Source organism: Ictalurus furcatus, chromosome 20, assembly GCF_023375685.1.
Source record: "Ictalurus furcatus strain D&B chromosome 20, Billie_1.0, whole genome shotgun sequence".
NCBI classification, from domain to species: Eukaryota; Metazoa; Chordata; class Actinopteri; order Siluriformes; family Ictaluridae; genus Ictalurus; species Ictalurus furcatus.
In genome coordinates, this window is record NC_071274.1 from 6992168 (window position 1) to 7057036 (window position 64869).

At 37.7% G+C, this 64869-nt stretch overlaps 3 protein-coding genes across 8 annotated transcripts; all 3 read right to left on the reverse strand.

Moving 5' to 3' along the window:
* Positions 1 to 1140: 1140 nt before the first annotated feature.
* Positions 1141 to 25477, reverse strand: rinl (Ras and Rab interactor-like). 5 transcript variants are annotated; one of them, XM_053651142.1, is made up of 12 exons: positions 25393 to 25477; positions 22037 to 22195; positions 20307 to 20466; positions 15813 to 15921; positions 13358 to 13430; positions 11984 to 12072; positions 11438 to 11529; positions 10915 to 11137; positions 7754 to 8371; positions 6358 to 6675; positions 5092 to 5223; positions 1141 to 3424 (listed from the first exon to the last, which is right to left on the reverse strand). In XM_053651142.1, exons 2-12 carry the CDS (start codon positions 22075 to 22077, stop codon positions 3072 to 3074), a joined length of 2208 nt encoding a protein of 735 aa, XP_053507117.1. In that variant the 5' UTR covers positions 22078 to 22195; positions 25393 to 25477; the 3' UTR covers positions 1141 to 3071. The 5 variants fall into 5 exon arrangements, with proteins under 5 accessions (XP_053507117.1, XP_053507115.1, XP_053507116.1 ...); XM_053651140.1 differs by having other exon boundaries at positions 7754 to 8374; XM_053651141.1 differs by having other exon boundaries at positions 7754 to 8374; positions 22037 to 22169; positions 25393 to 25473.
* Positions 25478 to 29026: 3549 nt separating this feature from the next.
* Positions 29027 to 44848, reverse strand: sirt2 (sirtuin 2 (silent mating type information regulation 2, homolog) 2 (S. cerevisiae)). 2 transcript variants are annotated; one of them, XM_053651146.1, is made up of 16 exons: positions 43352 to 44848; positions 43134 to 43180; positions 39759 to 39810; positions 39490 to 39600; positions 39321 to 39362; positions 39103 to 39209; positions 37855 to 37911; positions 37696 to 37764; positions 37481 to 37610; positions 37304 to 37363; positions 35485 to 35540; positions 35305 to 35381; positions 33443 to 33494; positions 33271 to 33338; positions 32085 to 32151; positions 29027 to 30117 (listed from the first exon to the last, which is right to left on the reverse strand). In XM_053651146.1, the coding sequence occupies exons 1-16, from the start codon at positions 43365 to 43367 to the stop codon at positions 29977 to 29979; spliced, it is 1152 nt and encodes a 383-aa protein (XP_053507121.1). In that variant the 5' UTR covers positions 43368 to 44848; the 3' UTR covers positions 29027 to 29976. The 2 variants fall into 2 exon arrangements, with proteins under 2 accessions (XP_053507121.1, XP_053507122.1); XM_053651147.1 differs by lacking the exons at positions 39321 to 39362; positions 39490 to 39600; positions 39759 to 39810; positions 43134 to 43180; positions 43352 to 44848 and having other exon boundaries at positions 38898 to 39176.
* A 160-nt stretch (positions 44849 to 45008) lies between these two features.
* dmac2 (distal membrane arm assembly component 2) lies at positions 45009 to 52803 on the reverse strand. Its single transcript, XM_053651148.1, has 6 exons — positions 52779 to 52803; positions 52203 to 52387; positions 50836 to 50916; positions 48489 to 48628; positions 46891 to 47053; positions 45009 to 45357 (listed from the first exon to the last, which is right to left on the reverse strand). Exons 1-6 carry the CDS (start codon positions 52794 to 52796, stop codon positions 45171 to 45173), a joined length of 774 nt encoding a protein of 257 aa, XP_053507123.1. The 5' UTR covers positions 52797 to 52803; the 3' UTR covers positions 45009 to 45170.
* Positions 52804 to 64869: the final 12066 nt, after the last annotated feature.

Consider the following 64869-nt stretch of genomic DNA (forward strand, 5'->3'; position numbering starts at 1 on the left):
TGAAAAACTTCTAATCACACGTGAAATGTAAACAAAAGGCAAGAAAAAGAAGAATATGCACAGTAGATTGTTTATACTGCATCCACCAGATTAACTCAGGGAGTAAATTGGTTTGAAAGTGTTGGAGAAGGTTTAGCCACCGATGTTCGTTTATTTATCTCCATTAATGGCAGCACAGTCATTAGAGCTGACACTCATTAGTGAGCTGTCAGTCAGAACTTTCCCAGCAGAGGAACGCACAGCGGTCTTTACTGATCCAAGCAAACAGAAGTGTGTGTGCAGGCGTGATCGGCGTGTGTTCATGGGCTCTTCTCTTTTCCCTCCCTGTAGGAATGCTGTCCCTATGTTTCAAACGCCTCAGGCCTCCACCATCTGTGTATTCACGAACTCACACGTGAAGGCCATATATCTAATTTACAGCCTAGCTGAATGCATAATATTGTTTTATACTGGAAATCACGTGTTCAAATGCACAATCATGTATGTTAAAAAGAAATGTCATGTTGTTAACTGGGTAGTTCACAGAGGCTTTCAGATTCCAGTTGGATTTCACATGGGGGGGGGGGGGGGGACGGGGGGGTTTGAGGCCAGCCCAGATGTTTTATTAGCAACGCTATGATCATAAATGCAGGCGGAATGCCAGATGCCTCATTAGGCAAATGTGATTAGGTTTGCAATTTTGACTTTTGACTTCCATATGTACCCTGCGAACGTGTGTGTTTGTGATTAAGGACGATGGATTACCGTGTGTGCATGATCAAGCATGTCTATGCATGTACAAGCATATGAGGGAGCATGCATGAGCAGTAGCATGTGTGCATTTCTGTGTACACACATGTATGTCATGCTGCTTGTATTTGGCTTAACTAGTCTCAGCTACAGGAGGGACCTATTTATAGCATAACTACAGTTTCCTGTAATGACCCAGCTCTGTTCGAATGAACTGGATGGAAATAAAAGGACAGGTCAATAAAATTATCAAGATGATTTTATTTTAAACATAAATGCACCATAATAATCAGAAACAACAACAACTACAACAACAACAACAACAACAACAAGAAGGACTAGCTGTGACAAGCAGATTGAATGTTATATTTTCTTACTACTAGACAAAAATATCTGAAACAGACGCAACAGTGCCCCCTGGTGGTTTAAATTTTCAGCCGTGTTTAATTTTTTAAAAACAAAACAAAACCAAAAAAAATAAATAATGAGGTTTTTGTTGCTGTTGTTGTTGTTGTTGTTTTAATAAAGAAGAAAATGTGTTTAAAAAGTGTAATCAGTGACGGAAAGACTATAGAACACACTGACGAGTTAATATACTGCTACTGTAGTAATAATTCACTTGAGTAAAAGTGGATTTTCTCAAGTAAATCAGTCATCTGGTGAAAAACTACATGAGTAATTACAAATTACGTTATATATGTATACAACTGATGCAACTGAAAATGTCTTCATGCTAACTAAACAACTGAGCTACTCTGAAGTGAAAACTATATCTATTCTGCTTTTATGTTAACTCAACAAGTCAGTTCACTAGCTGGCTAACTAACTAAGCCAAAGTACTGTTTGGGTTTCAGTAACTTGCTAGGTCCGTTAGCTAGCTCATTCGAATTAATACATATTTTAGGCTGTAGCAGCACTTGCAGTTGATACATTAGCAGCACTTAGATAGATACACGACAGGCAATTGCTATGGAATATTGAAACTTTAATACAACGCTTTCATGTTGTAAAACATCCAAATATCTAGCTAGCTAGTCTAGCTCACTCTGCTTACTAATAAATAGCATGTAGATCTATCCACAAGTTAGATGTTGAGCTGTGAAATGCAGATATCTCCACAGGTTTTTGGCTTGCATCATTTTCAGACCATAATCACACAGTTTCTGTCAAAGCATTTAAAAGTGAATTGGGCCAGGGATGCTCATCTGTCTCCACTATCTCATACATTTCTGTGTCTAACTAAGAATTTGGTGCCTGAAGTGAAGACTTGGGATATATACAAGTCTGATCTATGAAATTTAAACAGTTTCAGTACTGCTATGTTACTATTGATTCCAGTATTACATGGAACAGTGTACAACGAATTACACAGCAGTGATCACATATCAGATTTATTTCAATTAGACTGTTGAAAAAAGCAACCCTTATTTATTATTTAGTCTGTATTGGAAAATCCTAATAAATCTGCAATTCTACCTAATAGACTTATACAGTATACATGTATTTATAATGAAAAAAGTGTAGCCTACTTGTATAAACAAATACAATGCTATAAAATGTTTCCATTTATCCAGAGCAATTTCTTATCTCAAGGAATAGAACTATCAATAGAATGCTATCAATTAGTTTTCTTAGGATTAGGTTAAGTTTGGTTTCTCGCCATTATTTTCCCACCTACCTCATTATATTGCATTTTCTTTGCATTATCACCTTCTAAAATCACCCCCACCCCAACTAGTAAGTTGCGTGCCTTAAAGGAAGATAGAGCAATTCAGTTACATCTAATCCCGGATGTGTTCAAACTTCAACAGGAAATTACATTAGATGTGGCTTTAATTGCGCAGACTAAAATAGTTGGTGGTGAATTTAGTCATGTGATCCTCCTCTGTAGTGCACCATCGTCTATAGTGCATGGGTTTAAATTCTGTGATGCATCGTGGTAAAATCCTATGTATCCTATGCTGTAGCTCCTTTTCAAATGATACAGACTGTAGATGGAAATCGGTAATCAATTGTGCTTGGTTTATTCAGCTTTTTGATTAGTTCTGACTCTATTGCTGCTACAAATTAAATTAAGACACTTTAAGACACATTTGAATATATTACACAGCATTAAGTCTGTAGACTTCACCAAAAGACGCATTAAGGTCTCAATAAATTGTGATATTGGGACACACAATAAGAAATAAGAACCCCAAGACCAAGAATTGTGTAGTTTTGGACGGGGGGATTGTCCACATTTCTGGTAAGTTTTTCACAAACTGTTAAGGCAAAAGTGCAGGGCAGTTTTAATGTTAATATTATTCCTCTATTACTCAGCCTCAGAGGTTTTGTTTTTGCTATTAATCCTCTGATTTTCCATTTTGCTCCTCTTCTTTTTCCTCTCCAGAAATCTCAGTCAAACTCTGCAGTGTCTCTGTCACATCACCAACATGAGTCCAGTGTCCTTCTCTTTCTTTGGATGCACTTGCATTCACTTCCTCTGAGTCCTCGTCGACTCTTTCACTACTTCTGTGCCTCCTGATGGTCCTGCGGTTCTTGCTGCGCCGTGATTGGTTGCAGTGGAGCGTGCGTCTGCGACGCCATTGGCTGAGGGACTCCTGGGCTTCGGCGCTCAGCTGGCGTGTCACCAAACGAGACCGAAAGCTGCTAATGTAGAACAAGGAGGCATAGAGGGACGTCAGGTAATATCCACCTGGAGCAGGAGAGGCGGGTTTTAGCAGACAGAAATTACCAGAAAAGATTCATAATCACTTTTGACTCGTTGCTCAACGTGGTGAACTGCCGGAGGGTAACAACAAATACAGATGTGCTCATAAGTTTATGGAATCTGCAAAATGTTAATAACAATATTAAACAAATAAGAAGGATCATTAAAATTGCATTTTGTTTTTTTTATTTAATACAGCCTAGAATAAGATATTACACACAACAGATGTTTACATGAAGTTCACAAGACACAATAATAACTGAATTTGCACAAATGAATCCGTACAAAAGGGTACATACCCTACATACCCTTCATTCTTAATACTGTGTGTTGTTACGTGGATGATCAACGACTGTTTTTATGTTTTGGTATAGTTGTTCATGAGTCCCTTGTTTGTCCTGATCAGTTAAACTGCCCACTGTTCTTCAAAAAAATCCTTCAGGTCCTGCAAATTCTTTGCTTTTCCAGCATCTTCTACATAACTTACCCCTTTCCAACAGCGGCTATATGATGTTGAGATCCGTCTTTTCAGATTGAGGACAACTGAGGGCCTCGTACACAACTATTGGTGCAAATATTCACTGATGCTCAAGAAGGCAACACAATACATTACGACCCAGGGGGGTGTAAACTTTTGAACAGGATGATCTTTGTAAATTGTTATCATTTTGTCTTCTGGGAAACATGCGAACATCTTATGTAGCTTCAGCAGGGCACAATTAAATAATAATAAAAAAAGATCTTTAAACAAAATAATAACAATTTACACCGATCATCCTGTTCAAAAGATTACAGTGGGCAGTTTAACTGATCAGGACAAACAAGGGACTCATGAACAACTATCACAAAACATAAAACCAGTCGTTGATCATCCAGGTAACATCACACAGTATTGAGAATCAAGCGTGTGTAAACTTTTGAACTGGTTCATTTGTGTAAATTCAGTTATTATTGTGTCTTGTGGGCTATATGTTCTGTTATCTGTGTATCTGTTAGGTGTAATAGCTTATTCAGGGCAGGACTAAATAAAAAACAAAATGCAATTTTAATGATTCCTCTAATTATTTCTTTGTTTTATTATTAATTATTAACATTTTGCAGATTCTGCAAGGAGTATGTAAATTTATGAGCAGAACTGCACATCTCAAAAAGCATACATAAAGACCTTGACTAGCCCAATAAGTTCAGGTGTACTGGAAAAGAGAGACACATGCGTTCTTCTTTTTTCTCAGTCTTTGTTGTGGGAGATAAGTTCAGCATGGTGCACTCAAATTTTTTTTTTTCTCACTCAATCTTTGCAATATATTGTACTGTATCTTACAACAGAAATGTTTCTGTACATCACAGATACACTGCACTTACACATTCCCTTTGTTTCCTGAAGCATATGTTTTTTGGAAATTGATCCGATTTAATTCTGCTTTAAAACCTAATTAATTCTAGTTGCATTTTTTTTTTAGCTAAATTTAAATTCAAATACATTTGGCAGTAAAACACTGAATTACACTACAGTTACTTTATATACACTTTATTCTTTTCTATTCTATATTCTACTTATAAATATATTCTAAGATGGCTAAAGGGACTCCCCCCAGGGGAAAGTATCACGTTTAAAAATAGTACTGAAACACCCCCTTAGTATGCCCTCCTACCTTCTCCCTGTAACTGAGAAGGGTCCAGCAGCTCCATCATGTAGTCCGTGTCTATTTGCAGAGTAACAACATCGCTGCGAAGTAACACCCACGTCAGACAGGGCAGGAAGTCATCTGCTCCGAAAACCACACCTGTCAGAAAACAGTGGCGTCAGCACACACACATACATACATACAATTATTTGTTTACAAATTAATGAAATAGCCAATAGGTGTAGATACATGGTAGGTGCATCTAATAAACTGGCATATCAGTGCATATACTTAGGGTGGTATTCAGAGGCGTGTGAAATAAGTCCAAAGGTTTCTTTAATATTTATGCGGCAAAGTTACACATATTCAGACTCGGGTTATGCACATACTACTTAAGTCGATTTTCTGGGTGCGGCATTCAAATTATGCCAATTACCTGCTTGCAGTTCATGACCATATTTTTCCTGAGTAGAAGAAGGGTTTTGCAGTAGTGCCTAGACCACCGCCTTTAAAAACAATTGCCTTTAATCCATGAAAAAAAAAAAAAAAAAATCAGGGATAGAACATTAAATGACTGAAGGAGGAAGTAGCATTTTTTTTTTGCTTTGGTATCTATCTATCTATCTATCTATCTATCTATCTATCTATATATATATATATATATATATATATATATATATATATATATATATATATATATATATATATAGATAGATAGATAGATAGATAGATAGATAGATATGAGAGATAATGTAGCCCTTGGGGCAGTGGCGGCTCAGGAGTTCAAACCCCAGCATTGCCAAGCTACCACTTTTGGGCCCTTAACCCTGAATTGCTCATTTGTATAAATGGGATAAATGTAAGTTGCTCTGGACAAGGGTGTCTGCCAAATGCTGTAAATGTAAATGTAGTTGCATCAGGTGTGCTTGAGACAACACCTGTTTTGCATATTTGTGCTGTTGTGAAGGATTCTACTCAGAGTGTTAGATAATTTTGAAACTGGAGAAGTCATTATAAGTTGCATTTTCAGTTGAATTTGGGGAAACTACTTGAAGCATTCATTGAGTTGAATGGCAAAGGAATGCCATTGGCAAGCAGAATTGCACATAACTGAGACACGCCGCACATCTGTTTTAGGCAAACTCCACCCTGTGTGCATAACACTTGCATAACCTCTGAACAACTAAGTCTGAGGTCTGAATACCAATGTGCACAATTAAATCCTCACTGTGTATGCTTAACTCAACTCTAAGTATTGATTTCTGATGTAGTATTTATCTCTACTGTACTCACCAGGCTTGGCGTTGACAGTCATGCTGTGGTAAATGTTTTTGCAGACTTTGAGCAGCATGTCCACCTTATTTTGGGGTGAGTATTGTTGGTGCATGGTAGCCCAGCGTTGCTGGATCTTCTCCAGCATGGCAGCATCAGGCACACCTGCACCCGCTGTCCCCTCCAGCTCCTCTAGGCTTCGGTCCTTCAGCGTGTGCTTGTTTGCTTGCAGCTGCTGCAGACTGCCATCGTTCTGCCGAGCCGTCCTCATCCACTCGTACAAATGGGAATACAACGGCTTCAGGGCCACTTTATGTAAGGCTTGCTCTAGCATGACATCTAGTGTGGAGCGTGGAAGAGAAGATGGTAAAGAACTGAAGTGTGTGAGGCAGGAAATTAGGTTTCAGTGTGGACATGCATTTAACTAAATACAATTTTTATCTCTGTGTTGGTTTAAGGAAGTTTAGACAGTGGTTCTCAAAGTGGGCTCTGTGAAGCATAGCTAGGGGGGATCCATGATAACTTTAAAAAATGTATTACAGTAGTGGAAATCATGACCCACATTGTCACAGTTATCATATTTAGGGGTCCAAGCACCAAAGTCAACTCATACCTAATGTGTTCTATCTGTGGAAAGTTATATCTATATGTGGAAACCCACATACTGGGGCATCTGTGTAAGAACCACTGGTCCAGAACTATCACTGCTGAAGACTTTTAAATGTTTACCTGTATGACAGTGTAGGGAAAAAAATAAATAAATAATAAATAAATAATAATAATAATTATAATAATAATAATAATAATATATATATATATATATATATATATATATATATATATATATATATATATATTTTAAATGTGTATACCATTAACTTATGTTCTGATGATGAACAGAGCTAACAAATCTCATCATAAAAGATGCTACAATTTTTTAAAAGGTCTAATATATAGAGAAAATGAGAGAGTTCTTGCACCGTGTAAATTTAAACAAAGATTCCCCACAGAATACTAACTAGTCTGGTGCACTGCCTGTGGCTACCTGGTTCACACCCCATGCCCAAGTTACATATTAGTATGTAATATGTTGACACAAATATGTAGTGCACCAATTTGAACCAAATCCCACCCACTTGCAAGCATCTCACATCCTGCCTGAGGTGCTCTGCCCATACATGGCCAGCTGTGGTTAGGTGACGTGTTTGACGAGGTTTGTAGCAGGGTGCTTATATACTGTGATGTGCTGAAAACCACAATATTTTGGTTGTATGGTCATCATACTGTAAATTTTCTCTTTTGTCTCAACTGTACTAACAATTCTGCTGCAACAAGTGGACTGTATATCCATTGCAGAGATTGTTCAAATTATGTGTACAAGTGTGTGTATGTGTAATTCTGCTAATTGTATTCTTACCCAGCTCAAAATCAGGCACATCTCCCAGGGAGTCTACGATACTTTGGATTTCAGCAGAGTCGTACAACATTTCCCTCAGAGCCGTCAGGGAGGAGCGCACTTCCTGCAGCATCTCTGTACTTGTCACACCACAAACAGGTCTCATTTTCAGAGTCTGCTCCACAAATCCCCTTAGAGCCTCTGCAAAGGAACCGCCCTTACGTTCGCTCATTTCCTGCACACGCTTACTCAGTCGTTTCTGTGGATTCATTAAGCCACCTAGAGCCTGGCCAACTGCTGAAAGTCTGTTCTTAACCTTGTCAGCCAGTGGGAGGCGTGGTGAGTTTGGTACTTGGAAAGGGCTTACAGATGGCTCAGGATCAGGCTCCTCTTCTATGCTGCTAATTGACAGAGAATCAAATTCTAGGCAAGGAGGGTGGAGCAGGGAGGAAGGAGCAGGTGGATTCATCCATAGTTTATCCTCAACCCAAGACACTCGGTGCGGAGACTGAGGGATGGGGCTGCTGATTGAATCCGAACTCTCCCTCTTTTGAGGATCTGATGTACCGGAGCTGCTTGCTCTGCGCAAAATCACTCCAGTTGTAGTCACCGGGGAAACCGGGTTCTGAACAAGAGAACCTGCTGGAGAGAAAAAGTCCATTAGTGGTACTGCAACAGTACGTGAAACTAACCTAATGTATTGTCTTTTGGTTTATGACAGTACCATCTTCAATGCAGATGACTTTAAAAGCTACAAAGCTATGACTTTAAAGAGGTCGGAGTTAGGAATACTTAGGGGTATCGGTTGTTATTAGCAAGAGCCTTAACCCTCTCTGCTCCAGGGATGCCCAATTAAATGTCAATTAAATGTGAGGACAGTAAATCTCATTTTAAGTTGCAAACACTAAAAGTGTTGCTGCTCACATTGGCAGACCCGGGTGCAATCCAATACTAGTGTAGATTTTCAAACCAGATTGATGTGAGCACACTAAAATGTTAAATTATCTGCATTTATAGAGCGCCTTTTAACCTTAGTGGTTCTACAAAACGCTTCACACACGCTCACCCACAATGGCAGCAGAGCTGCCATGCAAGGCGCTAGCCCACCATTGCGGGAAATTTGGGGTTCAGTGTCTTTCCCAAGAACATTTCGGCATGTGGAGGCATGTGGGCAGGGAATCAAACCACCAACCCTGCGATTAGTTGACAACCCACACTGCCATCTGAGCCTGAGCCACTAGCACCAAACAAGTGCATAAATATTTCCTGTTTGTTATTTGGAAATTTTATTTTATTGTTTCTACCATTTCTTATTTTCTCCCATTTGTGATGTCATTACCAGTCATTATGCGTCACCAGTCACAGTTCTGATTTGGTCATAATTTCTATTTTTTGAAGAATGTAACTCAATTTGTTTGGAATGGGGAACTATTGATATTTGTTAAACAGAATTGTTTCAACATCGCCCTTAGCATCCACTAGTTTACCAAAGAAAAGTTTTACCTGGTATCTCTTTCAAGACACTTTCTAGCAATATTCAAGGAAAATGTTGCAATCATATGCCTTCTTGACATCTTTATACCGACTGTTTCACAAAACTGCGGCACAGGGAAATGTTCATGATGTCACAGGGGTGAATCATACACAGAGTTTCAATATCAGGGAATTCCCCCCTAATCAGTAGAACTGCTGGAAGATGTGTGAAACATCTTAAAAGTTATAACCCAAGTTCAGTTTCCTAGACTTGAAAATACGTCATACAAGGTGGCAAAAAACATTTAACGGAAATATAGATGCTGATATACAGTTCTGTGAAAAAGAATTTGACCCCATCTTGAGTTCTTCTGTTTTGGTGTATATCTCATGCTAAGTAGTTTTAGATCTTTAACCAAAACGCAACATAAAACAAAGGCAACCTGAGTAAACACATAGTACAGTTTTTATTTGTTTATTTGTTTTGTTATCCAACACCTATCACCAATGTGAAAAACTAATTGCCCATTAAACTTAAAATCTGGTTGTGCCACCTTTAGCAGCAATAACTGTAACCAAACGCTTCCGATAACTGTAGATCACTTTCACTTTCACTTACTTCTAGGATTAGGACTTACTCCTATGCCTTGGATCATTGTCTTGCTGCATAATCCAGTTGCACTTTAGTTTCAACTTACGGACTGAAGACAATTATTGCAAGTTGCCCAGGCCTTAAAGCAGCAGAGAATCCCCACACCATCACACTTTCACCACCATGCTTGACCGTAGGTATGATGTTTGATGTTTTTTTTTGTGGAATTCTCTGTTTGGTTTATGCCAGATGTAACGGGACACCTGTCGTCCATACAGTTCCACTTTCAACTCATCAGTTCACAGAACATTCTCCCAAAAGGTTTGAGGATCATCAGTGTGAGTTTTGGCAAAATTCAGATGAGCTTTAATGTTCTCCTGGGTTAGCAGTGGTTTTCACCTTGACACTCTTCCATGGAAGCCATTTTTGCCCAGAGTCTTTCTGATAGTGGAGTCATGAACAGTGACCTTTATTGATGCAAGAGAGGCCTGTAGATCCTTTGATGTTGTCCTTGGCTCTTTTGTGACTTGCTGGATGAGTAGTACACTAATGGTCGGCCACTTCTGGGAAGGTTCACTACTGTGCTGAGTTTTCCATTTGGAGATAATGGCTCTCACTGTGGTTCTTTGGCATCCCAGAGCATTTGAAAAAGCTTTGTAACTTCCCAGACTGATGTATTTCAATCACTTTCTTCCTCATCATTTCTGGAATTTCTTTAAATTTTGGCATAGTGTGTTACTGGGTAAGACCTCTTAACCTCATGCTGTTGAAAAAGTTCTATGTAAGTGTTGATTTGATTGAACAGGGTTTGCAGTAATCAGGCCTGATTGCGTCTAATGCAGCTGATACCCATTATGAATAATGGGGGCTCAGTAAATAACATTATTAAATAAATAACATTATAATATGAAAAGTGTAAAAATCTTGCATTTTGTTATAATTTCTGAAAAAAATAGTATGAGATATACACTTTTGTGCACAGAAGAAATCAGGCAAATACTTTTTCACAGCACTGTACCTTAATGGCCTGAAGATTAAGGTCTGCTAAATGAACATAGTAAATTTGTAATGTGCCTACAATGCACAAAGAACATTGCTGCCAAGACGTTTGTGTCACCTGAGCTGTCCAAACTGGCAGATGAATCTTCCACTGACTCGGTTCGCTTCTTAAGCCCCGCCCCTGACCAAGCTCTTGCTGCACTCAGCCGCCTGTCTCGCTTGGAATGGAAGGAGCGATTGAGGAGATTTGGGTTGACCGAGGAATGTGTCAGCCAATCATCTCCATGCTCTCGGAGATACAGAGGGTTGATAAAGCAGAGTGCACCATTGGCTGCTGTTAACTGCAATAAAACATAAGGGATCTTATGAATGAATTCATGAAGGACAAAAGGATGCTTCTAACAGTAATTTGTAAGAACTGTTTCATAACATGAGGGCTGTGGTAGCTCAGTGGTTAAGATGTTGAACTACTGATCGGAAGGTTGTGAGTTCAAATCCCAGCACCCCGTCTGCCAAAGGCCTTAATGTAATGTAAATGTAATAACATAACAACCTATAATATATTGTATATAGTATATCTGTATAATAAGCCAATATAACATAATGAATGGGAAACAGGATGACAGCAGTAATATGCTCACTTGTATGGTACACATTACAGTGTCCTGAGTGTCTGGTGTTCCTGGACTCATTGTGTCTGGTAGCAGATCTGATGAGGGACAAAGCCAGGCCTCTAAAAATATCACACATACGTTTGTATTACTATCCTTGTGACCTTCCATTGACATAATTATTAATGCAGCTAATTAATCCTAGGCATACACCTAAATCTAAACCTAATCTCAGTAACCAAAAGGAAACCATTAGGCTCATTTAGAAAAAAATGGCTGCAAAATAATAATAATAAAAAACTTTTCTTCTGGAGACCAACATGCTTAAAACAGTCAGTTATTCCTATCTTTGGGGATATTTGGTTCTTTGGGGACAATGTTTAATGCAGTGACAACATTGACAAGATCAGATAACGGAGATCGGAAAATGTTAAAAAAATCTTTAAACCCATATGATTACTACAGGTCTAAAAACACTTTTATCCAATGCATTACATATTTAAACATTACATACTGCACCCTTAAAAGACAAACAGTAACTGAAATCAGATTGGATGATGATATGAGAGGACTAACTTGGACCGAGTTGTGAAACAAGATGCTCTGGTTGTTTAGTTAAACCCCACACCCATGAAGGAATCGACAAACACAAAGGCAACACATCCCTGTGGGAGAGACAGAAAAAAAATGTGATAATACATTACTAATAATAAACACATGTTCCAATAATAATAAGTTCAGTTCCGTTCAAGATCAATAATAATAATAATAATAATAATAATAATAAAAACTGCAAGCAGCGTTTAAAGGAGCCAAGCACCAAAGGCATAGCAAGCGCAATGCAAAGCCTGAAGAACATGAAGAGGAGAAATAGAATGTACATGAATGAATAAAAGATTCAGAAACACACCTGAGAATAAGATTGAACAGGAAATGAACTGAACAGAGGCATTTATTTGCATGCCAAGAAGTTGAAAATTTAGTGCAATGCTGAACCACAAAAGAAAGGAACGAAATAACACAAGATTACGGACACTTTAAAGAACTTGCACCACATGGGAATCAAACCCAGGCCCTTTATAACTGAAGCTTGTCATTTATCACAGTGCGACACAGAGAGAACGCAGGTTTGTTTTGATGCTGAGGAGAGCTTCCAAGGTGAGAATGAGCACACAAACACATTAGTTAGAATATTAAAAGATACTGGATCATAACTTTTGAACAAATATGAATATCAAAGTTCTATTCAGTCATTTTTGTGTGGCTCTGCCCACTGATCATCTGAGACAATTTTGTTAAGAATTGGACAACATTTGAAAGAGGAATAATGAAAAAAACTGTATACTATATTTAAAAATGTTAATGAATGGAGTCTTAATGTAAGATATGGCTTGTGATCAGCATGAGGAGAGTGATCTGATTAACTAAATTTATTTTCTCTGGAACAAAGTGTTCAACAATTATAACCATTTGAAAAGTGAATATTTGAACTAGTGGTGGCACTATAGAGTTGGTCCTAAAGACCCCATAATTGGTCTAGATACTATTCATGGTCATATTTATGGGTGTGCCAAATTTCATCATTTTCCTTCTTATGGTTCATAGGGCTGCCATAGACTCCCAGTGGGGGGGGGGAATAATAATAAGAAGCGGAATAAGAAAAGGAAGTAGATGAAGAAGAAGGGGAAGAAGAAAAAGAAGAAGAAGACGACTAACAGAAACAATAGGGGCTACAGCCCTGTAGAGGGCTTGGCCCATAATAATAATAATAATAATAATAATAATAATAATAATAATCAAGTTTGTGCTTGAGCACCTTCTTTCTTTTCACACTTTGAGCATTCAATCCTTGTCCTTACAATAATTACATGCCTATACATACCCAACTTCATAGAAACTGAAGCTCACTGATCGGAAAACAGAAAGCTACTGTAAGTGGATATGCATTACCTGCTTAAAGTGTAGAAGATCACCAGTTGCAGGAGGTCAGAGAAGGCCAGTAGAGATGTATTCAGGCGCTGTGCTGAGAAAGAATCAAAAGGAAATGAGAAACAGGATGAGAGCTTGCATGTGAAAGGCAGCACAACAACTTAGGAAACCGGACAGACTGGTTCTGACTACAGACTCATACACAAGGAAGTAGGAAGAGTTACTAGTGGTTAAGTTATATGAAATAATTAACATCATTAAGCTTGTGTGAGTACAGGAAGAAAAAAAAAAAGTTTTATCATTAATGGGACATTGTTTTAACTTGCGTTGAACTGTAATGGTACTTTCTAAACAGATTCCAAGTTCACGTATGCTTTTGCAAGCATGCTGACAAAGCTATTTGAGTTTTTGCACATTTTTCTTCTTCTTCCATTTTCAGTTTCATAGAGAGCCATCATGACCACCAGTGGCTTCTCCTTCAAACTTAAGTAACTTGCTTCAAATTTTTGTGTTGAGACGGACAGACAGACATCTCTATGTTTGTAGTGTGTTTAAATAATTTACAAAAGTGTGTGTTATACAACTGTTAAAGCATATGCACAAAATAAATACCTCATGCAATTACTGATATTTAGAGTTTCAACATATACACTGTGTAGACACTGTGCTATCATATTTTTTTAAAAAACAGATTTTTTTTAACACTGTGCCATACAGTGCCAACACTATAGAGACTAACAACACCGAGTCTGATTACTAGGTTCAAAATCAAACACTGCAATCACTGTTGCCAAATGCAACTGGATTTTCTACCCTTATTCTATTTCAGTGTTCATTTCTATGTTTGTTTGGGGGTTTATTTAAAAATTATGTTCAAATGACAATGATTTATTGATTTTTTGTTAAAGGAAACATAAGCAGTAATTTCCTTTACATTATTGTTATGAATGGGTTTTTTTTTTTTTTAAACAAGAATGTTGTGTGTGAAATTCCCAGGAGATCAGCAGTTTATGAAATACTCAAACTAGTCCTTTTGGGACCAACATCCATGCCACGATCAAAGTCAAAGATATCACACATTTTCTTAATTCTGATGTTTGATGTGACAATTAACTGAAGATCTTGACCTGTATCTGCGATTTTTTTTGCATTGCACTGCTGCCATATGATTGACTGATTAGACAACTGTCTGAATGTGCATGTGTACAAGTGTTCCTAATAAAGTGGATGGTGATGGTATACATATGCACTGGTGTAAAAGACCTGCTCATTCATGCAGTTATCCAATTAGCCAAATGTGACAGCAGTGCAATGCATAAAATCATGCAGATACAGAAGTCACCTGGTCTTTTTCCAATCTTCAGTTTGAATGAGCCTGTGACCACTGTAGCCTCAGATTCCTGTCTGACAGGAGTGGAACCTGATGTGTTCTACAGCCTCGAGGTTTGACAAGCATTCTGATGTGCTTTTCTGCTCACCACGGTTACTGTAGACTTTCTGTAATTTCGAACCACTCTAGCCATTCTCCACTGATCTCTCTCATCAACAAGGCATTTCTGCCTGCAGAACTGCCACTTACTGGATGTTTTTTTCTGGGTCAAATGTAAAGATTGTTTTATTAAAGAGCCCAGCAATTTCTGTAACACTCAAAATAGCCAGTCTGGCAACAACCAACATGCCAGTCACTGAGATCTACATTTTTCATCATTAAGTTCCTGTTTTTAAAACTCTTTACACAACAGTGTTCTATTTAAACTAAAAAAAAATAAAAAATTTCAGTTGTTTGACAGAAATGCATTTAGTGAATACAAACCAAAAAATGTCAATGAAAATTGATGGATAGCAATCCTTAAGTAGCAGAAACTATACTGATCAATCAAAACCTTAAAATATATAATGAAATATGGCCGGAGAGAAAGTTCTGGAGCAAATGTGCAAAATTACACAAGAGATTTCTCGAACACAAATCCCAACTCGACTCATTTACAATCCTGAAAGTCTGATTTTATCCTAAGGGCATCTTTATGGAAGTATAAAAGGATGAATGGATGTGGTGTGATATTAATTAAATGAGTGAAGAAACATTTGTTAAACCTTACAGAAGTTTTGCTTCTAGCTATTTTACACCGTGGTCCATTCTGTACAGCTCTGTTTTTATCAGTTGACTAAATACAATACAGTATAAACTAGAGAGAAAAATACTCACTAACTCAAACATTTATATAAAATATCTACTTTAGTTCATTAATTAGATTAGATTAATTCATTAGATTAGTTCATTGTGCCAGCAGTTGTGATTTGTTACTTTTTTTTAATAGATGTATTCAGTTTCAGTGAATTTTGGACTTTTGTTTCAATCTGTGTGTACAAAGAGATGTGTGTATAGTCGCGTAAAAGTGAACTTGAACGTAATGAATAATGCTTGCTAGGAAAGTTTTTTTCTCTTTCATTTTAAAGAAGTGTGTGTTTTACTTACCTGAGCCAGTGTGTATGATGGGAAAGTCTTGTACTTTTTTGCCTTGGTCATTGACAGACACACACAGGAGTTTATTCTGAGAAGAAGAGTCAGACACCACCAGGAAACTCTGTTTGGAGTGAAGTGTTCAGGTCACTAAAGATGCATGACATTTACTGATCGGCAATATCGATATATACTGTAGAGGAATCTGTAGTTTCATTATTTTGGAATGTACTTAAATTAAAATTAAAATACAGTATCAATGCATAAATATTAGATGCAATAATTACTTATAGATTTGTAAGTTAAACTCCATACAATTTCTGAGTGAATGATTTCATGTGCTTCTACAAAAAATTTCAAAATGTAAGCTGGATGCAAAAGTCTAAAAATACACACACATGCAAAGTGGTAGAGAAAAAGGCACAGACTATACATAGATGTGTAGATTGGCCTCACACAAAAAGGAAGTTGACATGCTCGGCAGTAGAGAACTACACGAAAGCAAAACCAAGAAAGACTGACTAGCAGAGAGAGAGAGAGAGAGAGAGAGAGAGAGAGAGAGAGAGAGAGAGAGTGTAAAGCTTTAGAAGTTACTTGAATTCAAACGGAAAACCACACACCACGGCCACTGACTACGCTCACACTGGTGGTGAAAGAAATTCATTTTCAAATAGAGAGTTATGTATGACATGTCATCATATGCTGAGATATAATGTCTATTCCTTAACATTAATGTAATAATATATAGGAAGGTATCAAGATTTGGAAAGAACAAAAACTAATCTGATGTGATTTATTCTACCTTCCTGGAGTGCATATGTCTTATTTTGGGAAATGAAAACACGATTTGTCCACCTTTTGACCGACACACAGAATTACCCTTTCAAATTTAAATTTGAGCAATCCAGCAGGAAAAACATTAGCCCCTTTGTTCAACCGTTTGCTGAAAATAACTTCCCAACAATTGTAAAAATACACATTTTGTTGTGAAATTCAAATCTGCTTTGGTCGCCTGAACCTAGGTTACAATGGTGTGTTTAAACACCAGCATTCTTTCTGCTGAAAGTGAGTAAATAAATCATTACAAAAGGCAATTCATGTTTTTAAAGCTATCTTAACTATTCACACTAATTAAAAACTTAAATTATGAAATTCAAGCCGTATATCTTACCACCAGATGATTGCTACACTCGTCCTGCCTGATGCTTTGCTCTCATTACTTCTGCAATTATTTTTTGATGAAAAGGGAAGCAGACAGAAAAGGAACAATGTAAACAGCAAACGGCGTTCTTCTCAACCACACACCACTGTTATCACTTAGCATCTTTATTGCAAACAGTTTCATATATTAATATGAATCTTTCATATTTTCATAAGTTAGGATATTCATAAATCTTTATGACTGTGCTTGTTATTCTTGAGTTATCTCTAGTTGTTTTTCATAAAACAGTACAACAATTAACGAAACAATTACTTATATACAGTGCTGTGAAAAAGTATTTGCTTTCTAAAAAGTATCCTGATTCCTGCTGCTTTTCTGTATATCTCTTCCTAAATAGTTAGAGAAGATCAGACATTCTCCTTTAAGATTTTCTGGTAGAGAGCAGAATTTCCCTCAAAAGTTTCCCTCAATTACTGCAAGTTGCCCAGGCCCTGAAGCAGCAAAAGCATCCCCACACTATTACACTGCCATTACCATGCTTGATGTTCTTTTTGTGGAATTCTGTGTTTGGTTTATGCTAGATATAACGGGACCCCTGTCTTCCAAACAGTTCCACTTTCAACTTATCAGTCCATAGAACATTCTCCCAAAAGGTTTGAGAATCATCATGTATGTTTTTGCAAAATTCAGATGAGCTTTAACGTTCTTCTGGATTAGCAGTGGTTTTTGCCTCGCCACTCTTTCATCGATGCCATTTTTGCCCAGTGTCTTTCTGATAGTGGAGTCATGAACAGTGACCTTTATTGATGCAAGAGAGGCCTGTAGTTCCTTTGATGTTGTCCTTGGCCCTTTTGTGACTTGCTGGATGAGTAGTTGCTGTGCTCTTGGAGGAATTTGGAAGGTCGGCCACTTCTGAGAAGGTTCACTACTGTGCCAAGTTTTTCCAGTTGGAGATGATGGCTCTCGCTATGGTTCTTTGGAGTCCCAGAGCCTTTGAAATAGCTTTGTAACTTCCCAGACTGATGTATTTCAATCACCTTCTTCCTCATCATTTCTGGAATTTCTTTCAACTTTGGCATAGTGTGTTACTGGTTAAGACCTTTTAACCAACTTCATGCTGTTGAAAAAGTTCTAATAAGTTTGTATTTGATTGAACAGGGTTTGCAATAATCAGACCTGGTTGCTTCTAGTCCAGCTGAACCCTATTATGAATGCAGACATAGATTTGGGGAATTAGTAACTACGGGTCAAATACATTTTCACACAGGTCCAGTTGTTATTGGATAACTTTTTTTGCTTCATTAAATAACATTACCATTTAAAAACTGTATTTTGTGTTTACTCAGGTTGCCTTTGTTTTATCTTAGATTTTGTTTTAATTTCTGAAACAATTTAGTATGAGATATAATGCTATAATTTTATTCCTCATTTGTAAGTCACTTTGGATAAAAACGTCTGCTAAATGAATAAATGTAAATATACACGTATACATATACGTATAACATGTAATACATGATATTTGTTATGTGCTATTGAATTCACCATCCTAATTTGTCAGAAGTTCCTGATTAATTTTCTATAACATCAGCTCAGACATTGCCAGCTGCAATTAAAATAACAGGATTATATGAATGTGCTCATTCTAATATGTTATCGTTTCCATAGTAACAGCTTACACAGGGACTTGTATGGAGGACGTTCCACATAAACAGATAAAAAAAATTGACAAATTGTCGATATGGTGAAGTTTTCTGCGAGGAGAGTCTCCATGAGAGGTAAAACTATAACTGTAAGTCTAACAAGAAAAGTCTTCACGATGGATGGCTTTGAGCTTTGCGGTTTGTTGTTGCAGCAACATGACAAGTTGTTTTTTTTTTTATTAACTTCAAGAGAGAGACAAAAGACAAAAAAAACATCTGGTGCAGGAGCAACTGTTATATATATAACAACTGCAATAAAGTAATAGCAGGAACTAATTGGCCTCATGGATATTCCATAACATTAAATGCAACCATGCATGGACAAAAAGTTTTGCATCCTTCTTTAATAGATAAAAATGTGTTGGCAAATGCTACAGGAACATAACCAACATCAGTGTGGTAATGGTAAATGGCACACTTATGTAGCGCTTTTATCCAAAGCGCTTTACACTGTGTCTCATTCACCCATTCACACACACACTCACACACCAATGGTAGCAGAGCTGCCATGCAAGGCACTACCTTGCCATCAGGAGCAACTTGGGGTTCAGTGTCTTGCCCAAGGACACTTCGGCATGTGGAGTCACGCGGGCCGGGAATCAAACCACCAACCCTATGATTAGCGGACAACCCGCTCTACCACCTGAGCCACAGCCGCCACATAATGGCATCACACCTCCCTGTTATTGATTGTTTTTCTATAACAGCATGCCCTGAAATGTTTTATTCCTTACATAGTCATTTCCCTTCACTGGAACTAAAGGGCCCAAACCTGTTCCAGCATGACAATGTGAGTCCATGAAGACATGGTTTGCCAAGGTTGGAGTAGAAGAACTCGAGTGTCCTGCACAGAGCCCTAACCTCAACCCCACTGAACACCTTTGGGATAAACTGGAATGCAGACTGCACTCCAGGCCTAATCACATAATGTCAGTGCCTGATCTCACTAAGGCTCTTGTGGATGAATGAACACAAATCCCCACAGCCACACTCCAAAATCTACAGGGAAAGCCTTCACAGAAAAGTGGAGGTTATTATAACAACAAAGGGGGACTAAATCTGGAATGGGATGTTCAACAAGCACATACGAGTGTGATGGTCAAGTGACTATAAACTTTTGGATATATAATCTGTTACAATCACTATTTAATCATATTATGGTTGTAAAGTATTACAGTAGAAACATAATTTTCAAGTATAAAGTGTAAACATTTAAGCCTGAACTAAATGGACTGCAAATGTTCAAGAATGCAAGAATCCAATTACTGAAATACTTACAGTTTACTGTCAATTACCAAAATTATAAGCACAGTTACAATGATGTATGAGTACATCCTTCATTAAGGAGTTAATAGGATCGTAGAGAGTAAGCTGTAAATCATAATCATTGCCATAATCTAGATTAGCATCATCCAAGCAGACAGACCAAGAACCAAACCAGAGTTTCGTAGGAACTAACAAAATATGGAAATACTGTAACTGGGAAACTATGAGATTAGAGAAACCAAAGAAACATGGCTTAGAATTGCAAATACAAGATTTTAAAAATACCTCCACATGCAAACACCTAAGACTGCATATGCACAAGCCGAAAACACAAAACAGGACACGGGTGCAACAGTAGAAATATAGTGACTGGGACGTTACCCCTGGTGGCCTGCCCCACAAAGCAGCTTGGGCTCCCTGTCTGTCCCATGGACTTCCTGGGTTCCAAGCCTCCTGACACAGACGTAACCCCTGCAATAAATCCACAGGGCTTCTCTGAGTCACCGAGTCACCATTGGTGAGCTTGTCAGAGAGGCTCGTCCTGCAGGAAACAAGAAAATTTTATATAAATGTAAAAGTAAAGCGGAAAAAATCGAACTGATTTTATTAACAGTGCACAGTTATCCCTTATGTCTGTTTAAATGTTTTCCAACATGAAACTTCATGTATTTCTTTTTTTCTAATGCAACACACTGAGGTGATTTAACCTTCAAACCACAAGGTGAATTAACCATTTTTAAAAATTTCCAAGTTAACAATTTAACAATTAATATGTTTGTTGTTTTTTTTTTTGCGTGTGTGTGTTTATTTACATTAAAAATGTATGTGGTTCAAGAGGCCAGTGGCCCACAACAACAACTACACAACATTGTGGAAAACCAAAAATCCAAATTGTAAGTGTCTATGCAATGTGAAAACAAAATAAAAGAGTTGATTTAAACCATTAAATCACAGCTTGTTGCTTAGATTGTATTTTGGTAAGATTTTTTTTTTTATATTTGGAAACATTTGCGCATGATTAAGTGACTAGCTAGCTCTGATGATCTGTTCCGGCACAAGTCAGGGCCTACTCTTTCTTCTTATTTCTTCCTGCAAACGGGTTGATTAAATGTGTCTTGACTATGTGACTCCAACCTGCTCCCCAGCTGTGGTGGACATAACTGCTCTAATAAATTAGATGTTAGATAAAATAATATTAATTAAATAATTTTGCAGTTAAAATAAAAAGATCTTAACTGGGTCAATGTGACAGCCATTGGTAGTGAACAGAACATATTATGCATAATAGAACAGAACATATTATGCATATTAAGCACAGAGTTGTCGGGTGTTGTGGGTAAAGAGCACAATAGTGTCTCTATGGTCATCCTGTAATTTGAACAGACATCTAGCACGGAACCATAACCACTGAACCACCACTGCTATTTGAATTGAACAGTCATGCCAAACATGAACAAACTGGTTTGGGAAGAGGAACAGTTGAGAGGAGAGTTGCTTAACACAGCAAAAATATGATCTATGTGATTTAGCACTACCCAAAACTCACAGATGTTTAAAAATGCAGATATTTGGACCCCTAAACCAAGGGTTCCATTAACTGCATAATACATTTCACAAACCTCCTGATCTTTTATTTAATCAATATACAGTAATCCAATTATGAAATATCTTAGACTCATTGCTTAAATGTGTACAATAATATGTTGGCTATTTATTGGCACTATTGGGGTTTTAATTCCTGAACAATCCTGAACACCAACAGAACACAATCTTTCAATTACTGTTTGATTTAACAGTATATAATTGTAGAAGAGTAATTTATATTTATAATCCCAGTATATCAGGTGTCAACCAGAACTAGATAGGTTTCCTTTTTCCTTGACACTGTTGCCTCTGGCTTGTTCAGTCGAGATCAAAATATAACTCTACACCCCAAATTCTGTAAAGCTCCTTTGTGATTATGTCTATAGTTAAAAAGTGATATACAAATAAAACTAAAAATGAATTAAAGTTCATATAAATGTAATTGACTGCTGTTCACCATTTATTCCAATTGTGGGCGTATTAGTCACACTTTCAGATTATATGGAAATGCAAATTTGGTGTCTCACCTGTTCCTACTCTTTGTGGGCTCATCATCCAATCTCTTCATTGTATCTGATCAACTCTCTGAGGCCATGACCTTTTCAGGAAGTCTTACTAAGCCGCTTTCTGTGCATTGGTGAAGCTCCTCCTGTGGTGTTTCTGTGGCAGAGGAAGCATTTGCTTCCCTTTATAGTGTATAGAGATACAAAAGTACAGAAACCATACTAAAAAATCAAGCATACAAAGTTTCCAGAAAAACATGACAAAACTCCTTCATCAGCTGTTCCACATGTGAAGCACATGCTTAGCTAATGAAGGATGTTTTTATGAATCATCCTGTTTCTCTTGCAACATTTAAATTGCAATGTATGCAATGTTTCAAAGACAAAAAAAAAATTCAAAAAGGAAAAAATGCTATAATACGCATCAGGTGTGGAGAATACTTTGTTACTATACATAAGTATTGTTTTGGGGTAGTTATACTTTACTTGAGTATTTATTGAAATTGAAACCTTGGGTTTTCTCCTTAAATTTTTATGTAGACCGTCAAAGTATTACAAATCTCAAAGGTCTCTTCTTCTCTCATCCATCCAATGACATAAATTAGTCTTAGATTCTTAGAAAAAAACTTCAAAAAGTTTTAGAGAAGTAGTTGTTATCACATGAAAACATTTAGTCGATTACAAACATTTATTTTTTAATGCTCCATTCCATTGGGTCATTCCATCTCAAGTGGTCCAATACAAGTTGCTTCACCATTTTAACTTTCCTTATCTTATAATTATTATTTTTAAGTGATTATCTCTATGTATTGGCATTGCAAAACCACCAGGTTTTTATTATTATTATTATTATTTTACTTGATTTAACTAGGACAGCCATTACACAGCTGTTTATGGAATCCTCAATATCTCAGATCAAGATGGTCCTAGCTTCTTGTAACCAAAATGGACCTCTAGAGAACATTACACGGTACACGTACATATATAAAATTCTGCACATTCTTGATCCTTAGACTTAGAACTTAAGTACTAATTGTGAGTTTGGAGGTTGGAGCTAAACTCTGTAGATTTGATGAACCCGGTGATCGATCATGCTTCACTGTTGCCAATATCAAACGTAGTAACATTTTAGACATCAATGACAAGCATAAGCTATTGTATGTCAATCATAAACATAATTACTGTAAAATACTATCCATTTTTATTATTTGTTATGCTTAAATTACATCTGTTCATTTCTCAAAATGCATGAATAAAGTAGGCTTTTCCCAAGATTTCTACTGGCCCTAGCTCTGTAACCAGTCGAATCTCAAACACAATTTTTTTTATATAGCAGAATAATATAGAGGACTTATTTCTGTGAATTTCTATTTCATGTTCGTATCTGGTCCCCCACCAGAGATATTCAACCCGAAACTGAGGGGAATTTTTTTTAAAATTGCACTTTCTCGCCGCATTAAAAAAAATCAAATAAAAAACAGAGACATTTCAAAACTGAAATGTTCTGCATGCACACTTTACTTACCTAGATACTCCCTAAAAAAATTAAGATTGAGACTCTAACCCTTCTCATTATAAACTAAATGTGGAACTGTGAGAAATCTTGAGCATTACACGTGGACTTAAGTTCTAAGTCTAAGAACATGAATGTGCAAAATGTTTATGTATGTAGCCTGTAATGTGCTCTAGATGTCAGTTTTTGTTCCCAGGAGCTAGGACCATCCTGAGCCGAGATATTGAGGTTTCTGTAAACAGCCGTATAACCAAAATTTGCTGTGTGCTATGACACAAAGGTGGCCATCATCGTTAAGCCAAGTAAAATAATAATTTTTAAAAACGTGGTGGTTTTGCAATGTCAATACATAGAGGTATTCTCTCAATGGTGAAGCGACCAACTTTACAATTATTGGACCACTTGAGATGGACTGACCCCATTCAAAATTAATAACTTGAATTTCACTTGAATACATTTTTGGCTGGATGGACTATATGGCCAAACACCCATATGTGCTTTTTGAAAATACCACTCCAGATTTAGTCCCCTCTGTGCTGTTATAATAACCTCCACTCTTCTGGGAAGGCTTCCCAATTCATCGCTTTGTGCACAGGGACATTGTCATGCTGGTACAGGTTTAATGTCCATTAGGTCCAGTGAAGGGAAATTGTAATGCTATAGCATACAAAGATATTCAATACAACTGTGTGCTGCCAACTTTGGGAAAGACCCAAGTATCAGGTGTCCGCAAACATTTGGCCATATAATGTACTTCCGCTTTTAAGTTATTAATGTTATATTAAGGATTTGGACATAATATTGTATATTTTCATCCAAGTAGATTTCTCAGGACTTTTCCCCCCACCCCTGCTATGCATATTTAGTCATATTAAAATTTTCCATAAAATGAGCAGACATTAGAAAAATAAAAGACACATAAATACATTTCTGACTCAAGGTAGATGTCCCATGTTGCAGACAAAGTAATTTGGTATCAGCCGAATTGATATTCAAAATTATTATCTGTTGAAAGCATAAAATTTATTGTGCATGAAGTTATGAGATTGTAGAAACAATTAAGTTTCCTTATTTTTTTACGGCTTCATTAGCAACAATTAGCAATTCTAATTACTAAATGAGCCCTTTGGTTGAACATCTGATGACGGATTTTTGTGTGAAATGTCTTGCTTTTCTGTTAACTGTGTGCTACATGCAATTCACTACCTCTTTATCAGTACAAAATACCCTGGTTACAAAAAAGATTAAGACAAAATAGGAAATGAAGCAACAGTCTGACAACAAAAGGTTGCATCCTTTTCTACTTTATCTGTTCTTATCCTAGGTTTCATTGTATTTCCTGCTATGTTGCAGTTATATCATGCATGAAATCTTAACTGTCTCCAAAAAAGCAGAAATTCAGACTGATAGATGGAGCCACGTTGATGATGTGAGTGCCTGTTACTTCTAAACATCTCTTGGTGTCTTTTAGATCACTCGATACACATTGATTAGCTGAATCATAATCCTAATCATCATTATTTTCTTAGATATTAATAAACTTTATAGCAAGAACAGATGTGGCCTCTCCAGTGGTGTGGCGTGGCGTGATCGTACACGATCTCTATCCCAAGAGTGATGGTTCTTCTTAAGTAATGAACACTTAAAAGCTTCTTTAAGTAATGGACACTTAAAAAGCAAAATGACTCATTCATTTAAAAGGTATCAATAACAGTTCATCAATGAACTCATGCATCCAGAATGCCTTTGAGCATAGTAATAAATCCAGCAAGAAGTTTAAATCTAACATACACAACTACCATGTCATACTAAAAAAAAAACAAAAAAACAACCCAAGACTGATGATGTGTAATAAAATTAAACTCACTCATTAATTGACTCTTCTGTTCGTTCTTCTAGGCCTCGCTGTTCAGAGTAATTGCTACCCGCTGAGTGTCACGCCTGCACCTCCTCATTGCACAGCTCATCTTGGTTTTAGTCCTGTTGTGAAACTATGCCTTGCCACTATGAAAACTTAACTTTCAGACTGCATCACACAGCTCAGGTGATTCTATTACTGGACTTCTCTAAAAGTCTATCAGACCTGCCGTGACATTTCACAACACTTTCTTGCTCTCTTTTTAACCCTGTGTATGCTTTTGTTGAGTGTGCTTCCTTTCCCTCCTCCCTTTGAAGACTGTGGTAAACCTCTCTGTCTCTCTCACACGCTCTCTCACACATACAACATGCATTTTTACACACAGGCGGTGATGAAACATGCTGTGTTCAGGAGCAACTGCTGCTCGGCTTCAGCCAACGCTTCTCAAAGTGGAGCGTGTGGAAATCACAACCTACAGTTCTTACGGTTATTAGTCAGTTTGACTGGTCAGATGAATTCAATGGGTTTTCATTCAAGACCTATAAATAATACCAAGTTGGATCTAATGTGTTCTTTCAGCTAATGGCTGCAAAAAAGGTTGAGAATCCCTGTTCTAGTCAACCCATGCTTGCTACACTGTCAGGAAAGTTACAGAAAGGCATAATGAAAGTCTTATTTTGAAGTGGCCCAAATCACCTAGGCTAATGCTACACATGCAGTCGAGGTCATATGTTTGTTTACAGAATCTCCAAAATGTTAATAATTTAAAAAGTTAAATAAGAGGATCATAAAAATTGTATTTTGTTTTTTATTTAGTACTGCCGGGGTGCACGGTGGCTCAGTGGTTAGCATGTTCGCCTTATACCTCCAGGGTCGGGGGTTCAAGTCCCACCGGGGCCCTGTGTGTGTGGAGTTTGCATGTTCTCTCCATGCTGCGGGGGTTTCCTCCGGGTACTGCAGTTTCCTCCCCCAGTCCAAAGACATGCATGGTAGACTGATTGGCATGTCCACAGTGTCCGTAGTATATGAATGCGTGTGTGAGTGTGCCCTGCGATGGATTGGCACCCTGTCCAGGGTGCACCCCGCCTTGTGCCCGATGTTCCCTGGGATTCTCCCTGGGATTCAGGTCTCCCCGTGACCCTGAGGGAAGGATAAGCAGTATAGAAGATGGATGGATGGATGGATGGATTTAGTTCTGCCCTCAATAAGTCTATTTCACATAACATATGTTTACATATAGCTCACAAGATACAATAATAACTGAATTTACACAAATGAACCAGTTCAAAAGTTTACACACGCTTGATTCTCAATACTGTGTGTTGTTACCTGGATGATCAATGACTGTTTTTATGTTTTGTGATAGTTGTTCATGAGTCCCTTGTTTGTCCTGAGCAGTTAAACTGCCCACTATTCTTCAGAAAAATCCTGAAGACACATTCTTTGCTTTTCCAGCATCTTCTGTATATTTGAGCCCTTTCCAACAGTGGCTATATGATGTTGAAATCCATCTTTTCACACTGAGGACAACTGAGGGACTCGTACACGACTATTAAAAAAGGTGCAAACATTCACTGATGCTCAAGAAGGCTACACAATACATTAAATTTTTCAACAGGTTGATCGGTGTAAATTATTCTTTTGTTGAAAGATCTTGTTTTTTTCATTTAGTAATGCCCTTCAGAAGCTACATAAGATATTTACATTTTATGTTTCCCAGAAAACAAAATAATAACAATTTACACCGATCATCCTGTTCAAAATTTTTATTTTTTGTGATCCCTATTTTTTTCCCCTATTATTAAGATTCTGCAGATTCTGCAAGGCATACGTAAACTTATGACCTCAAATGTATATCATACATTATGATAACATATTAGTAAACAAACAAAGAATAAATATATTTCATCTCACAGTACAATTACACCTTACATTTCTTAAGTACCAAAAAAAAAAAAAAAAAATTATCGTCACGCGAAGCTACATTTTATCTTCTACATTTATACCACAGTGCTGTTGAATTCTCGGTTCTGATTGGTCAGAAGGTGTTGATTAACTTCTCTATAACTGCAGCTTTGGCAGTAGCTCCAGTTGTAAGGTTTATATTAATCGTTTCTATAGTTTAAGTTACATATACATATATACACACATATATACTGCTTACTGTAATGAATGAATAAGCAGAGTTACACTGTAGCTTTCCTATCTGGGGAATTATGATGATATCAACTGATGGTAAGTTGTGTTGATCCAGGAAAATATCCTACCTGAAGAAATAATCATTGCATTAATACCTGATTAGAAATGATACACCAAACATCCTGTTGTGCAATTAACTGAACTGGCTACTGGCTTCTCCTGAGAGCTAGTTGGGTAACTACCGTATGAGCTTTCTTAATAGCTAACAGCTTATTTCACAATCAGCCGTAATACTTTAAACTGTGATTATAAGCAGGAAGAGGCTCCTTACAGTCAACTTAGCTCTAATTACAAACAGCATTATACTACAGTTACAGGACATAAATCAACCTTATACCATTAGCAACACTTAACCATACTTTAAATGGTCTGCAATTATATAGCGCTTTTTTAACCTTAGCGGTTCCAAAGCACTTTATACTATGTCTCATTCACACTCACACACCAATGGTAACAGAGCTGCCATGGAAGGTACTAACTTGCCATTGGGAGCAACTTGGAGTTCAGTGTCTTGCCCAAGGACACTTCAGCATGTGGAGTCACGTGAGCCGGGAATCGAACCGCCAACCCTACGATTAGTGGACAACCCGCTCTACCACCTGAGCCACAGCTGCCCGATAAGATATTAATGTATCTTTACAAAAGATAGATCAATGTGTCATATTAAATGTATTATTGTTGTTGTTGTAGTAGTAGCAATTATTATCATTATTATTAGTAGTAGTAGTATTAGTAGTACCAGAATAGTGCCATGAAAATTTGCCTTTGCCTCTACCAGCCATGGCCGTTTCATTAACAACCTCAAAAACTCTGTAGGTCACAATCTCTATTCTAAAAAGCACCATACAATAGTTTAAATAAGGAATAAAACATGATGGGGTGATTGATTAATTTCCGAGAACATACCCCGAAGTGTCTTAACATTAGACATTCATTTAATCAGTTTATACTTACGTTTAAGTCCACAAAACAAGTTAGTTTGTTTTATGACTTACATTGTAACAGCTATAAATAACCAGTCTCTCACCAAACTCACTTTTCTCTCTCTCTCTCTCGAAGCAAATTATAATAATAATAAAAAGACGGCCCTCCATCATGAAGACGTTCCCACATCAGCTGACACTGGAGAGTCCTTTAAAAAAATGCTAAACAAACATCTCCTCACAGAAACCTACTGGATAATCAATCAATTACAAACCATTGTTATTAAAATCTATTTATGCTGAAAGTTCACCATACAAGTCCCTGGGTAAGTTGTTATTATAGAACGCATTAGAACGAGTGCACTGATATAAACCTGTGATTTGCCTTGCGGCGGAACTACTCTCGGAGCCACCGTTATAGAAAATTCATCAACAACTTCTGACCAATCAGAAGCAAGAACTTAACAGTCCTGTGGTATAACAGAATGCAAATCTCTTTTATAAAAACAATAATTAATTCATTCATTTATGTAGTGTTTATTTCCATTTCTTGCTGGTTATCGAACACATGATTGATGAAACATTTCAGCAATATTTTTTTAAATAAGCTCAAGTCTTGCATAATCATGGCACAGATAGGAAACACTGCAACATTAACAAAAACATTGCAGATTAAGCAATTTAAACATATCAGGCTATATTATTATAATGGATAGCTCAATTCATCAATAGAAATATTTTTTAAATGAACAGGAAATTTGATTAAACAAAACAAAACAAAAAAAAAGAAAAAGACATCAGTCAATGAGATCAACTCTAACTATACTTCCCATCAAACAGCCCTCCATTATATCATCTAGCGACTATTTATTTGGCTGTAAACATTGAACATTGACTGAACTTATTTAATGAATATATTTTCTTTTTCACTCTATAATCAGTTACAATCTTTTGCCTTAGTAAGGCTGTCCACAAAACCACCAAGTCCATAACTTTTGATATTCTAAGCATTAACAAATACCTCTACCACCTTCGGCAAATAAAACACATTTAGCTCATCAGTCAAGAAAATAAACAGCCTCCTGTACATATACCACCATTTAATCTGGGAAAGTATGCATAACTAACCCTTAATAAAAAATGACAAATGGTTGTTAAAAGCCTTATGCATATCAGGATTACAGTGAACCAGACAAGGTCACGCAAGATTATTTGGCTTGTCTGTCACCTGCATCGGTCTCGCCTCAATGTGTACAGTACAATTCGTAGCTTACGTGATAAATGTTGCTGCTCTGGGCCTAGTTTTCCTAATTTACCATGATATAAACATCCAAGGAGTGAAATTCTAAGCCCGTTGTATATCTAGTATGACAGAAATTTCAAAGAGACAGAGAGACGAGGGACAGCAGTCTCCGAGAATCAAAGACTGGGAGTCAAAATGGACCGGGTTTTAATTTTTCACTCAGCTTGTCTACTTTGTCTTCTCGGTCTCTGTGTTTTTGACGTCTTTCTCTGAGGCCTGAGAGCTCTGACTCGTCTGCTCGCCTTTCTTTTTCGCATCTTTGCTGTCAATAATAGCGTGTTCACGCTTCACCAGCTCCTCCAGCTCAGCCTGAAATGGAAGAAAGTGGAATAAAGGAAGCACAATTATCAAACTGCGGCTTATTTACACTCGCCGGACACTTTATTAGGAACAGCTGCACATTTTATCCAGTGCATAAAATCATAGATACCGTTCAAGAGCATCAGTTAATGTTCACATCAAACATCAGAACGGGGAAAAGATGTGATCTCTGTGACTTTGACTGTGGCATGGCTGCTGTAGCAGATGGGCCGGTGTGAGTATTTCCAAAATTACTATTCTCCTGGGATTCTCTAAACAAAAACACACCACTGAGCAGCAGATTTACTGGTAGAAATGTGTTGATGAAAGAGGTCAAAGAAGAGTTCTCAGACAGGTTTGAGCTGACAGGGAGGCCGCAGTAACTTAAAAGAACCGCTTTTTATAACCATGGTGAGCAGAAAAGCGCCTTAGACCCTGTAACATGTCGAACTTTGAGGCAGATGGGCTACTCCTGTCAGCCATAAACAGGAACCTGAGGCTACAGGCTACAGGGCACATACTCACCCTCACTCAAACTGGGCAGTAGTGTTGGGGAGGAGCTAACTAAAAGTAGTGACACTACTAACTGAACTACATTTTTCAGTAGTGTGACAGTAGATCTGCTACTGTACAGCTACAAAATCATGTAGCTTTTCCAGTAACGACATTTTTCAAATGAGTAGCAATGTAGCACAAGCAGTCGTTACGTGTTTGTCCAATTATAACAGTGTACTTGATGCATATCTGCGGTGCCTGCTCACATGGACAGGAAGCGACCGTCTGATGGACACGTAACACGACCAAAAACAGTTTGCTACATAAATGATAATACCAAATAAACTGGAGATTATTCTCTGATACCGAGACTATTACTGACGATTTGATGTTAACGCGTTTGATGCAACATGACATAATGCTTCATTTACTTACAAGTAAAATAAAATAAAGTAATTCAATACATTTATCAGTGCATGCCAAGGGATTTCGTTTATGTACTCAATACAACAGTCTGATTGTATTTCTCAGTATCTCGTTTAAGGGAGCAGCGAGAGAAAAACTTCCTCTCTTAACATATTTATTATAATTTCCATAATTAATTCATTAGTTAGTGGTAAAAAAATTAGAACACAAAAAATATACTACTACTACTACTAATAATAATAATAATTTCTTGTTGCATATATTATTATTGGCCTATAAAAAGTATCAAATATTCAAGTCCAAGACACACATCCTTATCATCCATGATGGAGCGGGAGATGGCAACTGATTCCAATAATGAGGAAACCAATTACCCGTGGCCTTATTTGTTGAAGTTCAAGTGCCTTAAGGAATCAAACAATAAATCTTAAACCTTTATATGTAATCTTTGCAAACGAATGATTAAAATACTCCATCCAATACTTCGATTATAATACGACGTCCAAGAGTTCAAGCACAAATTTAAAGACGGATACAGAGGGGAATGCAACTGTCATGTTAAATTGATAAGTAGCCTAATGTGCACATTATAATTCCATAATTGTTCCAACTTATTTTTTTTTTTTTTGTGTTTATTTTATTTAGCAAATTTATACACAGTTATTCACAAGCTGATTCACAATCATGACATACTAAAATTGTAAGTAGTTTCAATGTAGTTAGCTACTTTTTATTAGTAACCTGGTAGTGTAGCTAACTACTTTTTTAACAGGGCAGCTTGACTGTAGCTTCAAACTATGAGTAGCTTGTAAAGCTACAGTTTCAAAGTAGCTTCCCGAACACTGCTGGGCAGTTGAAAATTAGGTGATGTTTTTGCAATCTCTGATTCGTTTTCAGATTCTATGGTTAAAGTCCACTGAGATCACATTTCCCCCTGCCATTCTAATGTTTTGATAAGACAATTAACTGAAACTCTTGGTTAGTGTAGCGGATGAATGAAATTAATACGACATATGGTAGCATGCTTGTATGTGCGAATGTGCATGACACTTTACCTTCCAACCCAGCAGCTCTGCTAGAGCCAAGCAGCCATCATCACACGTACTTAAATGTGCAACATCCCTGTGATCAAACATGAAAGTGCTGTCACAATAATAACCATCTTTAAAGACAGCCTGATCTTTTAGACTTATTAGCTCATATCTTTGAACAGATGAGTCATCTGTACTAACCACTTAATAAACTGCAGTGACATTTTTGTGCTTTTAAATACATTTCTTCACTGTCACTAAGAGTTGTTGGTGGTTTAAAAAAAACAAATCAGCAAAGACATGACAAGATGTTCGTGGGGGTGAGCATGAGCTTTTGCCATGGCGTTCAAGTAATACATATGGCCTCACTCCTGGCATGACATTTTCTCCAATCTTTCTTCAGTAGAAGGATTTTGTCCTCTGATGAGTATGCCATTCCTTTCAAGCAAGCAGTTTTCCACTTATGACTGGATGTTGTTAGATTTTAGTTCTGACTGCATGTTTGCTTTGGAAGAACTGCTTTTCATAAACCAAAATTGGACTGGAGTTTCATTAGGGGAGTTTTCCTGTAATAGGCTCCAGACCCACCACAAACCTGACCTGGATAAAGCAGTCATTGAAGATGCATGGAAAAAGAAAAAAGAAAAAACCCAGACCTCCTGTCTGTCCAATTATGCAGCTCTGAAATAGGTTACGGTCCATGAAAAATGTGCTTGAATTTCCATTGCATTGTCCTTAAATCAAATTCATTTTCTCATAAAATTTAAAGAAATATTGTGTAAACCCAATCTTATATGCGTTAGCTGAAAACAAACTGATCTGAGAACTGTCTGGGTGTGGCCTAATAGTCTAATGTTCATACTTGAAACTCCCAGCCTGTCATTTAAGCAGATGGGAAAAATGTAAGACAGCTGAATCATATGTGTACCAATCTATCCAATAATACAGTTAGCATTGTAAGCTAGCTTTCCTTTGCTAGGTTGCTCAAACTTGAAGAGGCACATAATTTTCAGAAATGCTATGTGGGCATTAGTCCTGTGATTGGCAATGGAGGACCTTTCATATCAAATCATATATAATGTTAAGTCACATAGTTATTCGGGTTATTGTGGGCACAAGAGCAACAATAGCCTCATTTGAATGTATGACAGATTGAACAGTACGACAATGTATGTTGAAAACCTTCCACAGAACAGCACTTAGCACTCACCTGTATGCTTTATCTGAATCAAAATCCATTCCTCCTCCAAATCCCAGAAAGCCCATTGCGAAATCCGACTGTTAGCGATAAACAGCAAATAAAACATGCTTAGCAGTAGTTGGCGGGAAATATTTCAAATGTAAAGAGCATGTGACCTTGCAAGCACACAAACAGTCAGTACCTGTCCTGACTTCTCCATATTGATGAGGAGCCGTGGGCAGCTAGTGGGAACTCTGTTGAAAGAGCACATTAGTCAAATTAATGAAGACTGTGGAAATGACTAATGAACTGAATAGGCTAGCCCCTTCATACATTTTGGACTTGGTACCGGAATATCTACTCAGTATCATAATATTATATACTGTATTTATGATATTTACATCTAGATGTGTTAAACAACTGAGAACATGGCACCTTTGGTGGAAGACCACCCAATTTTTAGGTGAGCAAAAGTATTGGAAGAGATAGTCTTGAAGTAAATAACACTTAATATTTGGTTGCATATACCTTACTTGCAATAACTGTATCAATCTGATGACCCACTGAAATCACCAAACTGTTGCATTCTTCTTTTGTGTTGCTTTTCCAGGATTGTACTACAGCTTCCTTCAGTTGTTGTTTGTTTTGGGGGGGTTTCTCCCTTCAGTCACCTCTTCAGGAGGTGAAATGCATGCTCAATTGGCGATTAAGGTCTGGTGATTGATTTGAACAGTCTAAAAGCAGCTACTTTATCCCCCTGATACAGTCCTTTGTTGAGTTGGCAGTGTGTTTTTGGTTATTGTCTTGCTGCATAACGAAGTTCCTCCCAATTATATTGGATGCATTTCTCTGTACATTCTGCTCACAGAATGTTTCTGTAAACTTCTGAATTCCTTCTGCTGCTACCATCATGAGCCATAACACTACCTCCACCATGCTAGAATGATCAGCTTGTATGATTTGGATCATGAGCAGATTCTTTCTTTCTCCACACTTTGGCCTTTCCATCACTTTGGTAGAAGTTAATCGTGGTTCCAGAACTTTTGCAGCTAATCTCTGTATTTCTTTGCAAATTCCAATCTGGCTTTCCGATTCTTACTGCTGATGAGTGGATCTTGTGGTATGGCCTCTATATTTCTACTCTCAAAGTGTTCTTCGATTCCTAGATTGTGATACCTTCACCCCTACACTGTGGAGGATGTTGATGTCGTCACTGACTGTTGTTTTTGGGTTTTTCTTCACAGCTCTGTCAATGTTTCCGTCATCAACTGCTGCCGTTTTCCTTGGCTGACATGTTCCATGTCTGGTTGGTAGTACACCAGAGGTTTCTTTCTTTTTCAAGACATTCCAAATTGCTCCGTTGGTTACGTCCAATGTTTTTGCAATGCCTCTGATTGATTTTCCCTTTTTTTTTCTCAGCTTCAAAATTGTTTGCTTTTCTCCCATAGATAGCTCTCTGGTCTTTATGTTGGTTTTTCCTCTTTAAAAACAAACACAGTCTTCACAGGTGAAACCCAGGGCTAAAGTAGGCCAAGAGTAGACATTTAGAGCTATTCATTGTTTAAACAGTAAATCTAAAAGGACACCCCCGGGCAACAAGAAACACCTGCCAGTCACATGTTCCAATACTTTTGATCACTTGAAAAATGAGTGGATGCAAACAAAATATGCCAGGCTCTAAGGTGTTTAACACATCTAGATGTAAATGAGGAAACGGAAGCTGAAATTCCGATCTATCGTCTCATTCATCTTTTGATGTCAAGTACAAATGTCTTCAGTGTATAGAAATACTTCTGGAAGAGACTGTATATCATTACAATATGCTAATATGCTGGTAAAAGTGAATATTGCAATTTTGGGAGAACTTGCTTTTGATTTTAAAGTGCTGGTTAGTGCTTAGAGAATAGTCTGGGAAATATGGGATATTGAATTTTTTTCTCCAAGTACACAGGATTTAGTATGCTGGATTCTAAACTACAGATCAATTTGAACATCTGAACAAATTTGCTGGAGAACGTAGAAACATTGCAGTATATCTGATAAAGATCATTATGGTTTTCTCACCTGCTGACAAGAGACGCAAAAGGTTGAACCTGCAGAGATGTGCCCATTACGATAAGAAGATCACACTGAGGAAAATCCTGTACACATAGAGAACAGGTCAGTGGAAGACCAGAATGAGTGATACTCTTCAGTACAAATAAAATTTGGTATTTCATTTGGCTGACTTTCTTTCTTACGGACCTTTTTCATCGAGCTGAAGAATCGAGTTGGAAGATTCTCACCAAAGAACACAATATCTGACAAGAGCCAGAGCACAGATGTGAGAAAGATTAAAAGTAGGTGATTTACATGTTTACATAAGTTTAACAACCTAGATTTTTTAAAATTGCAGTTTGAAATGTTTAACACGTTTATGGACTTGTTACTAATAATTATTCAGAGATATCTCCAGAAAAATGTCACACACAATATTCTCATGCAATTTCTTCATTTCTGGCATCAGTTTACATTTTTTTCCCCAGCCTGGAAATGAACCCTGCCCCCAGCTGGATCACAGCTGTTGAGCTTCTCCCCTTTTCCTTAAAAGGCAACTCACAAGGCATGCACAGTTTACAATACAATTGCAATTTACTTAACATGCAGCAGAGCTTTAAAAATTACAAACCTCTTTTAACAACAGCTAATAAACCATATTGGACAGCATCATTTCTGAAAGTATGGAACAGCCCATACGCCTTACTCCCTTCTCCTTGACTGGCATGTCTCCTTCACACACACGATGCTGATTCCACTGATAACTAGTATCAGTGCTATCATTATCACTCATCATATAAACTACTCGAGTACTCGATTCTCTGACATGATTCACAGCACCAGCCAGAGGAGGGTGAACCCTTCTTGCTGAGTCTACTTTCCCTTACAAGGATTCTTCCTCCTTACAGTCATCTTAGGGAGTTTTTCTTTGACTTGTTGGCCCTCAGCTTGGCGGTTAAGCCACTCATGTCAGTCATGTTGCTTTTAGATAATATGCACTGTGAAAAGCACTATAAAAGTAAATTCCTAAGGAGATTAGTGCCTCCTCCAGAAGGCCTTGCAGACATTGAACTCTCTTCTCCTCACAGTTAGATGATCTTCAACATTCTCCATCTTTAAACTATCCTTACTATAAAGGTCTTTTTTGTTTGCTGTTAAGCTGTCATCTCTGATCATTGCGTTATTATTGTGGTATAGTCACAATTTGTGTGTTTATGTATTGTAATGTGTTTTGCTTCAAAAGTAATTTGAAAAGTGCTAAATAAATTATTATTATTATTATTATTATTATTATTATCCATCCACCCATTTCCAATACTGCTTATCCTACACAGGATCGCATAGAGCCGGGAGGCTATCCCAGGGGACTCGGGGCACAAAGCAAGGGACACTCTGGACAGGTTGAAAACCCATCGCAGGGCACAATCGCACACATATTACGGACAATTTTAAATGCCAAACAGCCTACAATGCATGTCTTTGGACTTGGAGAGGATACCGGAGTACCTGGAGGAAACCCCCAAAACACAGGGAGAACATGCAAGCTCCGCCCACACAGGGCAGAGGTGGGATTCGAGTCCCCAACCCCCAAAGGTGCGAGGCAAATGTGCTAACCACTAAGCCATCGTGCCCCCCTTATTATTATTACTAATATTATTATTATTTAGTAGTAGTAGATGGTTTCAAACAGAGCGAACACCTTAACACATTCATTCAATTTAAATACATTTCCACAAAGGTCCAGCTTCTTATTTAGTTAGTAAGATATCTTATGTGTTTAGATATATTTTAACATATGTAATATATCATTATATTCTATACTTTGTAGATGTCTGATCTTGGAAAAAAGATCTAATTTTATCTAGACAAAGAAAGTGTGGAAAACACAAGTCATGTATTGAGATGTTAACCAAACAAACATTCTTCTGTAGAACATATACAACCCATCAAAAATAGTGCACGCTTTCTATTTCTTTATCATAATTTATCAATAAATGATCAAGGTTTTACTGAAATCTGAACTCACCAGGTTTGACCAGACTGTTACAGGCTTCACACTTAGGAATGTCCTCAGCAAAGATCTTGTCTATCAGTTGGATGTATAAATAAAAATCAAAAAGCATTAAAAGCACATGAAATCACTTGTGTTCTGCAACAAGCAATGGACTGAAACTTCAGCTGTATGTGAGAAAGTGTCCCGCACCTTTCATCCACTCCATGGTGTACTCCTTCCGGCAGAGGAAACTCACACAGTGTGAAGTGTGAAAGGTTCCATGGGCTTCAATCAGGTCCTCTCCTTCCAGTCCTGCCACTCTCTCTAATGTATCAATGTTCTAACAGATACAGAAACCTGGATTGTACAACCATTAATGTGACAATACACACACACACACACACACACACACACACACGCCTGACCTGTGAATAGCAGCGTTTGAGAAGGCCTTTATCCTTCAGCATCCTTATGAAGTAATGACACACAGTGGGCTTAATAAAATAAAACCGAGACAGTGTTATAAGTAAAGACAAATACCACCAATATTCTGGAATCTATTTGGGGAATTAGAGAGTTCCTACCTTGAACTGTCCTGGGTAGAGCTCTCTGGCCAAAGCAAAAAAAGGTTCTGGATGTTTCTGATGGGAAATGAAAAAAATATGGTAGGTTGTAGTCACACCACTCATGTTCAAGTCATGTTCGATTTATATTAATCCATTTTTTAAATGTAAACTAAAGCCTGGTTTACACGGTATAATTTCAGCAGGCTTTTTAAGAATATTATTATTATACGATGAAGATTCTTTAATAACAGACTGCATAAAAGTGAGCTTGGGGAAGTACGATTATTATCTTGTCCATTTTCAAATTTTGTTCACACTTTGCTAGTGCCTGTGTCGCTACTGTATTTGTAGCGGTCATATGTGTTCTGCGTCATCTTATACTGTCCTCCTATTGGTGGCTTTCAGACGAGCGTCTTGGCAGCGGTCACACTGCAAGATCTGAGCTCATCACATTACGTGTTTTAAGACTGCTGATCTCAACTCCCGACCAATGAATTCTTTTACAACGTGCAATTTTCGCCTGTGACGGCAAAACGGGGCTGAAAATTACACAGTGTAAAGCCTGCTTTAGTTGAAAATAGCTGAAAACAATTTGCCCAAGCTGCCACTTGATGTGCAATGTCTGCAGATGACGTTCCCACTATATAAACATGAGTGTATCCCTGTCCCAAGCTGCAAAACTTTTGGACCTCTTTCTTCAATAATGTCTCCGACTTTCTTAAAATCAAATTAGATGTCTGTCATTTAATTGCAATCTTTGGTGTTCCATCACAGCGTCAGCCTCTGAACCATAAAGAAGTTAGTGTTGTGGCTTTTGCATCGTTATTTGCTCTGAGCAGAATATTGCTGTCTTGGACCTCTCCACAATCTCCTTCTACATCAGTCTGGCTTAAAGATTTAATCTTCTTTTTAAAACTTTTTTTAAAAAAATCAAGTATAACATCAGAGGCAGGGGTGAATCATTTTTGGGAAAGTGGCAACATTTTATTACCTACTTCAATGATGTATGCACCCTGGAGGTGGATTGAGGGAAGGTATACGTTAAATACTAATCATCTTACTCTTTTTTTGTTTGTTGTTTCCTCCTTTCTTTTGGTTTTGGCTGTGATTATTTTGTTGGGGCCAGGTATGGTGTGGGTTGTTGGATGGGGTGTTGTAAAATGAGATTTTTTTACATATTGAAATTCTGAAATTCTAGGGCCAAAAAAGACAAAAAACATGAGTGTAACCAAATAAAAGTTTTAAAAATGACACGAAGACACAGACGTTGAAGTAGTCAATCTGAAAGATGGCCTCCGGGTACGGCAGGTTGTATTTCTGCAGATTGGAATAGAGGCCAGTTCCAGGAGAGCGGAAGTCAGGGATGCCGGCCGCTGCATGGGAGACACAGAGAGAGACGTGTTAATATGCTGATATATTACTATTCATAAGATTATGCCAGAGAATAAATGGCAAGACATTGAATGCAGAAACAGTCTACTTACAGGTCGATATTCCTGCACCCACCATACAGATAACATTCTTGCCTAAATAACACAATAAGACAAATGTACTGGAGTTAAACAAGGGGCTGATTAGTTATTGCATTTTATCTACATTACTTAGAAGCGAGGACCGCTGAAGAGATTACATAACTCAATGTGTAATACTTACATTTACCACTCTGTATATAACGAGCAACTCCGTCAAGGCTCAGTTCATCAAGGACTTTCTCTCCAGGGCTCAGGCCGAGAGTCCGAGAGAAAAGACTGCGCAAGAAATCCACTTCAAAAACAAACAAACAAACAAAAGGAACAGAGCGAAGTTAAAAACCTCAAGTCTACTCACAGATCGATATGTGAAGACAAACAAATATTGTAATAATGTATACTAGAGTTACTGATGTTTTGAACTTTATTTAAAAAGGAAACACTGATATTTACTTTCAGTGTCTCCAGAAGCGTCGCCTTCCTCGCTGCTGTCGTCTGACTCGGCCTAGAGAGTCATAAAAACATCGAGAAAATAAAAGCAGTGACGGTCTAATCAAAATACAGGATGGTATGGCTTGGAGAAAATGTTCATATTTGTGTGCTTTTTGAACAATAAACAGATTTATTGTATCTCTACTCCTCTGGGAAGTCTTTCCACTAGATTTTGTAGTTTGGATGTGGGGATGTGTGTTCATTAAGCCACAAGAGCATTAGTGAGGTCAGGCGTTCAGTGGGGTTAACCTCAGATCACTCAAGTTCTTCTCCTCCAACCATGGCTAACCATGTTTTCGTTGACTTCGCTTTGTGCACAGGAGCATAGTCATGCTAGAACAGGTTTGGCCTATTTAGTTCCAGTGAAAGGAAATCGCAATGCTACACCATACCAAGACATTCTATACAATTGCTTTTAAATGCTTTTGGCCTGATGTGTTATGAGACCCTGAGATGCATTTCTGCTCACCATGGCTATAAACAGTGGCTGTTTGAGTTCTCGTAGCCTTTGAACCTCAAATCAGTCTGTCCATTCTCCTCTGACCTCTCTCATCAACAAAGTGTTTCTGCCAACAGTACTGCTGCTCACTGGATGTTTTCTGTACCGTTCTGTGTAATCTCTAGAGACTGTTGTGCATGAAAATTCAAGGAGATCAGCAGTTTCTGAAATACTCAAACTAGTCCATCTGGTACCAAAACCATGCCACGGTTAAAGTCACTGAGACAACAATTTACCAATTTTAATGTTTGATGTGAACATTAACTGATGCACTTGATCAGTATCTACATGAGTTTATGCATCAGGCTGCTGACACATGATTGGCTGATCGGATAATTGCTTGAATAACAGGTGTAAATGTATTTTATAGGTATTTTATAGGTATACAATCATACAAATGCTGAATGTAAGTTGAATCAACACTTGGGCCTGATTTACACACTGTACATGCAAAAGATGAGTCTCTAACCTATAAGGTGGACTAACAAGTAAGATGTTTGAGTAAGAATACAATAGGACCGTTGCTTGTTGTCCCTTTAATCCTAACCCTAACTCCAGGGGTCAGAATCTGAAGTGATTTGAATATTGAAGTGAAATAAATGTTTTTAGGTCACTAATCAACCTTAAAAAGGTTATTTCTTGATCTTTTGTAACCTGGTTTGCAATAATGACAAGAAATCCAGCTTAGTCCCTTTGTTTCTGTCCTATATTTAATACATCACACTTGAGGCAAGCGCTGCAAAACGCCACTCTCATCACAAGTTTTGGTTTTACTAAACAGTTTAACCTAGCTAGTATTACATGCTAACCACATCACAGAACTCACTACTGTGTTCTGTTTTAACTGTGAATCGGAAGACATTTTCTCACGCTTGTGTATGTGTGAAAGAGTATTTGGAACATTTGGACAATCATTCTGTTTTTGATTGCTACCTTTGACTTGATTTCAGAACAAATGTGCTACTGTATGTGTCTGTGTGTGAGAGAGAGTCAGAGAGAGATTATCATGATCATGGTAATGTAGCAAAGAGCTTCTCATGGTCAGGAGTTAATTAAATTTCAGTCAGGTTTATATTAATGCACTTGTTTTAATACATTATCATTTCTATAGTAAGAACTCACACAGGGACTTGCACGGGGGATGCGCCACATAAATAGATTTTTAAAAGGGTGTAATGGTTTACTGTTACATGTAAATTAATTGATGTTATAATCATGATGTTGTGATCTTGTATTCGCACTGTATATTGTATCTGTGCCCGTATATGGATCTGAAGGCTTTAGATGTGACTGCTGCGGTTAATAAGAGTGGCTTTCTTGACTGGTGATGGCAAATACTGCATGTGCGTGTTGTCTTGTTGTGCAACTAGACTATTAAGAGATTAATATATCAAATTCAGTACAGACAAGATGTCTGTAGATTAGCTAGCTGAGCGTGATATTAGAGGGGTAGCTGAAATCTATATATGTCGCTTGACAGTGAAACTATTAGACAATTCATGAAATTCATAATTATACAAGGTCTCGTTGGTGGAATAATAAGGATAATGTGATGTAAACACACACTCTCTCTCTCTCTCTCTCTCTCTCTCTCTCACACACACACACACCTATAGTCAGACTTTTAAATGTTTCAAGTCCATAATGCTCTACTGGGTACATGCTGCCTTTACTCCAAATACCAAATTTAGTAAACAAACAGAGTTACAACAATGTTTTAACCCTTTCATTTAAATGAAACAAAAACCACTCAACTAAACCTACAGCTGTCTTCCGTCTAATTTTGTATAATTTGTACTTTGGCCAGCGCCTGCTTAGTCGATTTACCTTTATTTTCTCTTCCAAAAGGAATTTTCAGGGGGGAAAATGATAACAGAATTTACACAAATGAATCAGCTCAAAAGTTTACATACGCTTGATTTTTAAAACTGTGTGATGTTACTTGGATGATCAATGACTGTTTTTATGTTTTGTGATAGTTGTTCATGAGTCCCTTGTTTGTCCTGAGCAGTTAAATTGCCCACTGTTCTACAGAAAAATCCTCCAGGTCCTGCACATTCTTTGCTTTTCCAGCATCGTCTGCACATTTGACCCCTTTCCAACAGTCGCTATATGATGTTGAGATCCATCTTTTCACCCTGAGGACAACGGTGGGACTCGTACATGACTAGTATAAAAGGTGTATTCACCGATGCTTAAGAAGGCAACACGATACATTAAGAGCCAGGGGGCTGTAAACTCTTGAACAGGATGATCGGTGTAAATTATTATTTTGTCTTCTGGGAAACATGTAAATATCTTATGTAGCTTCTGAAGGGCAGTACTAAATAAAAAAAATATCTTTAAACAAAATACATTTCATTAAATTATTAACATTTTGCAGATTCTGCAAGGCGTATGTAAACTTATGAGCTCAACTGTTAAGGCACATGTGAAATACACTCACTGCTGATGACGTGTTATATGTGTGTCAGCAACATGCATTGAAAAATATTCAAGAAGTCCAAAATAACCAGCTTGAACACATTTGTAAATAGTAAATAATCTGACGTGGATGCCAAAAATGAACCTTATATTTAATGTCTCTTCTTTGAAAGACAGGAGGGTTTATAGCCCTGCTAACCCATTTACACCCCCTCCTCGCGCGTAGCACCCTTACTCATTAAAACTTAACTTACTTTACAATTAGAAGCACATTATATTGTAATTTCCTGCGCATGCGCGATTGTGCACTTCACATTTAAACTAAATTTCAGGGCACATACTGAAAACTAAGTGCCCACTCGTCTTCATCAAAACACTATAAAACGAAATCCTTGTGCTTAGTAAGGTGTTACCTCGTGGTCAGGTGTATCAGGCTCCTCCTCAGCTTTTTTAGTTTGTTCTACAAAACAAAACAAGCAATATTACAAAGATTCAGTGCTTACTTGTTAGCTAGCCATCTTCTTAACTGCCTCGGTAATACATAACAGTAGACATAGCAAGTAGGTTAGCTAAATATTTTAATAACGTGATTATTAAGAGACATCGAGCTACTATTTAATTAGAGTAATACCTTGGGAGTCAGACATCTATCCGTCTACCTGTAAATAAACCTAACCGCCCTTTGTATACGTGAACAAAATGTTTAAAACACCAGCTATTCGGTTAAAGGGACAAGTGCTTGTTGTTGTGCGTCGCAATAAGTCGTCCGACTGGAAACAAAAGCCGCGTTGAAAAAAAAAAATCATGCTGCGAACAAAAAACTCATGTTTACACACCAAAACGTTTCACTGGTTGAACTATTACGCTACCATTAATATTAGGACCAAATACCGAATCTGAATTTAGCAGAATAAAATAAACAGAACACCCCAAATGGTTCCCTTGCGGTTTGGTTTGGTAATGCACTATGCCACTAATGACATTTTAACATACGCAGCATTTTAAATTGTATTAAAATGTTGCATTTGGTTAGTGGAGAAAGCTCTATAATTCAGAACGTGTCAAGTATATAAAATGGCTTGGTGTAAAATAATATACCTCTCCTGAAAGGCCGTTTTCATCTTCATGGACTCATGAGCTCCCTTTACATTCCCACACCTCTGTAATAAGGCTTATGGGATTTACCACATTCTCTTAATAGATTTATCACCTGAACACGTGTTGAACAGATGAACAGAAGGAATAATACGAAGCACTTTATATTTAAATTATTATTTCTTCATAGTGTAATACAACATTTTCGTTTACAACTTAAATTGATCATCAAATGATTACACATCCCTGCTGAAAACGTCCAACTTGGTCTGACCAGCTACCAAATACAGACCTAGCTGGTTAAACTGGTAGACTGTCTTTGCCAGCTAGTAAATTATTTTCCAGCTTCCTTATTACTTGTTTAAACTGAACAATAAATATTTGAGAATTAAAAAAGAAAAACCAAAAAAAAAAAACCAAAAAACAAAAACAAATAAACAAAAAAAGGCTTATCTACAGTGTAGCATTAGTAGCAGTAATTCAGACACTGTTTCCTTTCTAATAACACCAGCTGGGAAACATGGTCTACTAGTGTAAACCAGAAGTCTACACTGTCTGGAAAATTACTGTACCACATACATTGATCAGCCATAACATTAAAAACCACCTGCATAATATAGTGTAGGTCCCCCTGAACAGTGATGCACAGTGTGTTCTGACACCTTTCTATCATAGCCAGCATGAACTTTTTTTTGTTGAGGAATTTGCACTACAAATTTCTACCGGTGACCCAGCGACAGAGTCATGTGACTTTGACTAAGGCCAAATTGTGATGGCTAAACAGCTCCAAAATGGCAGGTCTTATGGGGTGTTCCCAGTTTGATTAGTTCCTACCAAAAGTGGTTCTAGGAAGGACAATAGGCTGACAACCGGTGAACCAGCGACCTTCTGTGGGATCTGACCAGACAAGCTAGCCTTCGCTCCCCACATGCATCAATCAGCCTTGGGCGCTCATGACTCTGTCGCCGGTTCACCAGTTGTCCTTCCTATAACCACTTTTTTGAACTAACCAAACCAGGAACACCCCATAAGACCTGCCATTTAGGAGATGTTTAACCATCACAAGTTGGCCCTAGTCAAAGTCGCTCAGATCCTTATATATATATATATATATATATATATATATATATATATATATATATATATATATATATATATATATATATATATATATATATAAATATATATATATATACACACACACACATTTTAGTACCCTTTTCCCCTCTGTATAAGCAATTCCTTTACAAATATCCCTCACTCACTTGAATTACATAAAAGTATTGTCAAGCTTGGTGCCATTAGATGGCTAAGCATCAACAGGAGCGGCATTTGTATCTGTGTCCCCGGTCCTGTTATGTCTGAGCATGTCTCAGTGAGTCTGCATCTGTGGGCTCCTGATTGTCTGTTTGGATCTGGAGTCCCTGATCATATTCAGCACCGATGACCTTGCAGTGAGGCAGCATCTCCTCAACGAGGATGTGCACCAGGCCTGGACTCTGCACCTGCGGGAGTGAGGATATATCTAGCTGCTGCAGCTGCCTGAAAGAAGAAACACACAGAGATTGAAATCCATCCATCCATCCATTTTCTGTACTGCTTATCCTACACAGGGCTGTGGGGAGACTGGAGTCTTTCCCAGGGGACTTGGGGCACGAGGCGGAAATCAGACCACCCATCGTGGAGGCGCGTGGCAAAGACATTCTAAATGCAACAAAATCTGGTATCTTTTATGACAATGACCTAACAAGCAGATTGAAGCAAAAAAAGTGAATAACTGATCAAATTTGTAGAAATAAGCACTTAATGTTGTATATAACACTATACTAATTTTATAATACCATACATGTCCAAAATACTATTTAGGTGAATATTCTCATGTACAAGCATGCCCTGTCAAGCATTCTTCCCCCTGAAGCTTTCCATTCTGTAGTGTGAGAACCTGAAATTAAAATGGATTTTCCATTTGATTTACACAATACATCTAACATTTAAAGGTGCAAAAAATATATTTTATTGTGACACAAAGGTTAATTAAACCCTTATCATGACAAAAGCAGGCATTTGTTGATTGCATAAGTATTCACCCCTGGGCCTGTACTTTGTAGAGTCACCTTTTGACTGCAATTATACCTCAAGTCTTCTGGGACATGTCTAGAAGCTTTGCACATCTGGATCCTGATATTTTTACCCCTTCTTCCTCGTAAACTTGCTCAAGCTCTCTAAGATTAGATGGAGACTGTTGGTAAACAGCAATTTTCAAGTCTCAGAGGTCTGGGCTTTGACTGAGCCATTCTAACACATTCTTGGTTTTGAACCACTCCAGTGCATCATTGGCAGCATTCTCAGGGTCAGTCACTGTCCTGTCGCAATGTGAACCTCTACCACAGTCATAACATGCTTGAAGACTGGAACAGACTTTCTTCTAAGATTGCCCTGTGTTTAGCTCCATCCATCTTTCCCTCAACCATGATCAATTCCCCAGTCCCCACTGATGAAAATATATGGTGCATAAAGCCACCACCACCATGCTTCAGTGAGGGGATGGTGTTCTCAGAGTGATAAGTAGTATTGGGTTTCTACGAAACATAGCACTTTGTGTCAAGGAAAAAAAAAAAGGTCAATTTTGGTACCATCAGACCAGAGACCTCTTTTCCATATGTTTGCTCAGTGTTTAACATGCATTCTATCAAACTTCAAACATGATTTTTTTCCCTCTCAATAATGGCTTTCTTCTCACCACTATTCCATAAAACCCAGCTTTGTGGAGCATGTAGATATACTACATATACTCCCATAAGTTAAAGGTTGTAAATACAAAATGTTGTAAAGTTCAAAGGGAGGGTCCTTATGCATACTAATGCAAGACACTTGCATTCTGAACCTCTTAGCCTTTTGCAACAGCTTTGCTTATTGATCTATTACTTCACTAACAGGTATGTGGAGATACACCGAGTTTGCATACATGTTGTATTGACTTTCCGTAGCTTAGATAGCGTTAAACACTACTTCATAGTAGTGTGTTAAAGTCTACCCAACATTTTTAATTTGCATGTTTACACTAAATTGATTTACCTGAGGTGTTGCAGTGCAGCTAAACCTCCCACAGTGATACGAGGGCAGTGGGATAAGTTTAACTCCTGAAGGGTTTCGCTGAAAACATGTAAGCGAGCAAGGAACCAGTCATCGACCTCTGGGCAGCCCTGCACAGAGAGGGAACGCAGCTTGCGCTGACTCGCTGTGGAGAGAAATAGATCGTAAAACTCATGTCAGGAGTGGTTCAAAAGGTCAAGGAATTGGTCTCAGCTGAGAAAAACCACTTAAGCTCAACTTTACTTCAGGGCCACCATAGCAGCAGAAATGCAATTTAAGTTTTTTAAAAGTTGCTTTAAAATAATTAGATGTAACAGAAATTGATTTATTAAATGAATATACATATCTGCACAGGTAATTGATTATTTTCATTTAACAGCATGTCTCAAAGTGTTTTATTCCTTTCATACCACATGAATTTGCCACGGACTTAAATTTATTTATTTATTTATTAAATAATGACATTGTACTTTTTATCCATTTGTAGTCATATAATGTATGTAACAAGTTAGTTCCTGTTATTACTGTGCAGCTTCTTACTGAGAAATCACAAAACGCAATATTCGCTGTCTTGAAGACTTTCCCTCTGACACTTACAAAAGAACTGAGATGGGAGCCTCCTTCTATAAATATTAAATAAATATCTCCTCACAGAAAATATCACCACAGCAACGAGTACACATTTGTCTTTGTTAAATACTGCACACTTATTAGCCTTAATCTTGAGTCTGAGTATTGACAATCTGCCATATAAAGTCCCTGTGTATTAGCTGTTAAAATAGTCCCTATTTATAATACAGTGCAAAGCTGTCCTGTTAACCAACAGAGATAGCCATGACCTGTAGACAACAGCCATAACTATAGTACCTACTGCTGAACTAAATAATATACCACAACAGTATAACGCAAGTAGTGATGGTGTGTGACATGTGTACACAAGGCGTTGGAGCTGCATTGAATAGAACAAACTACTGCAGTGTAGTGTTTCACAGCATGGTGAAGCCTGTACCAAAGTTAGATTGCTGACACAGGAAGCTTCAAAATCCACTAAACACAGGAAGGAGGGGGGCTGTTTCAAAGTTTTTGGTCAAAGATAAGACATATGACGTGTATTAACTGAACCATTTTAAACAGTAGGATTATCAGAACATCAAAATTAACAGGGTTTTTTTTAGTGCACATAATAATTAGGATGAAATTAACTTCATCCACCCATCACTAACACAGACGTGCCAACAAGAAAATAATCACCTCCTCCTACATTATTTGCATTTGGTTTGACCACCGCTTTACCTGAAATAACAGAAAAACTGCATTTTCAAGTGTCTCCTGTATTAGCACGGCAAGTGGTCAAAAAACATAAATGCCTTCGCTATACTATACTGTTGTTGTTTTTGGGACCTCTGCCAAAGATTAATATATGCTAGAACACTATTTTCATGTTCAGTATAGTTTGAATTTTAGAGATATCTCGCGTGACAATAACTCATTTGCATTTTGTACTTTCATGCCCTCCACGTGAAGTGTTTCTAGGTTTGTACAGTATTGTGTGGTGTGTAAGAATGATGAGAGAGGATTACTGAGGTTGTGCAGTCCAGCCTGGTTTATCAGAGTCCTGCTCAAGTCAATCTCCTCTATAGTGGAGTCTGGTGTGTTTACAAAATCAAAACTAAACTTCCCCTTTGAATCGGTGCGAAACCACGCAGTCTGTCCAGCAAACCTGCGAACAACATCAAGCAGTCAGTCGAGCATGCACAGTGCTTTGCATAAATATTCACCCCCACCCCTTTTACTTTGCTATATTTTGTAGTGTTACAACCTTGAACTGAAACGGACATTAACTAGGATTATAGAACAACACAAAAAATGTAAGATTGCATAAGTATTCTTTCCTGCTGCTGTGAAACCCCTCAATAAGTTCTTAATTAAAAGATAATTAGGTGAGTGAAGTTGGCCTGTGCGCAAATAAAGTGTCACTTTGTGTATATAATATACAGTAAGTACACCTGTTCCTGGAAGGGAGGTCCGGTTTGTTAGAGAACGTACCTAAATAAATGAAGACAAATGAGCCATCAAAACAAGTCCAGGACAATGTTTTGGAAAAGTATCAATCAGGATTTGGTCTTTTAAATAAATAAATAAATAAAATAAAATAAAATAAAAAACATCCCAAACTTTGAACATCTTGTTGAGCACCATTAATTTTTTCCTAGAAGAGAAGCAGCCAAGAGGCCAATGGTAACTGCGACAGAACTGGAGAGACCCACTGATACAGAATGTGTAGCAAGACTTGAAAATTGCTGTTTAACAAAAGGTCTCATTCCAATGTGACAGGGCTTGAGCAATTTTGCTAAATAATTTCAGAATACAGACGTTAGAAGATGATAAAGACATATCCCAGTTGTAACTGCAGGCAAAGGTCGTTCTACCAAGTATTGACCCAGAGGGGTGACAATAAAAAAAACATTTTGGAATTTTAAATGTTAGGCATATTGTGTAACACAAATTAAGTCCCAATTGAGTCCATTTTAATTCTACAAAACTAGGGAAATGCTGCGAATATAAACTAGATGTAATTTCCCCGAAATAAACATTTATTTCTCCAATACAGTGTGCTGTGTACAAAACCAAAAAAGTGCTACATATAAACTGCACTGTTTACAGACCAACATGTGATCCATACACTCACCGTCCACTTTATTGGGAACACCTTTACACTTGCACATTCATGCAGTTATCTAATCAGCCAATCATGTGGCAGCAGTGCGATACAAAAAAAATTATGAATGCAAAAAAAATCAGATACAGTCAAGAGGTTCAGTTAATGTTTACATCAAACATCAGAATGGGGAAAAAGTGTGAGCTCTGTAACTTTAATGATGGCATGGTTGTTGGTGTCAGATTGGCCAGTTTGAGTATTTCAAAAACTGCTGATCTCCTGGGATTTTCAACACAATGCTCTTTAGAGTTTACACAGAATGGTGCAAAAAAACAAAACAAACCATCATGTGTGCAGAGAATCTGCAGGCTGAAACATCGTGTTGATGAGAGAGATCAGAGGAGAATGATCAGACTGTTCTGAGCTGACAGGAAGCCTATAGTAGCTCAAATAGGCACACTTTACAACCATGATGACCAGAAAAGCATCTCAGGATGCACAACAGATCAAAACTTGTTGTGGATGGGCTACAACAGCAGAAGACCACATCAGGTTCCACTCCTGTCAGCCAAAAACTAGAATCTGAGGCTATCATGGGCACAGACTCACTCAAACTGGACAGTTGGAGGCTAGAAAAAGACCAGGTGAACTTCAGGTGAATCTTTAGCAGTGCAGTTTGGGTGAGTCTGTGCCCATGACAACCTCGGATTACTGTTTTTGGCTGACAGGAGTGGAACCTGATGTGGTCATTTGCTGTTGTAGTCCATCCACTGCAAGGCTCAATGTTTTGGGCATGCTGAGATGCTTTTCTGCTCACCACGGTTGTAAAGAGTGATTATTTGAGCTACTATATCCTTCCTGGAAGCTTGAACTAAATCTGGACATTTTCCTCTGACCTCTCTTATCAACAAGGAGTTTCCACCCACAGAACTGTCACTCACTCAATGTTTTTTTGTTTTTCGCACCACTTCTAGAGACTTCTAGAGTTGTGTGTGAAAATCCCAGGATATCAACAGTTTCTGAAATACTCAAACCAGCCCATCTGGTACCAACAACCACGCCACGATCAAAGTCACAGAGATCACACTTTTTCATCATCCTGATATTTGATGTGAGCATCACCTGACGCTCCTGACCTGTATATGCATAACTTTTTTTTGTATTGTGGTGCTGCCACATGGTTAGCTGATTAGATAACTGGATGAATGTGTAGGTGTGTGTAATATATTAATGTGTGGCTTATGTTATGGCATTTTCTGTAAGAGTACCTGAAGCCTCCTCCCAGTTTCAGAATGGAGTATGCTGCTGCGACATTGACACCGTATTTCTTCTGTGCGTAATCATAGAACCTGCATAGGAGACATAGTATATAACTTGTCATGGTATAACGTATAACCAAAAGCACTTTCAATCAACTCTCGCCAAATAGGTAACAAGATGATGTTCCTAGGAAACCTGGCCCATACTGGTAGATTTAGTTTTTTTTAACCATTCTTTTGTTTTTAACTCAGTATAGAAGGGCAAGTGTAATAATCAAGGAATAGCAACAGAGAAGACAAAAAATTTAAATGTTTTGATTTGTATTTGATGGCTAAGAACTCAAACACTTACATTCAATACGTGTCAATGAGTCTCATAATACTTTCAACTCCACTGCAAGTCTGTGAATGCGTGTGATTGTGTCTAGCTCGCCCTTGTGCCTTATAAGTTTGTGGAAACTTCCAAAATTGATGCCTCCTCGATACTACCGCCTAAAGCCCATGACCCGGAAACCGATCTTTAAAGAAGTACCCATTCTAAAAATGCGCTCAGAGGAATCACGCATCAATAAGAGAGAAGGCTTTTGGGGCATAGATCATCTGGTGTGTGATGCTGTGAAGCCTAAACTTGTGTTTGTGATAAATGATACAAAAATAAGAACCACAAAAACAAGTGTAATAAACTTAATTAAACAAACATTGGCTACGAATACAATCCTAGAATGAAAGTCAGTTAATATAAAAGGTGAATATATGGTGTACTGGCATCCCATCTAGGGTGAATTCCTGCCTTACACCCGGTGTTCCTGGGACAGGCTCCAGCCCTGATAAAAATTTAATACAAAAAAAAAACACCCCAATAGTAACCCTCATAGAATTTGTAATGGTTTTATTGTTTATAATGGGAATTGTATTGGTTTTTAATGGAAACTGTAACAGTTTCTGTGGGCCTCTGCTGGTATTCTATTGATAGCATGTTATGTCTAGTGGATACCATTAAAGACCAATTATGGTAATGGTTTTACTTGTTAGCTGACTGTTTGTAATGGTATTTGTAGTGAAAATCATTAGAATTTCTGTAATGGTTTCTATTGTTTTTATAAATAGTGAGATAATCAACCATGACCCTAACCAGGATAAAATGCTTTCTGCATATTAATGAATGAATCATTTACATTTTGGGAGGCATCCTTACATCTTTTCTGTGCTTCCTCAGCGGGAGGAACTAAGAAGCAAAGAAAACAAGGGAAACAAGGAAGCCTGATTAAATAAAGGAGGAGCATTCTTACACTGGTGTCTGGATTGTATTGTGCCTCACTTGTTGAGTTGCATTGGATAAAAAATGGCTAAACATAAGACGTATTTTTTTAACTTACAAATTTTTACGTCTCACGTCCCGATTTTTGAACCAGTTGCCCAATCTTATGAGATATTCCACCTCAAGAAAGCGCTGATTTAACTGAAGGAAGACCTTGCTGAACAGAGATGGAGGACTGGAAGCATAATGCCTTTTAGCCACAGTGAGACATGGCACCAGTAAGCAATGTCTCCTCACCTGAAACTAATGAAAAAACAACATGAGAAGAGGGAAGAGAAGAGAAGACCAGAATGATCCCTGAACCAATAATATTTTAACATATCATCTGCAACATTCATACAACCCTTTATGCATGTTTATCTCAGATTTAACAACCACTCTGACTGAACTATCCCTGTTTATTTATTTGATTATTTATTTATTTATATTTTAGTGATCAACCCACTGTGGACTCCCCCCTCCCCTCTGGATAAACGTGAGAGCTGTTAAATTTATTTAATTTCTAACCAATAAATTGTTAATAAATCACTCAATACAATCGCTGGCTTAAATTAACAGAGATTTGCAAAGTCCGAAAATATACTGAAATTGCATATAGCTCTAGAAGACATGTCTTTATGAAGGTTTTACGCACCAGCATGGAGGCCACCATGTTGAAAATCTACAGCTACGGCGAGCACGGAGGGACAAAGGTTTTTTTGTTTGTTTCTTTTTTCCCTGTATGTGTATGAACCCAAACAGCAGATGGCGCAAACATCAAATGTAATCAAATTACAGACTCAAATTAAGGTGTACATTTATTGTAAAACGCAGTTTATGTTTCGATTCAAGTCCAGAAGTATTGGTATCCTTCATTAAAAAAAAAACATGCAGTGAGTGATCTTTTGTGTCTAATCATAAAGGGACCCTGCATAGTTTTATTTAAACCCAGCAATTTTTTTTCTCTCAAAATATAAAGTAGGTTTTCTTAATTTGTGTGTATGTGCATATACTCATCAGTGTATGATTGTTAGTTACCTCAGATGCTATTTTCACCAACTGCATGCTCACTTTGTGCACATAGCATTTTTATTTTATTTTATTATTTTTTTGCATGGACATGGCACTGTTCAAACATGTGACTGGGAAGAGGAGGATCTATAACCTATTGTCCGGGGAAAGGGAGTCCAATCTTATCTGCAAAGGGCTGGTGTGGATGCAGGTTTTCATTCCAACCAAGCAGAAGTCACACCTTGATTGGAATGAAAAGTTGCACCCACTCCGGCCCTTTGCAGATAAGATTGGAGCATTGGAGCAGTGGGGCATTAGTTGGGAAGTGGGGCATTCCAGGAACTGTATGTCAGGTTTGTTCAACTGTTGATTATTGTAGCAGGTGGGGGCATGGTTTAGCAGGAGTCTGCAGCAGGATTATGGTGGAATTTGCAATTAACATGACACATCTGTTGCTTATTTTTGCTGGTTTCTAATAATAAGTTGTTTCTCTCTCTCTCTCTCTCTCTCTCTCTCTCTCTCTCTCTCTCCCTGGTTGTTTTTTTTTTATTATTATTATTTTATTTTTTTGTAGTTGTTGTTGTTTTATTTATTACTCCAGTATGGTGGTCACTATATTCTCGAGTTGTGTCTGTTGTCATTTGTCACGTGATTGCCAAAACTTGGAGGTGTGAGGCAAATGTGCTAAATACTAAGCCACCATGCTCCCGAAATGTACACTGTATGTTTTTTAATTGCATACTGTTCATTGTAGGCCTTTTCTCTGAATGCATATTTTAAGAAAAAAAACAACAAAAAAAACAAAACAAACAAACAAAAAAAAAAACACTGAACAGGTTGGATTTATTCACTTTCATTTGCTGAATGCACAAAACAGCTTCCTGCATTGAGCCTTTGCACTGGGCATCTCTAGCATCTGGACTCCTACCTTCTGAAAAAGACTGGCAAGTAATGTAACTTTTTTTTTCCAAGAAAATTCTTTAATTAAGATTCTTTAATTGAAACAATATGAAAAATTCTTCATGTGCTTGTCAGCAGAACAAAATGACCAGCGACAAAGAGGAAAAAGAAGCAAAAGCTTAATATTACTGCAGTTGAAAGCTTAATATTATTGCATCCAAATCCTCCAGGGTACAGGTACCATCTGTACCCAAAGTACAATTAATTTCCTGATTCATATCCAACCAAGTGTGCCTGACCTCCAGCTGAAAACGAGAACAACGTCCCTATGGAAACAAAGAAATGCAAAAATGCTGTGGCAAATCATAAAGGAAGATACCAGGTGGACTTAGGAGCAAAGAATGAAAATATCGTCTAGTTTCTTCTGATCTTATGTTGAGCTGTTGAAAATGAAATTCAAATCACAGCGATGGAATATCAAACTATTTGTGTTTTAGTTTTATTTAGCTTCTTGGAATTCCATGTCTGTGTGGTTTATTATTATTATTTTATTTATTTATTTATTTTTTATAAAAAGCTAATTAGTAAAATACAGGCAAATTTTCTTTTTGTTTGATTCAAAAATCTTGGATGATGCAAACTTTTGTGCTTGACTGTAAGATTTAGCTGTGTGTAGGGAGGCATTTCTTACTCATTAAAGATTTTATACATATGATGCATATAACACATGGATATGCGTTTAATTTAGAATGAACATATGCACATGTTCTACATCGTTGCCAGTATCATTTAATGAATGCAGTCTACAGTTTACTGCAACACAACATTACCATTTTTTTTTATGTAAATGACTATGGTACACTCCAGAACTTGTACAGTGTTTTAATTAAATGAGATTCCATGTGCATTAAATAAAGGCTTCCAGCATGCAGAAATCCAATATTGCCGTATTTCCATATAAAAGATGATTGTACAGGGTTGATGCTGATTAATGAGCACATTTGAATACAGTCCCCTCCGAAACTATTGGAAGAGCAAGGCCAATTCATTTGTTTGAGCTATACACCAAAGACATTTGGGGTTGAGATCAAAAGATGGATATGAGACGAGAGATTAGGATTTCAGCTTTTATTCCCTGGCATTTATCTAGATGTGTTACACAATATAAAACATAGAACCTTTTGTATCAGTTGACTTGTTGAACATTTTATATCAGTTTAAACAAATAAATTATTTTATCGCTGCAAGTCTGCTATAGGATTAGTCAGGACACTGTTGGGTTTCTGTGTGTAGAGTATCGTGACACTGTGTTTAGCTGCCTGTGAGCAGGGTGATGGGAAAAGGGAGTGGTGTGAGCCCTCTGCTGGGCAAACAATCCACACCTCTCAATTCACCTTTTTTTTTTAAATAGAAAAACACAGCATACAACTGCTACAATAAAATTATAATATTTAAACCTAATAGTCTAGGTAAAAAAAAAATACTTATGAAAAAAAAAAACAACTGCAAATTCTTAACCACTTAATCACTACTGTGGAATGTGACATCACAAATAAACTCAAAGCTGAAAATGGTAACCTCAAAAATAGGCAGAATTTCCATTTTTTTTTTGGCCTCTGGTAAAAAGAGTTAAAAGACAGAAAGTGTGAATTTTAAATAATTTATTTTCAAGCCCTATCCAAAATAAAGCAGTTTCCGGCCAAAGCTCCATATTTCAGGCCCCAAATGCTTTGCAGCAATGTTTTAGACAGTATGAGACAAATGAGTGTCCCTGGCCTAATTTATCTTCAGTTTTAAATGCTGCAAAAGAAAAGAGTGTGATAGCGATCTGACCTCAAAATCCAACCTGCAGAAACATCTACAGGTAAGCTATGAGCTAGCTGCGTGTGCTAGACTAGCTAGCCAGGTCTTTGGATATTTTACAGTATGAAAGCTTTGAATTTAAATTAAGACGTCACTTTGATGTTCAGTAGCCATGCCCTGTTGTGATAAATATATCTAAGTGCTGCTACGGCCTCTAGGTAATTCTCAGAATGTGTATGGGTCATTTTCGTTAGCTATAAACATGCATGAATTATCATGAGGTAGCTAGCTAACAAACCTAGCAAGCTACTGAAACCCCAGCAGCAGTTGGCTAAGTTAGCTAGCAAGCTTGCATTACCATTCTTGTTGATAAGTGAGGACCTATTATGTTGATAATTGAGGTGGTGTTCACTTCAGCATAGCTCCCTTTGCCTCAGATATAGAATATTTTTTAAAATAATGGACTTTTTCACCAGACGACTTATTTACTCTTACTTGTATAGTTTTCTTGATGACTACTTTATTATTTTTTTTATTACTATAATTATAATTTATTATTACTACACTAGCAGTGCTTTTACTCAACTCAGTGCGTTTTGTACTCTTTTCACCACTGCACCTGATTACTAATGACACTCACCTCTTTATAATCACACTACACCTGTTAAATAACCAGAGGTCTCGTTTATCAAAGAATGCATACAGTGGTTCTGTGTGTAAGACTGGCCAGAATGCACTAGAAACCTGCCATTTATCATAAGTGTGCACAGACAGCTGTATGCAAATAACGTTGATAAATCCTACACATTTACATAAAGAAACACCCACAAATCACCATATATGGTAATGAACATAGCTAATGAAAAAGTGTCCTGATTACATTTGGAAAAGATGCAATGGTGATAGATAGAGAGATAGATAGATAGATAGATAGATAGATAGATAGACATACAGATAACTTTATTCATCTTAGAGGGAAAGTCACCTATTACAGCAGCACAACTTTATAACTGAAACAAAATAAGAATTATATATACAGTATGTTTAAGTATATGATACTGCAGTGGGTGTAAACATTGTAGATACAAACAGCAGACTTGAATAGAATTAAAGTGGCAGTTCAATGCAAACATTGTCAACAGTGTAAACAATGTAAGCAGTCTGAAAACAGAAAAATTAATAGAAGTAAAGTGGCAGTGGATATGAATAGTGTATGCTGGTAGTTAAACTATTCAATTATTCATGTTCAATTATTGTCCAATGTGCTTATCCTAAGATTGGCTCAGTGTAAAATAGTGTTCCAGTACAGTGATGAGCTGTTGTACAGTGTGATCACTGTTGGTAAAAACAACCTCCTGTACCAGTCCTTTCTACAGCGGAGCTGAATGAGTGTAAAGGAGCTCTGCAAGTTTAACCGGTAGGTCATCGAGGGGTTGCTGTTTGTTGTCCACAATGGCTGTGAGTATTGGGTGTCCTCTTTTCCACCACTATCTTAAAACTCTCTAGAGAGCAGCCCAAGACCGCTCAAGACTTTCTTGATAGTTTGTTGAGGGTTTTTTGTTTGTTTTGTTTGTTTTGTTTTGTTTTTTTTGCATCTTCAGCATACTTTTTCAAAGAAGACTGCACTGACTGGTAGAAGATCTCTAACATCTTGCAAACATTAAAGGAACTGAGCCTCCTCAGATAGTAGAGTCTGCTCATCCATTTCCCGTACACAAGCTCTGAGTTGACCTTCCAGTCCAATTTGTTGTCAAGGTGGACACAATGGTATCTGTTGGTATCAACCTGCTCAACGTCCTGAACCATGATGGTAATGGGGCTGGTTGTGGTCCTTTTCCACCTGTAGTCTACCACCATCTCCTCGGCCTTGGTGACATTGATTGTTTAGAAATGCCAGACCTGTCTTCCTTTTTGAAATGTTGGCTAAAAACATTGAAGTACCAAGGACTTCACAGGGTATGTATGCTACCGCTAAGTTTTTTTGGCCCTTCCAAAAGTGGGATGAGTTGCTGGCAGAGATCAAATAAAGCTGCACTGGGTGAGTGGAATCGACTGATGAGCCACTCATCACTCTCAGCAAAGAGGTGTCTGTAGCCCTTAAAACATGTTCCCTGTGCAAACCTACTGTATATGTGACCAATCCTCAAGCAAGGCATGATCCTTGCAAATCTTTAGATGTGCCATTCATGTGTGCCATGTGTATGCACCTTGATGTGAGCACAACACTCAGCAATTAGTCAATTATACTGATTTGATTGACAATAAGTGGGATGGGAGCTCCTCGTTATCAGTTTACCTGCGATTAGACTTTTCTACCACAAGGGGTTTTAGCATAGCCTGGTTAGGCGTGTGCGTAAAAAATATATGCACAAGAAGAACTTGATAAATCATATTTTATGTACAAAACTTTGTGTATGCACGGTTGATAAATGAGCCATAAGTGTTACTTTGCGGAGTCTCCAGCATTGTGTCAGTGATGCTTCCAAGCCTTTCTTCTCAACCTCTATTGATTTAATGTTTTGACCTTATCATGTTTTATATTTAATGATGTTGTCTTGTCTAGTTTATGCCTGTTTGCTGATCAGCTGACCATTTGCCTTGATCATGTGTCCATCTGTCCGTTTCATGACAGTTTGGAATGAAAGATAAGCATATTTAAACATCTGTAGTGTGAAATAGTGGAGCAGGGTAAACCCAGAGGGACTGACAAAAGGGAGACATTAATCTTCTTCCTTTTTTTTTTTTACACAGTATTTGCTTAGGAACCAAGGTCACTGGTGGACACACTTTTTTAATATACTCTATCCAGTCCATAATCCACTTTCCCTCTCCCAATTGCAACATATCTTACAATAGAAATAGTTGTGTACATCATAGGCTGCACTTTATAAGATTGAATTCTAATGATTTAAACTAGCCCAATCTGGTGATCCCATTAATTGTTCTGTCTGCCGCATCTCCCCTGAGCATGGGGCAGCATGATTCCTGCCCCAGTGGGCCTCTATTATAGCTTGTTGCAGGTCTCATTTTTTAACAGTGGGTACAATAATAACTCTATGAAAGCTAAATGGGGCAGTGTGTGTGCTCCCCTATGACTGTGAAACATCTAGACATTATTCTAGATCCTTTTACTCGTGTTAGAAACAGGGTGCTAAGAGTTTCCGGGTTTTGAGTGCTGAATATTGTTAGAAGCTCTGTCCTAATTGAATCGTCAGGTTGCCTTTTAAGGGACCGTCTGCCAAATAAAATAAACAAAACCTCTGTCTAACCATCTACAGCAGTGGTCACAAATCATCTTCCTCTACTTAATCTACTTTCCTGCAGGTTTCAGCTGCAACCAAAATCTCCAACCCCAATTCTAAAAAAGTTGGGACGCTGTGTAAAATGTAAATAAAAACAGAATGCAATGGTTTGCAAATCTCATAATCCCATATGTTATTCACAGTAGAACATAGAAAACATATCAAATGTTTAAACTGAGTAAATGTACCATTTTAAGAAAAAAAATAATGTTATTTTGAATTTGATGGAAACATGTGTTTCGTGAAGCTCAGCTTTATACAAATGACTGCACCCTCCACATGGCATTTAGCCAATCAGATTAAAGGTTCACAAAGGGGAAGGCTTTTAAATTATCTTAACCAAATACATACAGCCCAAACAACATAGCATAAGGACGCATGTAATATTAAGCACAGACACGGTGACTTAGTGGTTTGGATGTTTGCCTCACACCACCATGATTAGGGGTTTAATTCTTGCCTCTGCCCTGTATGCGTGGAGTTTATATGTTTTTCCCATGTTTTGGGGGTTCCCTCCGGGTACTCTGGTTTCCTCCCCCAGTCCAAAGACATATGCTATAGACTAATTGGCATTTCCAAATTGTCTGTAGTGTGTGAATATGTAGGTGATTGTGCCTTGCGATGAGTTGGCACCCTGTCCAGGGTGTCCCCCACCTCGTGCTCTGAGTTCCCTGGCATAGGCTCCAGACTCCCCCGTAACCCTGTGTAGGTATGGAAGATGGATGGTTGGATGGATGGATTAGTGTTTGTAGCTGGATATATTTAAAAGTATTAACTTTACATGCATGGTTACCAAATGCTCGATATACTAACATTAGCGATCTACCTCCACTTAACTCTTTCTTATTGTTGTAAAGAAGATAGAATTGCAGTTATTTCTTTTGCGTTGAGTCTCAAAGATCTTCAGTCTGAAGTGCTACTTTTTTTCTATTTGTAGGATATGCTGAAAAACACCTTTAGACTAATTATCACATCAGGATCACTGCATTCCACTGCCTACGTCTCCTGACATGTCCTCAATAAAGAAAAATATTATGTTGGCATGTCGTGTTATTTTTTTTCACACCATGTACCATCAAATCTACCTCATGAGTGATGGGTAGATATTCTTATTCGCAAATGATTATACCATGCCACTAATAATAGCTTTCTCTGTGTCAGTGGAAGAAAGCTTAATAAAAGTTTTATTCCAGAATGGAAATCAGTACATTTGGGTCCAAGTCTTTGCATTTGTGACATTAACACTAAAATACTGACATTATATTCAATATGTAAATGCCAAATAGTGGCACACATACACAGTTCTTATAGGGATTTCGATCATTTTATTTGATATCACAGCAGCACACCCAACCATAAACACCTACACTACCCACTTACACTTCACTACCCCCCAACCCCTTTGTTTCTGTAACATCCTCCACTCATCTGGGAAGGTTTTCCTCTAGATTTTTGGAGTGTTTCTGTGGGAATTTCTGCACATTTGGTCACAAGAGCATTAGTGAGGTCAGGCACTGATGTTGGGTGAGAAGACCTGGTGCACAGTTCATGTTCCTGTTGGTTCCTCATGGTACTCTGTGCAGGTCACTCAAGGTCTTCAATTCCCACTTTGGCAAACCATGTCTTCATGGAGCATGCTTTATGTACAGTGGCATTGTTATGCAGGAACAGATTTAGGCCTTTTAGTTCCAGTGACTGGATATCTTAATGCTACAGCATATAAAGACATCCTAGACAATTGTTTCCTTTTAACTTTGGACAACAGTTTGGAGAAGACCCACATCTGGGTGTGATAGTCAGGTGTGCACATACTTTTGGCCATATGAAATGATTTTGTGCCCTATTTTTTTTTTAGATTTTATGTCTTTTGCACTTGCACCCGATGACAGAAATAAGGGCTTTAAGCTTTATCAAGATGATATTAGAAATCTATTAAAGCAACACTGAATTTGTAGCATGTGTGATCAGCAAGGAAAATAATTTGGACATGTTTTCCCTGTACTGAGCATAGAAACTGTTAAAAACTGTATACTCCCTAAAAACCTACCAGGCTAAAAGAACCAAGGAAATGACTGAAAATATTGTTCACAATATACAGTATTTAATTCATATTGTCTTAAGGCTCAAAACTGTTTAAGTTAAACCTTTTAAATTAAGTATATAATGTTTTATTTATGCTGGTAAATACTGTATATCTTTATAATTTTCTATAAAAATAAAACATTTTCCCCCCAGTGTTTGGGATCTTTTCCCATGTTTTGAGAGTTTGTCATTGGTCTTAATGCATCACTGACTGTTCTCTTTATTGGATAAAACTCAAAAATGCTATAAATATAAATTGCATATGGATCTTGTCTTGAATAAAAGGTCACAAAAACAAACCTCACTTTATTGTCCTTCTTTTTTAAGACATTAAAAGAACTGATTTTTTACTGCATTGATTTCATCAACTGTAATTGTAACATATATATATATATATATATATATATATATATATATATATATATATATATATATATATATATATATATATATAAGATAGATGTTATGTTAAATCACTATAGCAATAAAAAAAACAGGCAAAAATATTGCTTATTGAAAAGAAATGAACCATTTTGTTGTCTATCCTGTTGAATGCAGTGATAATAAAATTAATTTAAAACACATTAAGTCTTGAAGGTGTAGTGAAATATCTGGGCAACATGATGGGTACACTTATGGGAACATAAGTTTATTGTACACCTGAGAAAAAAAAAATGCCTAAAAATATCCAGACAAAATCCAGACACCTGGTAACCCTAAGCATGAGTCTATGATAAAGTATGGCTTTTCTACCAGTTTCTACGGCCATTCATTTATAAAAAAATTACTGATTTCTTCTGAAGTATATTAATGCTGGTATAAGTGTGGTATAAGCAGGGTTGATAAGTGCTTTGAGCTAAGTGGGTGTTGGTCTGTTTTGGGCTTTGTAGGCAAGCATCAGTGTTTTAAATCTGATACAGGCAGCTACAGGAAGCCAGTGGAAGCAGAGTAGCAATGGGGTGCTGTGGCAGAACTTAGGATGGTTGAAAACCAGTTGTACAGCTGCATTCTGGATCAGTTGCAGAGCTTGAATGACGCTCAGAGGCAGACCTGCTGGGAGCAAGTTGCAGTAGTCCAGATTCGCAATGACAAGGGACTGAACAAGCACCTGAGAGAACTTTATGGATAGAAATGGATGAACTAAGAGACACTTCCAAGCAAAACTACAGAATCTGAATACAATTACTATACAATACAATCCACAATACAATAATTCTAGTGGCAAGAATCTAGGTCCAATTGAGTGAAGAAGGTAGTACACAAAAGTCAGAATCATAACTTACCAGTAGAGAATAAATTCAAGATAGAACAACTTAAAGCACACTCAGATAGGCAACCAAATTCAGATAGGCTGTGGTATTCAACTGATGCTTGATTGGTATTAAGGGCCCCAATGTGTGCCAAGGAAACATTCCTCACACCATTATACAACCTCCACCAGCCTGAAATGTTGACATAGTGCAGATTGGGTCCATGGGTTAATGCTATTCAAGCCACATTCTGACCCTACCATCTTGCAGCAGAGTCATCAGATTAGGTCATTTCCAATCTTCAAATGTTCAAATACAATAAAATTTTGACTATACTAATACACTAAATTGTGTGTCATAGCATTTTCTTCGGCATGTTCATTTTTTGGGAACAAATACTGTATATGTGCAGAGACAAAAACATTTTACAATGCTCAAAGGGAGCATGAGAATGGAGGGCAAGTGTCCTCACGTTACTGTGGATAGAATGACGTCATTGGCTATTTAGGTCTCTAACATGGAGTTCTATGGCTTAGACTCAGGTCCTACTTAAAAGTACATGCTGCGACTGGAAGTGTTACATAACATAGTCTTGTGTGTGTGTGTTTGTGTGTGTGTATGTAAAGTTCTCCCTTTAGGAGACCTTGTGTTTCGTGTCTAATTGGCAGGATTATTTCTGTCGAGGCTTGAGGAAGACAGAGACGTGTGTGAATGAGCTATGGCCCTGGTCCAAGCATGCCGCCGTGTGTGTGGATGCTAGTGTGCGCCGTGAGAGCGAGCCAAACGCGGCTGTATGTGGTGTTGTGCCACCAGAGTGCTGCCAAACACCCGGTGTGAGGGATAGAGGGCGTGATTTTCATGGCTGGCTGGTGGCTGATTGGTGAATACTGAAGATCTGCTGATTCCTTTAGTCTCAGTCAGCGTACAGCTACAACAGTCTATCGTTATCTCCATTCTCCAGCGCATTTTCTTTCCCTCTCTATCACTCCTACTTGCTCTCTCTCCCATCATCCAACCATCTTTTCAGCTATTCATATTGTTCATTTATGGTTTTTCCATCTTCTTTCTCTAGACCCTTTGAATTGTACTGCTCTCTATCTCTTTCCATCTTTCCTTCTCATTCTCTGTTTATCTCTCTGTCGCTATGATGTATTAGTGCTCTCCTTGGTGTAGCTTAAAGCACTGAAGATAAAAAACGAGGCAGTAGAGGTGCAAGCTGAAGTAGTAGCACCAGCCAAGGAGCCATTTCTCTGATGGAGCCATGTGCAGCCCTGCTGCATTACAAACACCTTTGAAAAACAAATGCTCATGAATTTTAATTATTTGAAAGATATTCCTTTTTTTAATAGTTTTTTACTGCCACACAGAGTGAACATTAGCAGTAATGCTACACTATGCATTTGTACAGTGCTGTGGTTTCTCCTGTTTTGGTGTATATCTCATACTAAATAGTTTTAGATCTTCAAACGAAATACAACATAAAACAAAGGCAACCTGAGTATTTATTTTATTGAAGTAAAAAAAGTTATCCAACACCTATCACCTATGTGAAAAACTAATTGCCCCCTTAAACTTAAAATCTGGTTGGGCTACCTTTAGCAGCAATAACTGCACCCAAACACTTCTGATAACTGGACATCAGTCTTTCACTTACTTCTAGGACTAGGATTTATTCCTATGCTTTGGATCATTGTCTTGCTGCATTATCCAGTTACGCTTGAGTTTCAATTTATGGACTAAAGTCCGGACAGTCTCCTTTAGGATTTGCTGGTAGAAAGCAGAATTCATGTTTCCCTCAATTATTGCAAGTTGTCCAGGCCCTGAAGCAACAAAGCATCCCCACACCATCACACTTCCACCACCATGCTTGACTGTAGGTATATTTTTGTGGAATTTGGTGGGGTTTTTTTATGCCAAATGTAACGGGACACCTGTCTTCCAAACAGTTCCACTTTCAACTTATCAGTCCACAGAACATTCTCCCAAAAGGTTTGAGGGTCTTCAAGATGTGTTTTGACAAAATTCAGATGAGCCTTCATGTTTTTCTGGGTTAGCAGTGTTTTCGCCTCACCACTCTTCCTTGGATGCCATTTTTGCCCAGTGTCTTTCTGATAGTGGGGTCATGAACAGTGATAAGTTTACTTTGAACACGCTCCCCTCTCTGTGAAGACCCCTCCCCCCACGGTTTCCTGGTTCCTGTGTTGGCACCTTTTTTCTCTTTGTTCCTCTCTTGACTCAGCTACAGAGAGATAAAGCCTTCACCATTTGAGCATTCCTTTGTCTCCCCAAATACAATTTGTGCGCATTTACATACCTTCCCGAATAGAATTTGCTCGTATTCCTATGATTTTCTGAAAACCATATATGGAGTCGTTTCTGTCTTTGTTGATATGCTTCC

Bases quoted from the DNA above. Each gene is read 5' to 3' on its own strand.
- rinl (XM_053651140.1), bottom strand. From the start codon at position 22,077: ATGAAGAGATTGGATGATGAGCCCACAAAGAGTAGGAACAG. The intron at 13,431-15,812 runs GTAAGTAAAACA...ATTCTTTCTCAG, and splicing joins CATCATACACACTGGCTCAG to CACAGCGCCTGAATACATCT. The intron at 6,676-7,753 runs GTAAGAATACAA...GCTCCACACTAG, and splicing joins TGTGCCTGATTTTGAGCTGG to ATGTCATGCTAGAGCAAGCC.
- sirt2 (XM_053651146.1), bottom strand. The intron at 37,364-37,480 runs GTGCGGGACACT...TCCAACTGATAG, and splicing joins CACCATGGAGTGGATGAAAG to ACAAGATCTTTGCTGAGGAC. The intron at 35,382-35,484 runs GTCCGTAAGAAA...CTATGTGTACAG, and splicing joins TCTTCAGCTCGATGAAAAAG to GATTTTCCTCAGTGTGATCT.
- dmac2 (XM_053651148.1), bottom strand. The intron at 50,917-52,202 runs GTAAGTTAAAAA...TCTCCTATGCAG, and splicing joins GACGTGAGACGTAAAAATTT to GTTCTATGATTACGCACAGA. The intron at 45,358-46,890 runs GTAAATCAATTT...TTCTTCTTTCAG, and splicing joins GCTGCACTGCAACACCTCAG to GCAGCTGCAGCAGCTAGATA.